This window comes from Podarcis tiliguerta (genome assembly GCF_965153285.1).
Source record: "Podarcis tiliguerta genome assembly, chromosome: 14".
In the NCBI taxonomy this organism is placed as follows: domain Eukaryota; kingdom Metazoa; phylum Chordata; class Lepidosauria; order Squamata; family Lacertidae; genus Podarcis; species Podarcis tiliguerta.
In genome coordinates, this window is record NC_139547.1 from 23,754,514 (window position 1) to 23,826,602 (window position 72,089).

A 72,089-nucleotide genomic window follows, 5' to 3' on the forward strand; every position below is an offset into this window, starting at 1 on the left:
GCCACTGCCAGTCAGCGCAAGCCATACTGAACTGCATGGACCAATGGTTTGGTTACTTGTAAGGCAGCTCCCTAACTACCACCTTCTTTTAGAAAGACTCTCCTGCCCCCACCACCCCAGGATGGAAAATCGGGAAGGCAGAGCAAAGGACGGAAAGCATGACCCATATCCATCTGCAAGAGTAACAACAGAATTCATGAGCATCAAACAGTTGAGCACTGCTGATTGAGGAAGACATGAGACTGATAGAAACTTTACGGGGGGGGGGGGACGACTGGAAGTGGGGGAGAGAGAATGAAATGCATTGTGATCATTTCAGTACCCTCCGACTTTCCCGCTCTGGCTTCTCCCCCCTCCCCCTTTTTGTTTTGTTTTCCTAAAAGAGACATATGTCTCCATTGTCAGTTCGGTTTCCTGTGTTTAACCCTTGATATATCTTGCCTGATTACGGCTAATAAAGCTTGACAATCGGAGGGTTAATCCAGACGTTGGTCTCCTGATTTCTTCTCAGGAAACAGCCTGTCCCTGAGAGCTTTCTGGCCTGCTGCAAGGCTATATCCCCCCAGGGTGCCATCGGAGCCAAGCACCACTCTGCTCCTATTGTCTGCCAAATGGGCACCAATTAAGTCAACTGTTCTCCAATTAGAATTCGGAGGAATTTATCTTGTTTGTCTTGTGTTCCAAAGTCCTCAGCCAAAAGGGGCCATTTATTGGAGTTGGTTACACAGACGTGCGCACACAGAGTGGTGGTGCTGGGGTGGGGGGGAGAGATGAAATAAATAAATAGAAGGCCTCCCTTGCAACACGATACTCCTGGGTTTTTCCGGCCATCCATTCACACGGCTTAATTCAGGGATGTGTGACGGCGAGGCCCACTGGCCTCGAGGGAGCTTTTATCGGCAAGCGGATTTGTACAGGATACCCGACTGACTGCAGCTTTAGGTATGTTCCATTTAGTAAAACTTTGTCAGCGCCATTAGGCAGACACCACCATCAACACCGAGGTGAATTAAAGGAAGAAACACAATTTCCTTGGGACATAGCTGATCTGATAATATCTAACTTTGTCTTCCAGAAATGCAAGTACTTCTGGGGGAGGAAAGGAACAGGGCCTTGCATTATCTTCATGGCGGGGCTGAAAAATTAGCTATAAGACTAATGGCCCAAACAAGCTCAAATGCCCTCCAAGCCCACACATCCAAGTCTACAAAACTTTGAGCCCACCAAACTAAATGCACCGATATGTCATGCCTTGTATATGAAACAAGCTTTGTACTAATCTAGGCAGGAAACCAAAAACAGGTGCTTTATTGAATCCCCTAGTGGGGTGCTGGTGGGCTCCATTTGGTCTGATGGCTGCAAATTTGTGCAAGCCTAATGCTCAGCCCATAAACTGTCAAAGGGAGATTTCCAATCAAGGTTGCGTTAAGTCTTTGCAGGGCTCATTGTAGAGCACATGTTTTATATGCAAAAAAATTGGTGTTCAATCCCTGCCTCCAGTAAGGAACACAGTAAACTGCCTTCTTCTGTGCCAGACCCTTAGTACTCCAAGCTCAGTATTGCCTACACTGACTAACAGTGGCTCCCCAGGTTTTCAAGCAGTATCACTCCTGGCCAGTGGTGTTGCATCCTTTGCCAGTGCCCGGGGCATGCACACATGTGCTGGGTGGGACCGGGGGCAGAGCGTAGAGGGTGAACAAAATCTGTCATGCCAGCCTAGCCCTTGCTGCCAAGTGGGCACAGGATTTGAAGGGTTCATGGGGCTGTGCTGCGCTGCCTGCTCCACACCTGTGCAGGGGGGAGCCTGGCCGGTTGATGCAACCCTTGGCGGGCACATTCCCTCAACATTTGCCGGGTGGCCATTCAGCAAGGGGGCCCAGGGATGCAATAGCATGGCAGGCCATGTTGTGGGGCCCAGAGACCCCTGGAATCAGGCAGGGCAAATGGGGATGCCTGCATGGGGGTGCCTGATTTGTGCCCCCTCAAAATTGTGTGCCCAGGGCTACACTGCCCCCGCCCACTATACCCCTGCTTCCAGCCCTACCTGGAGGTGCTTGGGATTGAACCTAGGACCTTCTGCATGCAAGATAGATGCTCTATGGCTGAACTGTGGTATGTAATAATAATAATAATAATAATAATAATAATAATAATAATAATAATAATAATTTATATCCCGCCCTCCCCAGATGAAGCCGGGCTCAGAGCAGCTAACAACAGTAAAATAACATAGTTTGCATAAAATCATAATCATTTAATTGAAATACATTGTAAATCAATTCATTCTATAATAAATTCAGAGTCAAATTAATGGCAACCATTGGGCTAGAGTTCTATGAGGATTACAAAAGGAGGGGGTCAGACTGTACCTCAGCCAAAGGTCTTGCTGGTCCTGTGGAAAGATCCTGTGGAAAGATGTCAAGTCCCGCAGGACCCTAGTCTCTTGTGACAGAGCATTCCACCAGATTGGGGCCATGGCCGAAACAGCCCTCGCTCTAACCTCCCTGTGGCCTGGGATCTCCAAGATGTTTTTATTTGAAGACCGTAAGGTACCCATTTAAAGGATCTCAAACAGAAATCTCGGGACAGAGTTCCTTCTGAGACCTTATGGCAGTCAAAGTCTGACAATGCTGCTCTAGGTATGTGGGTCATTGGCCTGACCCAGTATTAAGCAGGTTCAAATGTTCAAGCAGTGTGATGCTGAGGCCAGGCAGAAATGTAGGAAGCTGCCTTATACTGAGTCCAACCATTCGTCCATCTACCTCAGTATTACCTAATCTGCAGAGGAATAAAACTTTTGAGAAAGTGGAGGTCAGATTTCAGCTCAGCATTGGGTTTTAGGCAGGGATTGCCAATCCTCCGAGTCCCTGCAACTTTGTGAGAAGTCTGCAAAGCAGACTGCCGAGCTAGCTTCCTTCGATTCAGCAACGCCATTAAGAAACAGAAAATAGTTCCCCAGACAACAGCTTTAAGGAGGTTTACAAGATGAGATTTACTCCACTGCAACCCGCAACAGCACCAAAGCAGCATATTAGAAATAAATAGAGCAAGACCCGGCCTAAACAGCTTACACCTCACAGCAATCCTCTGCTAACTGGATTCATTTGGCATCGGAGGAAAGGGCTTCAGGCATTGTTTCCTGTTCAAAATATTCCTCGTGGGCCACCCAGGCAGATGGTGTGTGCCGCCTTCCTGATGCTGACTTTAGGGCAGCTGGTTGATAAGGCATTGGCCTTAAGGCCGGAAGCAGGCAGGTTGGAGCCCCTTCTGCACTCACCATCTGAAAGAGGGCTTGGGGACATCTCAACCTTTCATTTGATGGGGTTTGGGGGCACCATGTTCTGCATTCAGTTTCAATCCTCTACATCTCCAGATGAAAGGACTTCAGGCAGCAGAGCTGTGACTATCCGTTTTCTCTGGTGCTGCGGATCATGAACAGGCCAATGCTATTGCACTCATGTCTTGATTTTGGGCTTTCCACTTGCGTTTGGTGAGAAGAAAATGCTGGACTAATGCTGAAAGAGGAAAGCGGGGGGTGGACCTAGGATCCTCTTAGACCTGATGCCCGCAGTGTTCTCTACCCGAGAGTATGGAGAGCCGCTACCAGTCACCTGAAAACGTTACTGTTGTGGAATGTTCTGTTGTGCTCCAAAGCTTGGCTCCACTGTGGTTCAATTCCATGCCATATTGGAACCTAGGAATATTCCAATCACAAGGAGGTCTTGAGTTCCACGATTGCTTCCCATGGCAAAGTCTTATCCCCTCCAAATTGGTGACTGAATTCTTTGTGGCTGGGGAACATTGTGAGAGATGTGAAACCAGTTGAAGAATGGAAAGGGCTGTATCCTGTGTCTGCTATCCGCTGGTGTTAAGGACTTCTGCACTAGAAGACAGGTGAGGTTTAATGCGATGCAACAGAGGAATCCAACACAGCAGTTGTGGTAGTGGGAACTCACTGTGCAACAGGTTGTGCAATCTATTATGCAACAGAATTACTGCCAACCTGCTTATGAATTCTCTTGCGCAACAATGTTCTGCTAGCACAAAACATTGCACCAGTGGAACAACTATACTGCTAAGTGACTTTAACTTCATGCTACATTGGCTACAACCCGAGGCTGGTATACCTTGAGAGCTGTGAAACTGGGTTTCCTTCCAATGTATGCTGTGACATTTGGGAAGCACCAAGATCTCGGGGGAACAGGGTGCAAGCTGCCGTGTTTATAAATGCAATATCCTCAAAGCAATTGGGTATTCCAGTTGTTAATTCTGCTCACTGCTGAAGAAAGCTCCACTAAGTGTCTTTCATTTTCTTCAACAAATACATAGATTCATACAGTTGCCAATGGAGGTAAAATGATTTCAGCAGGATTAATTCATTCGGAGGCACACATCCCACCATCCAGCTCCAAATGGGCCCCATGGCTACAGATCTCTCTGTGCACAACAGGAGTGGAGACACCAATAAGCGACACTTTTAATTTGCCACAACAGTTTTAGTGCTCCAATTCCTCAGCAGAATAATTGCCACCTGTTGAGCGTGCAGATGTCAAAACACACGGGAGGCCTCCCCTTCTCTCAAGACACACGGAGAGTTTCATTCTGTTTTGTAAACCTGTCAAGATTTATCACTTAGTCATGTTCTTATGTGCTAGGCTAGTTTACACAATACAGTTTTCCATGCTTGGGTCTGGTCCTTCTCGGATTTCTCCATTCCGGGGCTTGCTAAATTGACTTTATGAAGGCAAACTAGACGGGGAAAGGAAGCATGTGCTTGACTGCAGCTTGCATCCAGCTGATTAAATGGAAAGTGAAAGAAGCAACGTGCCATGCTCTGCCTGAAAGCCAGCAAGCTCTTAAGGAATGCTCTTCCCAGTGAGAGAGCTAGTGTGGTACAGTGTGATTAAGAATAGATGCTGTGGATCAGGATCCACTCCCTCCCGAGAGAAGTTAGACTGGCTCCCTCCTTGTTGTCCTTCTACTGACAGGTGGAACCATTCTTGTTCCAACAGGTTTTGGGGAGCTGACTGCTTTTAATGAAAGGGCAGGTGCCGTGCTGTCTGTCTATCTATCTATCTATCTATCTATCTATCTATCTATCTATCTATCATCTATCTAATCTATCATCATCTATCTATCTATCTATCTAGTTTTAATCCAGTGCTATTTTTCTAGAAAAAAGGGGAGCTGGAATTCACCATGAATGCCTCCCTTGTTCTCTTATAAAGGCAGTGGTGCCCACCTGGAGGTGCTGGAACTGAGTTCTGGTGAGTTCCAGCTGAAACCCCCCCCCCCGATTCCGTCAATATTTACTTGTTTTTTTAATGATCTGGGATTTCTCCTATGTTTTTAGCTGTTCTTATTTTTATCTGTAAGTCACCATAAGTTCTTGTCAGGAAGAACGACGAGCATAAATAAATGTATAATAATCACCATCATCTGAAGAGAACACCCATGGAATCTTTAACTTTCATCATCATCATCCACTGGGAATTGTCTGTGAGAGATCTCTAGTCTCCACTCACTGATCTATAGAGTTTTCATGATTCCCTGGGAAGAGATAATTTCTTGACAACCATTTTGAGTCACAGGCTGGCCCTTCTGACTTTCAACCAACAGTTAACACATTTGTTAATCACTTTTTACACAAAAAAGCCTTAAAGAAACTTGAAATTCTCCCTCACAGTTCTTAACAGCTGATATTTACTTATTCATTTTTCTATACAGTCTTGTCCTAAGCATTGGGCTAAGCAAATAGCTATGGATGTTTTGTTTTTATTTGTTTCACCCATTCTGTTATAGTTTATCACAGGAAGGTCAAAACAACGTACAAGAAATAGTGGAACAAAGGAAATAGCCTTAGATTAAGAATGCCACATTTGCACAATATGTTTGAAGCAGTATTATGCCACTTTAATAGTCATGGCTTTCCCCAAAGAATTTTGTGAATTGTAGTTTGTTAAAGGTGCCGAGATTTGTTCGGAGACCTTTGCGCCTCTCAGAGAGCTACAATTCCCAGCGCTCTCCCAGTTCTCTTTCCAGGGAACTCTGGGAATAGTAGTTCTCTGAAAACTCTCTAAATACTCTCAGCACTTTTAGCGAACTAAAGTTCCCAGTACTCTTTGTGACCTTATAAAGTGACACGATACTGCTTTAAATGTATTGCACTGCCTTATACGTAAGGTGCGATACAGCCTCAGCATAGGAGCCAAAGCCTAGGGGCCAAGGTCTCTTGAGCACCCCCAATAAAATATCTGAGGGGGATGCCCCCCTCCCGACTTGATGGGCATCGATTGTAAAATGCTGTGAATGTGCTGCATCTTGTGATTGATTATGCGGGGCGGGACTTACCTGCACCGCCCAATATTTTATTCCAGTTGGCACCCCTGAGCCCTAGTCAGACCAATTAGTCCACCCAGCTCAGTATCATTGACACTCATTGACAGTTGCTTGCCAAGGTTTCAGGCAGAAAACAATTTCCAGCCTTACCTGGAGACACCTGGGATGGAATCTGGGGCCCTCTGCGTGTGAAGCAGACACTCTACTGCCAAGCTATGGTCCTTCCCTTGTAGAAAGGCGTTTAGAAGCCACTAAGATTAATATTGATATAATGTCCCTATATTTCTCCTTGGCACCTGTTGAATTGTTGTACTTGCCCATTAGTACTCCATTTAACATCAGAAGCCAGTTAATAAATTCTTCTCCGCTGCATGGGAAATTGACTAAAAGACACAAAATTAGCTTTTAAATTTTAAAGAATTAAGATCTTTACAACTGACTGCTCCCTTCTCCTCTCCTCCGTAGATGTAGATAGATAGATTACCTTGAAAATGAACATCGCCCTTGCTTTCGCAACATGGAAATACATGCTTGTAAGATCTCCGGGTTTTTTCATTTTCAGTCTCATGTGTTGGATAGGAGGCTGAGGGAACAATTGCTACTCTTTCTCCATCCTTCCCCCTGGAGCAGTTCTCAAGCAGGGGCGGGTGAGAGGAAGCAGCCTTGATCAGTTGTCTAGGCCAGTTTAGGCCCAAAAGGTCAAAAGGTTCAAGCTTTTGTACTGCAATGTTCCTTGGATTTCTTTGGGCTCTTTGTCTGGTAACAGATAAATAACTGGGGATTTTTATGCTCCTTCTGTTGAAATGCAAAGACGTTTCACTCCCAAATAAGAAACAACCAAAATTAGGTGTTTCCTGGGGTTCTCTTTGGCGACGATGAATGATTTCCAACTCAAACGATGTGATTTGGACTCTCCAGGTTTTCTTCAGTGATAATCTTTAGCATTTAGATACTGGCTTAGGGTGGCACCGATCATTTATTACAACAGTCCTGCAAGGTTTGGGATTATTATTAATATTATTATGATTTAATTGAGTTTCTATTAAAATGTTAATTATGACAAAAATGGAAGATTTACATACAAACAAAAGGAAAGGAGAAAATAAAGCATTGAAATAATATGTAAGGTAATATTCAGTAGAAGACAAAACAGTTGCAATATTTTCCATGCATGCAGGCATTTGCTTAACACATCAAACTCACATACAGAATTGACAAATGAAAAATAAAAATAAAGGAATGAAGGCATGACTACTTAACATCATTATTTCTCTTCCTTCCCAATTACTAGTAGCCCAACAGAGTTGGTACCTCGAGTTACAAACACCTCAGGTTACAAATGCTTCAGGTTACAAACTCTGCTAACCTGGAAGAGTTACCTCGAGTTGAGAACTGTGCCCCAGGATGAGAACGGAAATCATGTGCTGGCGGTGCAGCAGCAGCAAAAGGCCCCATTAGCGAAAGCACACCTGTAGTTAAGAACAGTTTCAGGTTAAGAACGGACCTCTGGAACGAATTAAGTTCGCAACTAGAGGTACCACTGTATAAAGAGCATACATCTACCTAAACATACTTTTAAAAAACCCATACATTAGAATAAGCAGGAAGGACCATGCAGCAATGGACTTCTTCATAGAATCAATGAATTGTAGGGTTGGAATTGATCCCAAAAGTCCTCTAGTCCAATCCCCTGCAATGCAGGAATCATAGCTAAAGAAGCTCTGAAAGATGGCCATCCAACCACTGTTTAAAAACTTCCAATGAAATAGCCCTCACCATATTTCCAGATAGTCCATTCCACTGTCAAACAGCTCTTACCATGAGAAAGTTCTTCATATTTTTTTCTGGGATGACAAGGAACCATTGGTGAGTACTCCTCAGGTTCAGTCAGTCAACCGGCTACAAATCCACCTAACAGTTACCAAGCTTTCGTTTTAAAAGTTTGCTCCATAAGAATATCATTGGGAAGTTTGCCAAAGGCCTTACTGAAATCAAGGTATTCACAGCATTCCCCTGATCCACAAAGCTTGTGACTCGGTTTAAAAAAAGAAATAAGATTAGTTTGGTATGACTTGCTTTTGAGAAACTCCTTTGTTAATGAAAATAAATAATTTGTGCATACAATTTGTGCCATATTGGGGGGGGGGGGAGTCTATTGTGGTATGTCCTTGAGGTACTTTCAGCTTATGGCAGCAAGAGCAACTGTGGCAAAATCCTGGAACGCATTTGATTTGGACAAGTTAGATTACTAGTATTCAGTAGTTTGGCAGACTGTTATGGTTGGGCAATGTTATTGCAGCAAAATGTGCACACTTCAGTTTGTGACCCAGTCAACTGAGCCAACCCACAAGCTTGGTACCCCAACTACCCTTTTTAGGGGTGGTAGGCGCAGGGAGCAGAAACAAAAGGTTTATTGAATACCTCTCAGGGACTGGGCAGAGAAGGAATGGTGGAGAATGCCCCCCATCCTGACCCTTCCAGGGAGGAGGAAGAGGAAAGATTTACAACAGGGGTTTAAGGGAGGTCACAGCTCAGAGGCAGATGAAGGGAAAAGTTGGGAAATCATGGGAGAGCCAGAGAAGCTGGCTGACACGTTGTCATTAGAAAGCATTCCAGACCCTCCATCTCCCAGAACCCAGAGAGCCTTAAAAGTAGGAGAGCAAAGAGCTCAAAGACAGAGAGAACTTAGTGGCACCCATAGAGGAGGTGATGATGATGATGACGAATAAGGAAGTGGGAGAGATGGGGGGTAGAGATTCACTTGGGGGAACACCATTATCCAAGAGGCTGGGTTCTATAGCTTCTCTCTGTAAAGTTTGAAATAAAAAGGGCTGTAAGACACTTTCCCTTGTCTTTATACTTTGCTGGGCAACCAGCCGGGAGCCCCTGACAACATCCTGACAATACCCTTTGGGTCACCAGTCTTGGTCTGGTGGTCACAAGTCGTATAATTCTGAGCAGCCCATTCTGAGCCCTAGAAGGAAAAACTGAGGGTGGGCAGGGGGTTGAACCTGGCAGTGATAGTATCAGCTTACTCATTCTGGTGCTATTTTGATCCAAACAGCAAAAACTGCATTTTGAGGTCTAGTAAAATAACACACATTTCCCAGCCTCGATGATGTAGGCTTTAGCACGATCTGAGGCTTAGGGGGGTTGTGTGTGTGAAAATGCTAAGAGGCTTTATCTCAGATGAAGAACAAACTTCCTGGCTTGCTGTATTTTTTAAAAAATGAAATCAACATGTTTTTAGTATGCAGAAATATGATTCTTAAAAGAAATATAAATAAAATAGTTTAATAACACTGGTAGCAATAATAATAGTGATAGTGATAAAAATCATAATGGGCCAACAAATTCCAGTGATGCTTTTTGCATGTGAAAATTGGTCAGTCAGGCTTTCCTCATCCTGGCTCAATTTTTTAATCCCAGTTTATGATTGAAAACAGACAAATCCTGAACTATCAATGTTGAAACAGTGGGAATTTGTTGGTGTTTGAGTGAGAGAGACAGCATTGGGAAAATATTTGTAGTGGTATTAACTTAGCAAAACTTCACATGAGGAAAAAAAGACGTCAGACTTTATCACTAAATAAAAAATAATAACAATAAAAACCAGCAGCTCCTTCTACACGTCTAAATATTTAAAATACTACAAAGTCATTTCCCCCTCAATGGAGGTTCCCAACTGTTTAAGCAGTTCCCATCATTATATTACAAATGCAACTTTTTAAAAAAAGACAAAGAAAAGTTGTTGACTAAAGCCTGAGGAGAAAAAGAAAAAACCACATGCACATGTGTGTATGTGCATACTTAGGTCCAATACCAAATTCTTCTCACCCCCACCTCCCTTCCTGCTCACTTATCATTTCCACAGAACTCCAGTAGAAATGTTGATGGGACAACAGCTTCATGCCAGATGACAAATGCTCTCAGACGAATCCAAGCAAAACATTTCTAAAAGAGAATCGTTCGGATTTAAATGAAGTTAGCTGCACTTAGGTCCCATTGCAATTGAGAGACCAAGTTAATCATGGCTTAAGGTGAGAGGGAGGCTGGTCAATTTCACATACATTTTAAGGGGTGAAGGCTTACCTTGGTTCCTACAAAATGGCTGAAGTTTGTTGTGTTTTAGACCTTGAAAAAAGCTCTGAGGTGCCTTGTAGGAGCCAAGAGACTCTGTAGCTAGCTCCAGCTATTTACTGGGCCAAAAGGCCCATAGAACCAACACTAAGCATGTACAATTGTTTGTGTGAAAGGCCATGCGCTTTTGATTTGTACAGCTCGACAATTGTGTGTACTGATACACAGAATGTACCAGTTGCCTTGAGAGACATGTTCGGGAGAAGAATAAGCTAAGGAGCAAACCCTACACATATCCAGAGTGGAGACTCTAAGATGGTTAGATGATGCCTTGTATGCTTTCTGCTAGCAACTCCTGCAGCCGCGCTGGTGCCAAACATCTTGCTCTGCTTTCCTTTGGGCCACATCTGTGAGGCCAAGAGGAAGGTCTTGTCATCTGGGCAGCCTAGTATCTCCATACACACTGCCCAGCCTTGCGCCCCAGAGAGTTCACTTTGGTGCTGCTAACACAGTAAAAACAACATGGGAGGTAGCAGTTATGAGTTACCGGTTTGTGCAGCCACATCAGGCGCTGTGATTCTCCAGTTGTTTTACTTCACCCCCGAAGGCATGCTCCATTGTCTCTAGAGATAGATGGGTGCCAATAGCAACAACAAAACTCACTCTGTGAACCTTAAATGTCAGTAGCAATGCAAGTATGTAGCTCAGCTATTTGTATGTTCCTGTTTGCCTGAAATGGGGGGTAGAAAGGGCTGTGTGAGTGTTATAAGCTAGTCTACTGCACAAAGAGGAAGGGGAATCACAAGCCACATCTGCCTTTTGCCCCACTTGCCACTGACATGACCTCTAGAAGGTTGACCAGAATGGAATGCAGCCCCCAGGTTGAAAATGTCCCCTCCCCTGGATAAAGATAAGAAATCTCCCCCCACTCACAAAAGATTGGTTCCAGCCATGAATCTTTGGGAGCATTTTTCTTTTACCTCCCATGGTATTGCTCCTATATAAAATATCATAACAGAAAAAGCCAGTGTGGTGTAGTGGTTAAGAGCGGTGGACTCGTAATCTGGTGAACCGGGTTCGCATCTCCGCTCCTCCACATGCAGTTGCTGGGTGACCTTGGGCCAGTCACACTTCTCTGAAGTCTTTCAGCCTCACTCACCTCACAGAGTGTTTGTTGTGGGGGAAGAAGGGAAAGGAGATTGTTAGCCGCTTTGAGACTGCTTGGGGTAGTGATAAAGTGGGATATCAAATCCAAACTCTTCTTCTTCTTTTTCTTCTACATAGGAAGCTGTCTTATACCAAACCAGACTATTGGTTCATATAGTTCAGTACTGTCAACACTGAGTAGCAGCAATTTTGCAGAGTTTCAGGCAGTAGTATTTTGCAGCCATAGGGGCAGACTTTCAAATTTCCTGCCAGGAGCCCAGGACTGAGACAACCCTAGGGAAAAGATGGGGTGGGGGGCCAGTGGTCATAATAGAATCTCAATGGTCTCCTGCTGCATTCTGTCTTTGAAAAATCATTTGGGGATTGTCATGTTAAGATTTGAAAATGTACTGGTAACTTTAGGGTTGCCATATTTCAAAAAGTAAAAACCAGGACACCCTGGGAGTTGTTCAGCCTTTCTCCCCCTTTCTTTTAAAAAAACACCAAAAAACAACAACAACAACAAAAAAAAACACCCCACATGCTTTTTCAATTGACTTGCCTAAGATCCAGGACAAAGCACCAGACATCAATTCTGCCTTTGAAATCCCAGTAATGTCCAGGAAAATCTGGACATATGGCAGCCCTAGGTAACTTTGTTGAAGAATAGATTGCACAATCTGTTGGACAAGTTTCCACCAGCCCAACTCTGCTGTGTGGGATTTCTCAATTGTGCAACATTCAAACTCACCTGGACAGAGAACATTGTATATCATCCTCATGGGTGGCTTTAAAAGAGGACTGGACAAATTCATGTTTTAAAAATTAATACCACTATACAAAACCCATCACAGCTGTATTTTATTTTATTTTGTCTTCTTTCTTTCTTTCTTTCTTTCTTTCTTTCTTTCTTTCTTTCTTTCTTTCTTTTGAGAGAAAGATTTCTCTGAAGAAAATGCAAGGGAAACACCCCCTCCATTGAACTTTTGCTTCTGCGTTAACCTGGCATTGCTAAAACCAGCAAAGTTCTTTGAGGTTGCAAGGAAGAGTCCAGCCTGAGCAAAATGCTAAAAGGGACATGAATAAAAGTCAAAAGCATTTTAGAAAGCACACGCACAGAGGAAGCAGCTCACATTTCACTCTTGTTTCCTCTGAGGACTGACACAGTAGCTCCCCACCCCACCCCCCCTTTCCATTTTTTTTCCATTAAGTGAGTTCTTTGGAGAACATCTGAACTTTTCCCATCCCGGACTATTCCCATGGACAATTGGCAGGGAAACTAGGGCAAGTTGAGAATCTGGGATTCTTTCCAGGCATGAGTTAACTTGCTAAAACGCCACTATTTTCCTAATACTAACAGTAAACAGAGTTCACATCCACATGAAGTCCTCTGTGACCCATCCGGGGGACAGGGAGAGCATTCTTGTATATTTATAGAACAAGCTAGAGATATATAAAATACTTTAAACCCTCCACCCCCCACTGAATTTTCAGATCTCATAACATCTATTTATGCTGTGTGTCCCTCTCCCCCACAATATACATCTGCATTTCTGGGGGAATAGTGAGGTGTCTTGTTTCTCTCCTGTTGCCAGTGCTAGAAAATGAATCTAAAAGAGCCTAAGGCAGATTCCCCCCCCCCCAACTATCTGTGGCCTCTTGAGCTGAAGATTGAACCATATCCTCCCTGTCCATTTAAGGCAGTATCAGTTCCCAGAGTCGTTTAACAATTAATCCCTCTTCCCAGGGAACTCTTGGAATTAAACCACTGTTCTGTTGCATCCCCAGTAGATGGCAACTTTCCTAACAACTTTCAGCACTTTTAACAAACTACAGTTCCCAGCATTCTTTGGGCGGGAGCCTTGACTGCGGTATAATACTACTTCCCATCTTCTAAATGCAAAGCCTAGGCTCTAACACACAGGTTTGGGTCATCTCTACACGTGAATGAATATGCCAAGCTGCCTTACACACTCTGATCCAGCTCAGAGGTGGGCAACCTCTGTTGACCATTCACAAGTAACCTCCGGTGGGGGGCAAGTCAGCTGTGGGCAAGGCCACAAGTAAAATTGGATGGAGCAACCCCCATGATTCTGACCATTGTGCAATAGGCTACATGTAATCAGAGGTTTCTGAATACAACTCTGCCCAAAGCTTACGTCTCTCCACCCCCAGCCAGCCAAACAAGACACATTTTCTCAACTCGAAAAGACCTTCCAGCTTATGGTGATGGGATATTTGAGAATGGTATGGAGCAGGACTGGTGGCTAGAAAAGTCATCAGGGCTAGATAGAGAAGACTCCGGAGCTGCATTTGGCCCCTGGGTCTGAACCGTCATTCCCTGACCCAACTCAAAGGTGGGCTATTATTATTCTTTCTATAGAGGGAAACATTTTCTCAGGGGGTAAAGGGGGTGGTGCAGGGCCCCAGCTAATAGGGCCAGGCTCCGCTATCTGGCTGGGTTTCCCCAGCCACTCTGGACGGCTTCCAACAAAATATTAAAAATACAATAAAACATCAGACATGAAAAACTTCCCTAAACAGGGCTGCCTTCAGATGTCTTCTAAAAGTTAAATAGTTGTTTATTTTCTTAACATCTGATAGGAGGGCCTTCCACAGGGTGGGCGCCACTACCAAGAAGGCCCTCTGCCTGGTTCTCTGTAACTTTGCTTCTCACAGTGAGGGAACCGCCAGAAGGCCTTCGGAGCTGGACCTCAGTGTCCAGGCTGCCCTTCCTCCCTACCCTGCAGGCGTCCAGAAGAGGAACAAATCATTCTTTCCAAAGGGCTGAACTTATCACTTGTAGAGGGCTTTTGAAATTATCCCACAGGTTGCCCAAAACTTAAACACACTGTTCTGCTTAAACTCCACTTGGAAAAAAGGAGAATGTCTCATGTTCTCATTTCAGCACTCCACTTTAAGAAATGTGCCATGGGAAACTCTTCCTGGGAAGAGGGAAAAATACACACACACACACAAATGGACACTTAGATGAAATGATGCAATAATATATTAAACCTCCCATGATAATAGAGACTGAGTTGAGAGAGAAAGGAAACAAACCACCAAAGATGAGGTTTCAAAAAGCAAAGCAAAACAAAACCTTGTTTGCTGGGGCATAAAGTGAAATACTTTGCAAGTGAAATCAAAGTATACAGCTGACAGGCCAGAGACTGGGTGAAGCACCACATTCTTGGAAGGAAAAGAGTGGAACAGCTTCTTTTAAAACCTGAAGTACTGTATTCAATGCCAATTCAGAAGGGGCAGAGAGTGGGGGAAGATATTCAAGTCTTCAAACTTGTTTTGTAGCCTTGGCTGAGCTAAGATCTTGCTTTTGTCTTCAGTGACCCAGATCCCAGAAAAGTCCAGCTTCTGCTTTGCTGGAGTGTCCAGAGTGAACTCATTTAAAGGCTAGAATTTACACAGCACTCTCTGAACTTGCTATCATTATTTTAATTGTTAATCGCTTAACAGTGTAATTAAAAAGACACCCACAAACTAGCTGGCAGTGGTACCCTACAAAGATCATTGGTAGTGATCTGCATTGATAGCGGTCTGTAAATGACAGTAACGATGTGCTAGAATCATATTGTAGTAGGGAAGCTGAAAGATTTCAGGAGGAAGATCATTGGGCAAAGGCAAATTATGAACATCACCTCTGCTAATAACTCCCTATGCAGCTCTAGTCACTTCACTGTTTTTCACAGCCTAAATTTCCCAGCAGGATGGTAGGAAAGAAAGAAGGGCAATAACCTTCTTAGAGATGGATGGATCTATTTGATGTGAGCTCAGACACTTTGTCCCTCTAGTCCAGTACTACTGTGGTTGGTAGCAACCCTGGACAGTTCCAGAAAGTGGTCTTTTACTTAGGGCTGGTTCACCAACGAGGCCATGTAAATATCTACACCTGATATAGATCTTCACTCACTCCTTCCCTGGTGGTGGTGGGGTGGTACCATTTTGTGGCTCACCTCAGGTGCCACAAATAGGTCCAGCAGGTCAACTAAGCCATACCACTCAACTGTCCCGGGAAAACAGGGACATCCTATTTTTTTCACATGGGAGCACAGAGGCCATTTTGGATGTTGTGATCTCACACTATCTTACACCACAATCTCACCCCAAAATCAGTGATTTTGCAGGACCATGACCTTGTGCAGGTCACGCAAGCTTTGAATAGGCTGCAGCCCTAACCCCACTTACCCAGGAGTCAACCCCAATTAATTCAATGAGCTGACATAGTTCTGAGCTAACATAGTTAGGATCACACTTTTAGTAATGTGGTTATTTAAGTTTCAAAAGTCACAAAGAACTTGGCTGTCCTTTTTCATTGCCTTGCTGATAAAAATTATTAGAGTGCCCTACACTTTAAAAAAAATATCAATGTTTCGGCAAATATTTTTATGATAGTTTTATTTTGTTTATATTTATTGTGCTCCTAAAGAAGAACAGCTGTTTAAAATATGTTAAAAATCATTGTTGTTTTTTTCTTGTGCACCTGGAGATTTCCCCACCCACCCAATTTCCTTTCCCTGCTATTGGTGCTATTCTCATTTTCTTTCCTAGAAGGCATTGCTACCTGGATGGGAGATTTGTCATGTAAACGGATACTGTGCATTTGAGGCTGCAATGTTAATCAACTACATAACCCAATTGGCAGGGGTGGTGCATCCCATTTCACCCCCTGAGGCAAAATGGGAACGGGCCACCAACACTTCTCTGGCAGAGGCAGCAGGGTGAGCAGGGCTCTTGCAGGGGCACTGTCTCATTGACCTTCACCCTAGAGGAAGCTGCTCCACCAAGCCTCATGGGCAGGCCGGCCCTGCCAATTGGAGACTGTGACAAGCAATGGCACTGGAAGGAGAACAGGCAAGGGACTGTAGCTCAGAAGTAAAGGCGCCTTGAGAAAAAAGATGTGGAAAGACATGGAAGAAAGAAAGAAAGAAAGAAAGAAAGAAAGAGGAATAATATACACCATGCACGTGCAGAGCCCCAGCTAACATGTGCTTTGCATAACTGAATCGGGACCATTGAGCTTGGATTGTCAGGCGGTTCTCATTTCTGCTCATTTGTGAGCTTCACATGCCAGCTTACATAGACAGAGAGATAGTTTAGTAGACTGATAGAAGATAGACAGACAGACAAATAAAGAAATGGAAGGGGTAAGAAAATGATAGTGGTGATAAATAGATGACAGATAGATGATTAGATAGCCTGTTGATTAAGGGATATCCCAATCATCATCTGTAACCAAAGGTTCGCTTCAGTACTGCCCCCCCCCTTGTGTGAGTCTGTGTTTTTATCCCCAAGTTATTTACACATTTGGATCATATCCGGCTTCTGAAGAAATGCCATGAGAAAATATTTTATTCTCACAGTACTTCAGAATATGTGAAGAAAGTCACGTGCTTTTAAAAACTCACAGGGGAAACATTCTTTTTTTATAAAAAAAGAAAAAAAGCCACCCAACACTTGGTTCGTCATTCATTAAGTGAGTAGAGAAAGCACTTTTCAGTTTTTTAAAGATGCAGATGTTGTTTACTTTATTTTCCTCATCCTTGTACACTTTTAAAAATGTGTTTTGGGAAACTTGTTGGAATCCTTACAAATGATCTGGACATGCTGGATACCTTTTAGCAATAGAGCACTTATGTTGCAATTAGGAGGTCTCCATTTCAATCCCTGACATCTCTAGGGAGGGCTGGGAATGTCCCTTGTCTGAAGCCCGGGAGAGCTGCTGCCAGTCCGTGTAGGCAATACTGAGCTAGTCGTATGATCACTTCCTATGTTCTTTGATTATGACCCAATACAGTGGTACCTCAGGTTAGATACGCTTCAGGTTACAGACTCTGCTAACCCAGAAATAGTGTTTCAGGTTAAGAACTTTGCTTCAGGATAAGAACAGAAATCAGGCTCCGGCGGCACTGCAGCAGCAGGAGGCCCCATTAGCTAAAGTGGTGCTTCAGATTAAGAACAGCTTCAGGTTAAGTACGGACCTCCGGAACGAATTAAGTACTTAACCCGAGGTACCACTGTAGTTCTTAACTTCAGCTAGATAGTGCCCATTCTTTTTGTAAATAACCTTTCATTGTAGCAGCATACAAAAAAAGACGGCAAGAAGGAAGCAAAACAGAACAGCAAAACAGAAAAAGAAAAAAGGAGGAAGAAGGAAGAAGGAAGAGAGAAAAGCATGTAAAACAAGATTATGCTACTTTTCCTGTCCGTGGCATGGACATTATAAAATTCAAAGTAAAGCCGGAAACTTCTGGATCACCACAATTTCAGTAAACATGAAGGAAAAGAAGTATGCCAACAGCATAAGAGAGTCTGGTGCAATTCTGCATATCCCAATCTTGAGCAGATGATTGTTGAGAGAAAGTTTCCCTTCTCACTACAGTGGTACCTCGGCTTACATACGCTTCAGGTTACAGACTCCGCTAACCCAGAAATATTACCTTGGGTTAAGAACTTTGCTTCAGGATGAGAACAGAAATCATGCTCCGGCGGTGCAGTGGCAGCGGGAGGCCCCATTAGCTAAAGTGGTGCTTCAGGTTAAGAACAGTTTCAGGTTAAGAACGGACCTCCGGAACAAATTAAGTACTTAACCTGAGGTACCACTGTATCTCCTAAATATTTTGGAAAGTGGTTTGTCTGTCTATCTGCTGTTTCTCTACCTATTTGAACATTGCTTGAGATATCACCACCAAACTTTTGCAGTGGGGGAAAGCACCGTTCATCAACATCAGCCACCATTTTGAACCGAGGTGACAGATGAAAACTCAATTTTGGTGTGACTGTGACCATTTTTTTGGCATAGCTTTAGCCACTTCTCTAAGTATCTTCCCCAAACTTGGTGCAAAGGTTCCTGGGGTGAGATGGCAGACTTTGCCACCATTTTGAAACCAGGCACCATTTTTATTCCCAGATAGTGAACGGAAACATCCCTAGGGTGTGCCTTTGCCTGACTGGGGTAGTTGGGGGGGGGGGGAGCTGTGGGCTGTTCACAGCCCTGCAAAGCAGGTCTGGGTCTGGTCAATACTTGGGTGGGTGACTGCATAGATGCCACATGTATGATGCCATATACAATGATACACACACACACACACACACACACAGAGAGAGAGAGAGAGAGAGAGAGAGTATATAATATTTAAACACTCCTTCTCTATGTTGGGATGTGGGTGGCGCTGTGGTCTAAACCACAGAGCCTAGGGCTTGCCAATCAGAAGGTCAGCGGTTCGAATCCCTGCGACGGGTTGAGCTCCTGTTGCTCGGTCCCTGCTCCTCCCACCTTCCAGTTTGAAAGCACGTCAAAGTGCAAGTAGATAAATAGGTACCACTCCGGCGGGAAGGTAAATGGTGTTTCCGTGCGCTGCTCTGGTTCGCCAGAAGCAGCTTAGTCATGCTGGCCACATGACCCAGAAGCTGTATGCCAGCTCCCTTGGCCAATAAAGCAAAATGAGCGCCGCAGCCCCAGAGTCGGTCACGACTGGACCTAAGGGTCAGGGGTCCCTTTACCTTTCTATGTTAGTTCTTGTGTATTTCAGCCTAAAGTGAAGACAAAATTAGAGGTAGCAGGTTTGCAAATTGAGCAGAGGGAGGGAACCACCAGAATCTAAAAATGATAATGAGGGTTCCGAGAGGACAAATACAAAAACATTCTACACCAACCTATGAATTATTTTTAGCCGGGTTGCTGAAGCAGCTGCCTGGCCAAGTTCTGTGTTTAAATAAATAATTTCTCATGTCACGAGACATGGGAAAAAATCAGGTAGAGGACGGCCCAGGGCAAGCAAAAATATATATGCAATTGTGCCATCAACAGATGTATCGTCAGGCTCTCCCGCCCCCTTTAATTTGGTCACTGGCATCTTTGTGCTACTTCTGTCACACCACATCAAATGGAGCATGAATTTTTGAAGCAAAACCTCTGCGATTATTTCAGTTGCGATTTAATCCACCGCTAACCTCAGGGCGCAGGAAGGTCAGATGTCAATGAATCAGTTTAGCATGCCATCCGACCCCCCCAAACAGAGAGCCAGGTTTTGTTTCGCTTCCCCCTTGTACGTGTGGCTTCTTATTCATGTAGACTCGCCATTCAGGGTCTCTGCTGCTCCCTTCTGCAATCTGCATGATGGTAGATGCACTTTTCCTTACAAAGAAGCATAGGAGGGGAGGAAACAAGCGTAGGAGGGGAGGTGTAAGAAGGTATCATTTTCTGGTCTGCCCTGTATTCCTCGCATACAGCATTGTTTCCATTTTACTGCAGTTCATCTTCCAACAACAACAAAAATGTTATTCATTTCGCTCTCTGCTTTGGCAAGATTATGTAACATACATGACTTACGGTATTAATTGCAAAAACTATGTTGTTACGACATTATTCCACCCCCATTCATTTCAATGCAAAGGGAAAACAATCAGAGTGGTAAAGCACAATTATATATTGTTTGCAGACTGAAAGCAGCAACAATAATGAATATTGACTCTATTTTCTGAATTCATTTCCATTCCAGACATGGGATGACTAGGCAAAAATTGACAATTTGCTCCCTTTTTCATTTTTTTGTTTGAATTCTCTGGCATCTGTACTGGTTTACTGAATTCCTCTGGCTATAATTTACAAGGTCCTTAACAACTTGGGTTTGGGATAACTAAAGGACCACCTGAAACCTGGAGAAGAGCCACAGCTCAGCCACAGCTCAGCCACAGTGTGGAATTGACTTTGCATGCAGAAGGTCCCAGGGGTCGCCCAGTAGGACTGGGAATGTCCCCAGTCTGAAACTGGAGAGTTGCTGCCAATCAGAGAAGACAATACTGAGCTAGATGGACTTGGTATAATGCAGCATCCTATGTTCCGGTTTGGCCTCATCACCACACCACTTAAACATATGAACCTGCCTAATACTGACTCAGACTGTTGACCCAGATAAAACTCGCTAAGTTTCATAAGGAGGTCTTTCCCTATCTGAGATCCTGCGGTTGTCACTAAGTCATAAAGTATCTGCTTTGCATGCAGAAGATCCTAGGTCCAATCCTTGGCAACTCTAGGTAGGTCTTTCCTGTCTGAAACCTTGGAGAGTCACTGCCGGCAATACCGAACTAGATGCCCTCTAACTCAGTAGAAGGCAGCTTCCTATGTTTCTAATGGGAGGTACTCCTTTCTGGAATGCTGGAGATCTGCTGCCAGTCAGTGCAGACAGTATTGAGATAGATGGATGGATCAATGGACTGACTTGTTATAAGACAGATTGCTATGCTCCTCCATGCTTAAATATTCTATACTACACCAAGTTGTTGCTGTTGGTGGGGACAGGCTACCCACAGCACCCACCTCCAGTGTTTCAATGCTTGCACTGACTGCCCATCTGTTACTGGACCAGGTTCAAGTTTCTTGTATCAATTTACAAGGCCCTGAAAAACTTGGGTCCAGGAGGGCCTTGAAGACTGATGTCTCATATGCCTTATCATCGAGGTCTCTGTACTTAGTAGCGAAAAGGCATCCAGACTGCCATGTTGCATAGTTGTTTTGCTGGGATTTTTAATATAATTCATCTGAGAAAATGAACGCTTAGCTGAGCCATTTGTGACTATTAATGTTAAAAATCTAGCAATGGGAAATTTCTTTGCTGCCTTCCCCCCTTCCCTTGATGCTTGTTTTGCTTAATGGTTAATTCAGCCCTACTTATTGCCCTATAATAAGAGAGGACCCTGAGGCCTTCCAAGCCTTTTTATGTGCTCACCAGGATTCCTCACCCACCATACCTGTCCCCAGGCACACACCCTCTCTGCAGGACATCACCCAGCTTCCCACATTCCTGGAAAGTTCATGCCTGTCTGGAATGTCCCCTTGAATTCTGATCATGTCTCTTGCTTGCCTGGATGGAAGACAAGGGGTTGTGTTTGTTGAAATAACCACCTGTACAAAGGTAAAAATTACACCCATTGCTCCACTGGCTTTTGTCTGTGGCCCCAACCACCACCACCAGAAGGTTGTGCATGAAGGAATGTGGCCCTTGGGGTGAAAAAGTTCCTCACCCTTGCTCTATACAGTATCTGCAAGGAAGGTGAAGTTGCAGAGGGACTCCTTCGCCAGTGAAAAGTTTCCGCTTCCTGACAAAGAGCCTATTAGCTTCCCACCCCTCTCGGATTTCAGGTCCTGGAGTAGGCGGCTAGGCAGGCAGACAGACAAACTGACTCACCGAGGTGTGGGCCATAATTACAAAAGATTGCGATCTTTGTCCATTATCTAATATAGCATTGCGGTCTGAATCACCAGGAGCAGTTTATGGAAAGTGTATGCGTCAGATTAGTCACAATATTCAATATTGATTGTTATTCACTCGCAATAATAAGCCCAGTGTTCAAGCTGCCTTGGTGTCGTCTATTAAACGCAAACACACCCCCCGAATCCACAACCTTTCCACAAGTTCAGTCAGCTCCAGGAACCAGAGAGAAATACATGGAGAAAAAAATCAGGCCTGCAGCTGAAACCAACATGTCTGGAAGTGAGAGTCCTTGTCACTTCCCCCTGCTCACAGCTTGCTGATTCCTATCAGCCGCAGCTCCCAATGATGACAAAGATTGCATGCCTAACCTTCGAATCTCCTCTGTGCATTGTGTCCTGCAGACGGGTTCATAGGTCTGGCCTGAGGTCAGTGGGTGGACAGTTCACTTGCACTGCTATTTGTCACCAGGGGTCAAGTGGCACATCTAGAGAGAAAGCGAAAGGACAGGCAGATGGCCCCCCAGTTTCATTGTCTTCATGTTGCTCCACCTGTGGCCAGTGATATACATGCTGCACATATGGCACAATTGTACTGATACATTTTATTTTATTTATTACTGTGTTTATCTCCCATAGGAACATAAGAAGAGCCTACTGGATCAGGCCAATGGCCCATCTAGTCCAGCATTCTTTTCTCACCGTGGCAGAGACAGTAAAGACATCATGGCTAGGAGCCACTAATAGCCTTTTCTTCCATAAATTTGCCTAATCCTCTTTTTAAAGCCATCTACGCTGCTGGTCATCACTGCCTCCTGTGGACATAAAACTGCAAATACAAAGGAGAAGCATGCATAAAGATGCACATATTCGTGAAAAGAATATTCAAAATGCATCATATCAGGGGGAATGGCTTGCAAAAAGAGAGAGGATTAGACACATTTATGGAGGAAAGGGCTGTCAATGATGACTGGTGATGCTTCCGAATATCAGTTGCTGGAAGCCACAGGAGGGGAGAGAGCTCTCGTGCTCAAGTCCCGCTTGTGATTTCCCACAGGCTTCTGGGTGGCCACTGCGAGAACAGGATGCCGGACCAGACGGACCACTGGCCTGATGATCCATCAGGCTCTTCTTGTGTTCTCATGTTCATTGATTGGTTGGAGAACAGCTTTTCCAAATGTGAAGGAGTGGAATTTTCAAAGGCTAGCTGCATTTCGGGAAGTATGTTGATTTGGGAAAGTGCCAAATAGATCAGCTCATATTTTAATGAAAACCTAACTGAATTTCTCCCTGCCCCATCTCACTTTTTGCCTCAACACCCCATTCAGTGTAAATATGAAAGGCATTTTAGGTGCATAAAGGCCCCCACATATGGGCTCCATCAATCAGGAATTGGAAAAAGGGACATGGATGCACTGGGCTAATCTCTTCTCTACTTGGAGATATTCTATTTTGCAGCAGAAGAATAGGAAGGTGCCATATGCCATGTCAGACCATTGGTCCATCTAGCTCAGTATTGTTTGCACTGACTGGAAGCAGCTCTCCAGGGTTTCAGGTGGGAGTTTCTCCCAGCCTTACCTAGGGATGCCAGGGGTTTTCTGCATGCAAAGCAGATGCTCTACCACTGAGCTATGGCCACTGCTCTAATAGGAGGCTGTCTTCTACTGATGAGACCACTGGTAGCTCTGCAGGGTTCTAGGCAATACACTTTACCAACTGTTCCTGGAGATGCCAAAGATTTAATCTGGAACCTTCTGTATGAAATGTTCTACCACTGAGCACTCCAGGTCCTGATGCACCTTGCCTCATGAATGATACTTAATTGTTTGCAGTGATGTTGTTTTTATCTGTGTAGGTGAGTACCTATTTAGAGTATAACAAGAAATCATCTCACATTGCTTCCTGACTATTAAATGCCTCCTAGTCACTTTCTGTCTGTAGCTGGAAAGTGTGTCCTTTTATCCCCTCCCTCAAATCCACCCCCCTGTTTTGCTGCCCCCTCCAGTGACTCCGAGGGTCACGTCCCTTGCAAGTTCATTTCTGGGCCAGCTCTGCCAAATTATATGATGGGAATTAATGTCCACTTGAGCTTCCAACAGCAAAACCTGATTTAAGCTCTTAGGTTGAACTTGTCTACAATTGTCAGGGTGAAAGGCCAGTTCCTAACCATTAATTAACCTAATCCATCTCAATCTCCTTTATTTTATACCTTTTTTCAGGTTTGTGACTCTGGGAAATATATTTGGGGGTGGAGGTGAGGGGGAAGCCACACACTACGCTGGGGGGGGGGGGGACACCCAGAAATACTATTATGCTGTGTGACATCTAGTTAATTATGCAGTTAACATTGTATTTTTGTAAGCTACACTATCGTGAAGGCTCACATGGCTGACATTATTAAATACTGGTAAATTGTTGAATGAAGCTGACTTCATCTGTATTGTTCAGTGCTAGAAACTAACAGCATAGCATAGTCATTATGTTCCTATAATATTTACCTTTTTTAATGGGTCTTCTGAAAGCTCAAAGACACTTTGATCCTAACAACAACTGTGTAAACAAGGTGTCTTCTTGGCTCCAAGGAATCGAGCATGTTGGCCAAATTTGGTGGGGCCACCCACCTGTCAATCATGACGTCACTGTGATGTCACATGATTGGCAAGTAGGTATGGCAACCCAACCATCAAAATCCCTTCCACCGCTTTGTAAAGCACCCTTTGAACCAGCCTTTAAAGGAGATGTCACTGATGGTATGAACAGATGTGTGTGGTTTGGGGGGAAAGACCTGGTAGGTAAAACTGAACCCATGGGTGGGTGGAAGTCTCCCATCCCTGCTGTAGGTTGTGCCTGTACTAGCTTCCCCAACTTTTCTTGGACTGTTCCAATTCTGGGTTATAGGTGTGTGCCTATGCAGCGTTGGCAGCAGTAAGCCTCTGGATGCCAGTTCCTGGGAATCGCAAGGGGGAAGAGGCACTGAGGCACACAGGTCCTGATCATGGGCTTCTCATGGACATCTGGTTGGCCACTGTGAGAACAGGATGCTGGACCAGATGGTTCTTGGACCTGGTAAAACTACAGAGCTTTTCTTATGTCCTTATTGGAGATGATTCACCGACAGTTCTCTTAGTTCACAATCTACTATGAAACTGTATTTTGGCTTCAGCAGAACCCTGGACTCCAACAGAGATCTTTAACATACTTTTCAGTCTGTCCACTCATAAGAATAATTTGTTTTAGGGAGAGAAGTTGAGCTGCACCAAGCACTCTTGGAGACAGCTTTCCATTCCATTCTCTTTCATCATCCGCCAACCGCAGGCCAACTGCCTTGCACTTCTCTGATTAAACAGGGAGAAGGAGGGGAGGGGGGAATGGATAGATAAGGGAATAAGGAGCCTGACACTGGGGAGGCTGTCATGCTTCATGCCTCAAATATTTCAGTTTTTTATAATTGGCAAGATTAAAATACTTGCATGAAAGCTTCATGTTCGCCATTTGCAGGGCTGAGATCATGTGACTGACTGATAACTCCAATGCGCCTTCACCTTTCACTGGAATCCTACTTCAGACACAGAGGTGTGTATAGTGAATGCCAAGCATGGAGGAACGCAGTGGTGTACCCTAGTCTGTGCACCTTCACCATACAGTGTGTACTAGTGCTATGCCAGGATCTGTGCCTCCCTAGTTTCGGAAAAGTTTTCTCCTGCCTCATTCTCCTATTCTCTGCTGTCTAGCATGCTCATAACTGAGGTGGCCTGTGAACCAGTGTTCCCAGTCAAAATTCTTCAAAAAGCTGTACAGTGGCCAAACTGATGAGGCCATAGGCAAGGTTGCGAGATCATTTTTCAAGGAGGAAATCAGCTTTAAAAATGGGTGCCTCCTCAAAGTTGGTGGGCTGAGCCTGGATAGCTCAGCTGGGTAGAGCATGGTGCTTATAATGGCAAGGTTGCAGGTTTGATCCCCGTATGGGACAGCTGCATATTCCTACATTGCAAGGGGTTGGACCAGAGGAACCTCAGGGTCCCTTCGAACTCTACAATTCTGTGACCTGTGGCATCTATTCCCCAGTCCATGACACTGACTTTTGGAATGTGATTAAGGAAAATTAAGAAGACTTCTTTGGGGACTTGAATCTGATTGCAACATTAATGCAATTTCCCTGAGGTGGGATCATGCAGGGCCCCGGAGAATGAGAGCAGAGGATGGGAATAACGTCAGTGGTGTTCCAAACTCAAAACACATTTTGCTTTTGCACATTCTTTTCTCAAGCTGTTTTGACTAGTTTGCAGAATTGAAGTTTTATAGCAGACCATTGAATCAGCAGCAAAGGAGGTCCTATTCTGCACCCCCACCCCCCAAATAAAGCTTTTTGTTAATGACTGGCTTCTTTTGTGGCTGTTCTTGCTCTGCTCTTGGAATTTTCATGAAAATGGGCTTTTGCAGTTCAAGGGCCTCCCCAATAGTGTTTTCTCCCCCTTGCCAAAGAAATGCCGTCACTGTTAAAAGGCCCTAATGAATGCATAGACCAAGAAGCTTATTTACATCGAAATTTGTTTACTAAGCCAACTTGAGCCCCGGAACTGGGACAAACAGTTTCCTCGATAATGTAATAACCGCCAAAGACCTGATCCATTCAGGAAAGGCCAAGAGACTTGCCCTTCGCTTATGGATGCAAAGTCACGTTGCCCAAAATTGAATCAAATGCTAATAAAGAGTCAGATCCCACAGGTCAATGAGGAAGGAGCTTTTAGCGCTGAATGCAGCCTCCGACCGAATGAGTAACCGCAGCCCAGCCTGCTTGGGTTCCTAGGCAAAGTGGTTTCACTCCTTCAATTGTCTTTGTTTCAAGTGCAGGGGGTGGGGTGGGGTGGCGGCAGGAGGGAGACATATGCTTCTTCTCGTAACCTTGGTGAATTTGGCACTCTGGCTGATACTGCCGGAAATGTCAGATTGGGCATTATTCATTTCTAAATTGGCCAGCACACTTTCAAAAATTATTATTCCAGTGTTTGGTGGCAGCTGTGATAGGCATTAGAAAGTGTGCGCATTGAAACAGAGGTGTTCATTTCAGTTGCAAAGTTATCTCAGCCACCCTTACCTCAAGATAGGGATTTGTGGCCATGGCAGCATGCAGACTCTGCCATTCCCAGTGGACCCAAAGTTCTGTCTGACTTGATCTTTGGGCTACTGACCACTGTGAAGAGCCATAAGCTTAAAGAGTCCCCAGAGATAGCATGTTCTCCCATGCTCCAGTCTTATAAGCCCATTGGTCTTCCTCATCTGGTGTCATGATCCTGGCGTCAGATTCCCTTTCTCCAAGGACTCTGAATCAACAGGAGAATTACACGTAGGGCTAGTTCCAGAAGCATTTCCACAAGAGGAGCCCATGGTGTGAATGCCCCTCTGGCCTGAAAATGTCACACTGCCATCCTCTGACTCAGAGGACTCCATTGCAGAAGCCTCAATACAGCCAGAGTCTTCCTTGCTCAATCAGAGTAAATGGAGTAAGTGGTGTCCATTTAACTGGAGAGGAATCTTCCAGGGAAGATGGAACTTACCATTGGAGCAGACCTGCTGCCCCCTATATAAGGCTAAGGTTAAATCTGGCTGTTGCTGAAGCAACATCAGAGCCTCAACTTACAGCAGGGCTGTAAAATGCTTTAGTTAAGATTTGAGCCTGGCTAGGATAACAGCTGAGTCTTGCATTTTTGGCATTTCAGTTCCCTATTTGTTTCATTTCACTTATGCTCCAGTCCTCATGGTCTACCAGCTTCCTGTTCCTTCATCCTACCAGTTATCTATGTTTTCAGTAGCCCAGCCTCAGAGCAACTACACATGTCTGAGAAACAGAGCACTTATGCATGGATGGTTTAAAAACAAAACAAAAAACAAAAACAAAAAACGGGGGTCACAAGCATGTAGTAGTCTATGCTTAAATCCAGACTCTTTCTTTACCTTCCCTTCCTTCTTTATATTCTGGTTCCATACCCATGAACAAGAGTGGAAAGAGGGTAGTGAGATGGTTAAAAGGGATTGCCAGTAAGCCAATATGTCACCTTCAGACTCACATTACTCACATCACAGCACTATTTATTACTTATTTCATTTCAATCTACTATGCATTTTAGAAAGTGGTTTGTCTGTCTGTTCTCTATGTATTTGCATACCTCTTAAGATATTGTAATCAATCTTTGCATGATGAATCCTGAATACAAAGTGCAGGTTTCTGCTGCGTTGGATAGAATTGGACTCCATTTTGAATCAAGGTTCTGAACCTTTACAAAAGACTGATTTTGAGCATTCAAATGAAATTTTGGAAGATGGTTCCTGAGATTAAGGAGCAGGGTTTTTTGTCACAGTTTGGATATGTTTCGATGCTGTTTGGAATGAAAATAGTGGGTTGAGCTTAACTGATTTTATCCAAATTCAGCAGGATTGCATTTGACAGTATATCGGATAGCATTAGATTGAGAATACTTTTTTTTTAAAAGGATTACTATTTTTTAAAAAATGTATAAATCTCAGTATTCTTGGTTTCCTAGAATTCCCAAGGACTGCTGGGCACTTTCTGGTAGTGATTTATATTGTTATCATCTGGAGAACAACAACAACAAAAGTACCGGAATGGGGCTGGTGAGGGGTGTGGCCTCCAGAGAGACAGTGTGGCCTTGAGAGAGCCCTGAGGCCTGGATAGAGAGGTCTGGGGTGTGATCAGTATTTAGGTCAGAGGGTCCCTACCTACTGCCCCAAAGCAATGATGTAGAAAACTTGGATTCAGGTCAAAACTCTTGAGCACAATCCATGCCGGCGCCCTGCCACAAGTTCTGCATTGCACTTTCAGGAAGTCCTCTCTTTCCCGTCTGCACCTCTCTTTCCCCTCCCCTCTGCCTAGTACGGGGAAATGCACGTTTAAATTCACTTTTGAAGCAGCACCACAACTGGAATATGGCATTACATGACTCTGTAACCTTTTTTTCCTTCCAGAAAACCACCCTTTATGAATAAAACATAGGTGACCTTTAAAAACTTAGCGGTTGTACTGGGGGATTGCATATTAACAAGCTTTTTGAAGAGCCCGGACAGGCACGGTACGTTTCAGTTAAGGACAGATAATAGAATGATTCAAATAATTTATTATTTTGCAGCACAATGTGGAGAAAAGTAGGGAAACCTCCTCCGCTGGAGACTTGCTTAGAATGTTGCATGCCTTCAGGTACATGCTTCCCCTCGTTTGCCTGAATTACGGAGCTGATTTGAAACAAAGAGTTTCCCTTCAAACACCAACCATGCCGTGCCACAGCCTGGAATGTAGCTTGTCGTAAACTCGGTTAACTTAGTGCATATCACACTGATTAATCTGTCAGAAGATCACCACCAAATTGTGGTAGAACACCTTTTGACAACGCCTGTAAGCAAGGGAAGACAGGGCATGTAAGCAATTGACGCATGCAGTCAATGGAGATGGGGACTAGGCTGGTCCCCTAAATGTTCCCAGTAAATTAGAGTATCAAAGTATTAAAGCCTGCCCCCTCCTTCCCAAAGCCTGGGAAGCTTCTGCCTAGCTTAGGGAGGGAAGCACGATGCTCACCCATGTGATGTTGATACGGTGCCTCTGTCCCTAACTGTTCCCCTATGAAAAATTTCACTGCACAACACTGTAAATGGAGGTACAGAATCTTAGGAGTGGAGGATAAATGCCCCCCAGCTGACCCCCCTAGTTCTCCCCTAGGTCTGCCTCCTCCCCTGGCCACACCTATCTCTCTGGGTCACAGCCATCACTGGTTCTGCTCTAAGTCCTAGGACCTATTTGAATGCTTTTGCCATTTTGCCATTTGAATGCTTTTGCACATTGACACACGTGCAAAGCCCAATGCAAGCTACAGCAGACAAATCAGCATTATTTATTGACATAAAAACTCTCTAAACAACTCAGGGCTAGGATAACTTGCAGACCATTTACTACAGGCAATGGTGACCTTTATGGTCATCGGAGGTAGGAATGGAAGGATCTGTCCATTTTGTGTTTTTCTTTGTTTCTCTTTCTTCCAGTCTTATTTTCCGTTCTCCATGTTTCTGCTGCAACTTGCGATTAAAAAAACAACACCCTTAATTAAATTTAATTAATTAAAGCTAGATTCCCCAACTGATTATTAGAAACATCTTGGTTGCTTATCTTGGTTACTGGGTTGTCACAATGGTTTACCCCCACCTAAGCAAAGCTGCGTAAACGGACTGAATGACTTTTGAGAAATTGAGTAGGTGCTCACAATCCTTTGATGCTTAACTAAACGAAAACTCATCTGAGTCTCAAATTAATGATAGATCCTTGTCCTCCTGACAGCTAAATTGCTGTCTCCTCTCCCTGACAAACCCTCTACATTGTTCGGCCCTTAATTTTGCTTTAAACAGGAGACCAGACCAGCAAAGGTCAGACTCCGAAAGGTCTCCCTTCGCGCCTTCAGGGAGCTTTCTCCTGCATTTATAATATTCTGTTTGGATCTCAGCAGGACATCTTCCCCTCTTCACTAAGTGGTCGTGTTTCACTTGCTGTATGACGCCTTTATACAACGGAAGGAGTCACAAATATGTGGGGGAAATATCTGAAAGTTTCATCACAGGACATTTATGTCAGGCCACTTTCCCCACAGCTTCTAAACATTCCCGAGATGTCTTTTGCAGGGGGAAATCTGTAGGAATAACTGCAGAGATATCAAACTTTCCTCGATCCATAAAGGGAAAAAAGTGGATGCTGGTTTTCTCCATTGTGCCTTAACACAGAGAGGGAAGCAGAAAAGTGCTCCATAGGGCCAACCTGATGGGTTTTCTCCAATGTGTCATTAAGGTGCTTCAGAGCATCTGTGTTGCTGCCATATGAACTGGATGGGAACACAAGGTAATCAATTTCAGTTGAGAGCACTAATTTATCACTTTGCCATCTTTTATTGCAGGCTGGAACATCTCTCTCTCTCTCTCTCTCTCTCTCTCTCTCTCTCTCTCTTTCTCTCTCTCTCCCTCATTCTCCCTAAATGCAAACTAAGAAAAATAAAGACAGTCCTAGTGTTGCCATTTAGTTCAAAGGGAATTGAAATTGATAGATGACAGTTATAGACAGACAGATAGAAAGAACGAGATGCAAGGGAAGATAGAGAAGCGACATGCATATATTTGTATTTAACACACACTCTCCATACCTGAAGGACTTGGGGAGATCCCACCCACTGCACAGCAAGAAACCTGGATTTGCTACCTAATGTAGTGAAGGACTTTTTTTCAGTTGGCCTGAAGGGAGGAGAAAGAGAGAAGCATGACATTTGGCTCTGTCCCAACTTTCCCCTTTTTATTTGAAGGTCCCTGGGAAAGGAGCCAGGGAAGGAGAACACTGCTCAGACCCATGCTTTCTACGTATGGGACAAGCAGAAGTGTGCATGAACCCTTAGAGATTCAGTCTGCCTCATGGTAGGAATTGGCCCCACCATTGCTATGGCCACTGGCTAATGCGAATAAAGTTTTATCTTATTGGCCGTACCAACCTTTCATGAGACTTTCGTCCAATCTAGAAAGCTTTCTTCATTTCTTGGCCTAAAATCTCTGATTTTGTGTGACTGAGGCCACATCCACACCACACATTTTAAGCACTATGATACCACTTTAAACAGTCCTCCCCCTGCCCGCCGCTCAAGAATTCTGATAGCTGTTGCTTGTTAAGGCTGCTTCAAGTTGTTAGGAGACCTCCTATTTTCCTCACAAAGCTGCAATTCCCAGAGTTCCCCGAGAAGAAGGATTGACTGTTAAACCACTCTAGGAGTGGCGAGCGTCCTTATAAGTTTCAGCGCCCTTGACAAACTGCAGTTCCCAGGTTTTTTTGGGGGGGGAGCCATGACTGTTTACAGTAGCACAATGGTACTCTATATGCATGGCATGGATTTGGCCTATCTGTGTGCGAGAGAGAGAGAGAGTGAGAGACAGAGAAAGTGGGAGGGGATGAGGGAGAGGGAGAGGTGGGGGGGGGGAGAGAAAAAGAGAGAGAGAATGATCTTCACAACTCCCTGTATCTCTCCCCAGACCCCAATTTCCTAACCAAAGCACATTACGGATCTGATGCTTTTCCACAGCCTGGTAACACATCAATAAACTAAAGATTATTGTGCTTTGTCAGGTTTTATTTTGTAACATTATGGGAAATTCTCGGCTGCTCTGGATGACTGCATAAACTCTTACTGCTTGACAATTAACAGAGCTAGTAATAGAAAATGCAATGTAATTTACCTTCGTACAAGGGATTTCGGTTAACAAAAATTAAACTATTGAACTCTTTGCTTGCAGGAGAAGGACACTGTCTCATTATGTCTATCGGTTGCTGTTGGGATTGTTGTTTTCTCCCCGCCCCTCTTAAATAAAAAAAAATAAAAATGCAAAGACGAGAGCATTGTGGGCCTTGGGTGGATTTATGGTGAAGATGTTTTGCACGTTCAAGATGCCTGCTTTGGAACTGGACAAAAAGCTCCCTGCTAAATAGCCATATTTTATTCTCCTACTGTGATAAAGGGAGAGAGTTCATGTAGATAAATTATCTTGAAGGGGGAGTTCCTTTCTCCACCGAGCAATTCCAGTGCTGAAGAAAGGAAACAGAATTCTGTTCATTTAAGAAGAGAGAGAGGAAAAAAAATACTTATGGGTTTACTCTCTTCCCCGGCAACCTTCCCAGATGATTTTAATCAAAAAACATGCCTTTAGGATGTCATCATTCTCTGAAGGTTACAGAGCGGAGCCTGTACCTTGGGTGCTTCTGTACCAACATTGAGGGTCAAACGAGATGGGACTGTAGTGGCCATGTTTGCTGCTCATGTGTTGCCACTGCTCATGTGATGCATCTCATATAAAATGGCACAGGGACGAAGGAAGTCTTCATGGACAAGAAGGCTATTGATGGGTGCTAGGCATGATGGCTAGTCTCTGCTTCCACAGTCAGAGACAGTCATGTTTCTGAATACCACTTGCTAGAAATTGCAGGAGGAAAGAGTGCTCTTGTGTTCAGTCCTGCTTGTGGTTTCCCTTCAGGCATCTGGTTGGCCACTTGGAGAACAGGGTTCTGGATTAGATGGGCCATTGGAATGACCTAAAAGGTTCTTCTTAGGTTCTTAATCACCCCTTGAATTAAACTTTCCATGAACCACCATCCAAATGCCATTTTTCTACAGCTTGGCTACAACAGAATTTTAGGAAGATGTCTTGCCTCACATCAAACCATTGATCCCTCAACCTCAGTACTGTCTATACCAGTAGTGGCCAAATTGCTGCCCTCCAGATATCCTGGGACGACAACTCCGATCATACCTGGCCATTCTCTATGCTGACTGGGGCAAATGGGAGTTGGAGCTGAACAGTGTCGAGTGGAAGGGCACTATGTCATCTTTCTCCATGTGGCAGCCCTTCAGATATTTGAAAATTTCAGTTCTCGCATTGTTTTGGAAACAATTTGATAGATTCACCTTTAAATGCAAAGTGAGTTGAATTTCTCCCCCATAAGAAACATGCTTTGCTCCAGCTACAAAAGTTCAGAAGATCTACCATTTCTGAAGGCTCCAACACCACTGTGGAATTTATTCCCACAGAAGGCAGTAACAGCCACCAACTTAGTTGGCTTTATAAGATGATTGGACAAATCCATAGAGAAGAGGACTATCAATGGCTAGTACAGGCATAGGCAATCTTGGCCCTCCAGATGTTTTGGGACTACAATTCCCATCATCCCTGACCACTGGTCCTGTTAGCTAGGGATGGTGGGAGTTGTAGTCCCCAAACAGCTGGAGGGCAAAGTTTGCCTATGCCTGGTCTAGTAGATTTAATGGCTGTGCTCTGCCTCCAGTAATGCCTCTGAATACCATTTTTGGGGAAACTCCAGGTGAGTATAATGCCCTGGTGCTCAGGTCTTGCATATAGGTTTCCAAGAAGCATCTAGTTGGCCACTGTGAGAACAGGATGATGGACTAGATGGACCATTGGCCTGATCCAGCAGGCTCTTATGTTCTTGACCAGCAAGCTCCATCGCCAGCCCCAAATCATCTCTCCTTGCCACCAGCATCCTGCTTTCGGCCTTTGCATAAAGTTCCCCCCTTCACACTGAATTTAAATGTGCCCTCCCCAATGTGTTCAATTTCCCAGATGCCACATGCTGATTTCCTGCAACCCACTCAGGTTCCTGTTGGCGGCAAAATGTTTAAACAGCAGCCTTTGATGACAACTCCTTCACAGCTTCCCCAAGACAGGAAAATGATGGATAGCACAGATTTGTGAACGGTGGTTTAAAAGACTTCCAGCCTGCCTCTTTGCACATACAAATAAAACAAAGTAGTGTTTAAGACTCGAGCATTAGGAAAGAGTGGTGAAAAGCTTTCCCCTTCTTGGAGAGCCAAGAGCTTGCATCAGATGTGTTGAAATCTCCTACTTGACCTCTTTCCTAACCTTCGATCCAGAAGGTACTATGTAGGACACAGCTAATCCTAGCTGGGAGGTTTAAAGCAAACAGAATGAAAATTGCCTACTCCTGTCCTCCTTACTAGCCTACTTTAAGATTGCAAACATGCATGGACACTCTCTCGCACACGTTTTTGCACACACATATACACACACTCTAAGGGCAGGGAAGTCCATTAAAAAAGGAAAGTGGGGGAGAGAATGAAAGGGGGGCTTAAAACAAAGTTTTCACAGAGGATTTTGGTGACCAATAGCCCCACAGACTTTGGGCTAAAAGTTTTTAATGCCCTGCAGGCTTTTTGTGGTCAGATTGCATTTACAGTGGTACCTCAGGTTACATATGCTTCAGGTTACATACGCTTCAGGTTACAGACTCCGCTAACCCAGAAATATTGCTTCAGGTTAAGAGCTTTGCTTCAGGCTGAGAACAGAAATTGTGCTCCAGTGGCGCGCCAGCAGCAGGAGGCTCCATTAGCTAAAGTGGCGCTTCAGGTTAAGAACAGTTTCAGGTTAAGTACGGACCTCTGGAACGAATTAAGTACTTAACCTGAGGTATCACTGTAATATTTGGCTTAAAACTGATTTATGCACTCTGCTGATTAAATAGTTTGAATCTATAACATTCACATTTGCTGGGTAAGACACTGTACCATATACAGAAGAATGAGAAATGGAAACGTACCAATAGAAATCTTTCCCTGGGTCTGTTTTTCTCTTTTTCTCTACCTTTGATTCTGCCTCTTCTCCTGCCTCCCCCTTCTTTGTCTTGTACAGGGACAAATGAAATGTTCCTTTCACCCCAACTCTCAGAAGAATAGCACCAGCTTCATGTCTACATATGAGCATATGAAGCTACCTTATACCAAGTCAGAGCACTGGCTCATCTAGCTCAGCAATATCTAAACTCCCCAGAGCTTCAGACAGGGATTTCTCCCAACCCTACCTGGAGATGCCAGTGATTGAACCTGGGAACTTCTGCATGCCAATCAGATGCTTTCATGCTGAGCTACAAAAAGTTAGGCATGATGCTGGTAGGCACATTCTATTTAATACAAACATAAGGAGAGTCTCGTAACCTGTTCTCACAGTGGCCAACCAGATGCCTGCAGGAGGACCAGAGCAGGACTTGACTGTCACAGGACTCGCTCCACCTCTGATTCCTAGCAACTGGAAAGTCATCTGAGGTATAAAATGGGAGCTGGGAAGTCTTTAACAATAAAAGGAATGCTTTGTAGTGGAATGTCCCTACCGCTCCTGAATCCATTCCTGCAAGATGCTGTCAGGGGTTCAGGAGCAGAGTCACAGGAGAGGGAGGAAACGGAGAGCGAGGGGGAGGAGTCCGAAGGAAATGTCAGCTACGACAGTAGTCCGAGGTCTCTGAGTCTCTCCAGTGACTCGGAGGATTCACAGAAAGGGGCCCCCATAGTCAGGGCAAGGGGAGTGCCCAGGGGGACACCTCGGGAAGAAGGGGCCAGAGGGGACTCAGAGAGTAGCAGCTGGAAATCCGGACCAGCGTCCCCCCCAGAGGGCAGTAGGGGGGAGGAGTCCAAGGCATCGGGATCAGGGAGCGCGCAGGCAGAGGGAGAACGTGAGGCAGGAGTGGCCACACCCTCGTCAGGGAGCGAGGAAACGGTCATCAGGAAAGTTAAACGCGCGCGCGCGCCAAGTTCAAATGTACAGGAGGGCGGCAAGGTGGGCAGCCCGGGTAGGGAGCCAGGTCCTAAAGCCCGCCGAAGAGAGGGGGAGGAGTCAGAGGGGTCAACGTCTGCGTCAGAAGAGTCCAGGAGGGAAGAGACCCCGGGGGGTAGTAAGACCCAGAGGAAGAGAGAGAGAAGGAAGAGGTGGAGTAAGATTAGAGTCTTAAACTGGTGCACAGGGGGCGGAGACTCAGACAGAGCTTCGCCGGTCTAAAGTCCAGACGTAGAGCTGGGACGCTGAGACTTGGAAATGGAGACTATTCTTCAATAAAGACTTTGATACTGTACTACCGGCTAGCGTGGGTCCTTGGTGAGCTGGGACCCGGAGCCAGCTCTGACAGATGCTTTCTCCTTTACCACCTTCAACATTGGAGCCAGGAATGCATGGCTGCCTCTGATTATGGAGGCGAAGCACAGTCATCATGGCTGGGGGCCATTGATAGCTCAGAGTTCCAGGTTCTTCAGTGCAGTATATTTATTGTGAGCTATACAGTGGTACCTCGGGTTAAGTACTTAATTCGTTCCGGAGGTCCGTTCTTAACCTGAAACTGTTCTTAACCTGAAGCACCACTTTAGCTAATGGGGCCTCCTGCTGCTGCTGTGCTGCTGGAGCACAATTTCTGTTCTCATCCTGAAGCAAAGTTCTTAACCTGAAGTACTATTTCTGGGTTAGCGGAGTCTGTAACCTGAAGCGTATGTAACCCGAGGTACCATTGTATATACAGATATCTACAGGCTATAATACAGAAGCAGTTCATACAGTGAAACAGAGTACCTGGCTGCACCTTAAGGCAAATAGGAAGACCTCTAACTCTCTCTCTCTGACCATACTCCTCTACACCATCACTTTACTGCTCGACAGGTTTCCCTTTTAAACCTATGACAGCCAATCAACTGACAGCACATTACTGCTGAGTCATTCTGACCCAGCACATCCATAGAAAGTATTGCAGGCTGATTGCATCAGCCAGTTGTATCAGCTAGCAAACTCAAGCCTGCAGACTTACTATCTCACACAGCATTCTGTGAATCCCGACATTCCAATCCTCTTCTAAAGCCATTTAGGTTGGTGGCCAGTCCTGCCTCCCATGGAAGTGATTGCTTTAGTCTAACTATGTGCTGCATGAAGGAGCCATTTCCTTAATCTGTCCTGACTCTCCCAACATTCAGCTTCTTTGGTTCTAGTCTTATGAGAGAGGAAGAAAAACTTTTCTCTATCCACTTTCTCCATTCCATGCATAACTTTTATAAACTCCCTTTCGTTTGTTTGTTTGTAGAAACAAACCACATCACATATACACGTCTGTGTATATGTTTGCCTGTCAAAGCTAGTTTGTTGCTACCTGAATCTCCAGATCCGCTTAAGAAATGGACTTGGCAAACCTATTACCAGATCATAAGGAAATTTAATACTTCTTTAAAAATAGAAATAAGGCCCACACATCTTTATTTGCTACTAATGATTATATTCTTCATATGAGTCATTTGTTCCAACATCCCAAGGTCTGTGTCCTTCACATTTCTGTTATGTTACACAATAATGAAAAAGAGAAGTTTTGCTTCGAGACAAGTTGGAAAAAATCTTATCTTTAGAAGAGAAGTTAGCATTAAAGATTCATTATCCAAACAATGTTACTGAAAGCGGGGGGTGGGGTGGGGTGAAAATAAGATTTCCCCTGCAAATCACATCACATTTCTCTGTTTATATTTCGGAGAGTGGCATTTCCCCCTCCACTTTGTATAAATGAGAGTTGTACAAATGCTTGGTGCTAAATTACTTTTTGGTATTTTTAAGATATAGGCAACTAACTTGTGAAAATGGAATGATAGACGCCAACCCTGAGTTTGAGATTCAAATGGCAAAACTCTTTAGAAGTGTACAGCAATCACACAAATTTCACATTTAACCACGAGACTTACACCCAAGTCTGGTGACTGAGAATCCATTTTGAAACCTATTAGATTTTGCAGTAGATTAAAAAAAAAATGGCTTGCTCAAAGATGGCAGTTTGCAATCTACCTGAGGATGCAAGTTTGCCTTAGTTTTATTTATCAGACATTAAAACCCTTTCATGCATTGCTCATACAAAAGATACCAGTGGTGGAGAACTTTCTCCAGCCTTAGGGTCACATTTCCTTCTATGTCACCTTCCAGAGGCAAGAAGGTGGTGGTGGGAAAGCCCAGAAGTGGTTAAAGAAGCAAATGTTACTTTCCCTTTCTAACCTCCATCCAGGTTAGCAAGGCATGCCATCAAAGTTCAATCGGAGAGCCAGTGTGGTGTAGTGGTTAAGAGCGGTAGACTCGTAATCTGGTGAACCAGGTTTGCATCTCCGCTCCTCCACATGCAGCTGCTGGGTGACCTTGGGCCAGTCACACTTCTCTGAAGTCTCTCAGCCCCACTCAACTCACAGAGTGTTTGTTGTGGGGGAGGAAGGGAAAGGAGATTGTTAGTTGCTTTGAGACTCCTTCGGGTAGTGATAAAGTGGGATATCAAATCCAAACTCTTCTTCTTCTTCTTCAATGACACATTCTAGCCAGGCATAAATACGCAAAGTAGGGGCAGCAAGACTGGTGGTGGCTGGGGAAGGGGTGTGACTTGAGCAGAACCCCGAGAGCCTGAGAGAAAGATATGGAGGGCCACATGGAGCCCTGGGCCTGAGATTTCCAGTTCCCGACATACATAAATGGGCATGGGGGCTGCACATTTAGTCCCACACCAAGGTCCCGTGGCTCCTAACAGCCCCTGAAATGTTGAGGGATAAGTTCATCTAAACTGTGGAGCATTTTTCTATCCCTTGGATAGGAAGCAGGGGTGGCCTCACTTTTCATCTGTGTTGCCCCTTCACACAAACAGAGCTGGGGCTTAAGCTGGGGTGATGGGCTGGCAAGCAACAAGCACAGACCTGCTTGCTCTCTGTTCAGCCAAGAACTGCCCAGACTTAAGTTCCAGACCAGGGTCTGAGGCAGTACGGGACCAGGAAGAAACCTATTGGCTCCCATGGGTCATGTGATAATTGGGGAAGCTGTAATACCACTCCGTGGCTGGTGGTGGCAGCTAACTGCAGCGGTAAGTGGGCCAACAGTTCCCTCTTCTGACAAGCCACTGCCATGCCACAGAGAGCAAAGGCACCTCGGTTTGCTTGCCAGACTCTTCAACCCAAGGTCTTTGATAGCTAATACAGGAAACTGACTTATACTAAGTTAGACCACTGGCCCATCAAGCTCTGTATTACCTACGCGGACTTGCAGCAGCTATCTAGGACTTCAGACAGAGATGCTAGGGAATGAACCTGGGGCTTTTTGTATCACTGAGCTATGAGCCTTCCAAAGACCTAATCAGTGGCAGTCAGTGGCGTAGCGTGGGTTGTCAGCACCCGGGGCAAGGCAAGTAATTTGTACCCCCAACCCGTGGATTTGCGCCCCCTAACCCTAACCCCCAGATGTTGTGCCCGGTGCGGCCGCCCCCCCCCCCTGAACCCCCCACGCTACGCCACTGGTGGCAGTTCACTAAAGCATCACTGACTTTGGTGTGATTTTGGGGGATGGAGGGTGGGCTTATTAGGTTAACACTGTGGTGACAAAGAGTGGCAACCATCTGGCCTCTCCCTGTATGGCATCACATCCCCTTACTATATATTTATTCCAAATAAGAAGCTTAGATGACCTGGGAATCCAAGGGAGACAAATCCCCCGTACTCATTTCTGCCATTACATAAATGCTATTTTTATGAGGGTGTCTCGGCATTGCAGCCCCCACCCTCCAACCCCGCCATTCCCCGTCCGCTCCCTCCCACTTTCCACAACCAGTATACGCACAATAAAGCACCAGGAATCCCTAAAGAGCGGTAAAATCCTGACATGATTTAAGGAGGAAGACTCTGATAAGAAGATAAAAATCTAATAAACAGAGTCTAGAGAGCCTTGGTGAGTCTCAGGGACCCGCCAGGGTAAGCAAGGCCCCTCCCAAGGAAAACAAAAGAAGCTCTAATCGCAGGGACATTCCACCCGCCAACTATCTGAAGAAGAAAGTGAAGGCCATGACCTCGGCAGACTGGAGTTATGAGCATAGTGACAAGAAAATATTTGGCTTGGTTCAAGACACAAAAAAATATTTCTTTAATATCTTCCCTCCCATTCTCTCCCTCCTTCCCTCCTATTCTCTCACACTTACTCTCTCTCTCTCTCTCTCTCTCTCACACACACACACACACACACAAATATCACAACACTCTAAGCTCTCCAACCCAGTCCAAACCTTATCCATTGCTATGGTTAATCAGTTTTCAGGCCCAGATTGTCAATGCCCAAGTGCAGCCCTGCAATGGTAGGAATGCAGTGGACCTGCAACTTACGGCCACTTTTCGTATGTGATCTCAACTTTACGCAGGTGGGTGGGAAAAATAAATAAATGGAGAGCAGGGGAAAACTGCCATTCTCCACTCACCATTTATTTATTTCTCACCACCCACCCACCCACCCAGTTGAATTTCCTTGCTTACTGGGCTCTGGGAAGGTAGTGAAAGGGCTCTGGGAGCATCCCAGGACTCTCCAGCAACTTTCCCAGAGCCCGGTAAGCAACCCTCTACCTTGCAGCAGTTAGTTTCCGGAGGCTTCTTATTTTGCAAGATTTTGCCTTTGCACATGGATCCCCAGAACTGAACTCTCATGTAAGGGGGGGGGGTTCTACTACACTTGAAAGTTCACTCAACCAAGTGCAGAGTGCATTTTGTGCACCATCTAGGGAGTCTCGTGATATAGGGGGTTGGAGGTAAAGGCTCCCACATCAGAGGTTGCTGTTTCCAGACACACTGGAACTCAAATGTTCTTCAAACTCATTTTTTTCATCACCTTTGCATGCCTGTTCATAACCTCAAATCACCACTGTCTCATCATAACTTGTTTTTCAATGTGCTCAGTGTGTCTTTCTTCTTAACAAAGTGATCCAAGCCAATCAGGGATCACATAAGGAACATGGTAACATAAAAGGACCACAGTGAAGTCCATGAAAGCAAGGTCGTGCCAGATGTGCACCCAGTGAACATTGAGAAGACCATCCAAATGTGAATCCAGATCAGCGCTCCCCCCCCTCTTTTTTGGGGGGGGCATTCTGTGCTGCGATAGTATAACTATTTCAGCATAGCTTAGAAAACAGAGGGAATCAACTCATTGTCATAGCAATGGGATTTCATTCCCTCTTTCTGACACCTTGAAAGATATTTGTGCACCTTAGGAAGAAAAAACAGCAGAAGTGGAAGGTGGTTTTTGAGAGGTGCAAAAATGTTTGCAAAACTCTCCCTGTTCAGGTCAGCAGTAATCCTAATCATGGCCACTTAAAATTCTCCCACTGAATTCAGATTGAAAATATACAATAATAACAACAACTAAAAGTGAGCACAGCAAACATCCCTGAAAATACAGATTACACATTTCCTTGAATTTTGGTTGAAAAGCAAGAAATGAAGGAGGCTGGCTACAGAATACTTGAGATCAGTGTGGTGCCTGTTTTTGTTGTTAACAGAAACTCTTCCTTTGACCATTAAAAAAAAATCCAATTTTTTAATTTTTAAAAAAATGAAACTAAAAAAGATTTACTTAACAATGTTCTCATTCTGGTATATAAATTACCTAAATAAAAACAGTAAGCAGCCTCTTCACCTTCCTGTCCTTACAAACAAATCCAGCTGAGGACATTGGCCACATTCACTAGACATTTAAAGCATTATGATACCATTTTAAACCATCATAACCCCAAAGAATTCTGGCAGCTGTCATTTGTTGAGGGTGCTGAGTATTGTTAGGGGCCTCTAAACAACTCTCAGCACCCTTAACAAACCACAGTCCCCAGAAGTCTTTGTGGGAAGCTAGGACAGATTAAAGTTATATCATACTGCTTTAAATATATGGTGTGATTATGCCTTAGTGGTGTCTTCAGCAATGGAGGCCAATCCCATAGGAGAATTGGGGCAGATCCCCACCTCAGTCTGCCTTCAACCAGCCCTCACTGGCTTGCCCTCTTACTTTCAACTAGCCTAAGTGGTAGGCACTGCCTGTCAACTGCCTCCTCCTCCGTTTTATCCATTGTAGGAAAAGGATAGGGCCATACCTGAATTTGTTGGCTCTGTTTGTCATTAGCTGTGGCTGCACCAACTATTGGCTTTCCTGCCTTCTGCCCTACAAGCCCCAATGGGCACCAGCTACCACTGGTTTTCAGGAAACATGGGTAACCAGGAAAGCTGCAACAGCACAGACCACTGGAGAGATTATAGAGTAGGACACTTCAAAAGGAAGCAGGAACCAGAAAAGCACTGGACCCTACTGAGGATAATTTTACCAAAATTTTCTCTCCCCCTTTACAATCTTCAATTGCATTTTGTTTTCTCATAAATTGATGGGGAATGATAAAAAAAAGGAGTTGGATAAGTTTTGGCACAACCCTAGGCCAGATATTTTCTCTTTTTTAATGGGCTGGAGCAAATTTAACATGGAAGAGCTATGTCCTCAGCATCTGCATGAACTTGAAAACACGGTTTTAGCAGTGCCAAAATAAATAAACTAATTATCAAGGAATGCTTCTTTCTGGGGGGAGGAAAATGGACAAGACTCAATGTCGCTAAGATTAAATGCGGTATTGTGTTTTAGCCATCGCTATTCTCTGTTCACATCCTTCTAAGGCAATATTTTCCGTATGGCATTTCAAGGGCAGGCCAGCTTGAAAAGGGCCAACAGACGGAGACCTTCATAACAGTGGTTCAAGATGCGCCAATGTGGCTGAGAAGGTCAAGTTGCATTGACTCCTATGTGTGAAGGGATGGGAAAAGAAAGATAATTGTGTGAATTGTCTGTAAATTGCTCTTCACAGCTTACCAACTGTGGCTGCTGATAAATGGGAGCAGTTTTGAAGAAAAGCAAGTGGATTACGAAGTGTAGATCTGGCCTGCACCATGATTCAAATGCAGTCCTCCAGACGTATCTAGAAGTTCATGTGGAGCAGGTATGGGAAGTTTTTTCACCCTGAACGCTGCATTTCCACCACGAACCAGTGGTGCACAAGGCGGGACAAAATAAAAAGTGTGCAGAGCAACTTACATGAATTTTGCCTTGTGTTGTTGGCTAGCTTCTACACAAACACAAACACAAACACACACCCACCCACACCCACACATACACACACACACACACAGAGAGAGAGAGAGAGAGAGAGAGAGAGAGAGACTCTTCTCCATCCTCTTTCCACTGAAACAAAAGGCATTAACAGTGTTCAATTAAATATTCCACCAATGCAAACACATTTGGGCGTGAAGCCTGAGGATGACAGGTGTGACTTGTGGGAAAAGGAGCTAAATTTCCCAGAGTTGTAATTCCCAAAGCGTTTTACCTCTGTGAGGGGACTAGGGGGTCTCCTAACAACTCTTGGCACCCTTAAGAAACTATAGTTCCCAGGATTCTTTGGAGGAATGCTGTACCACTATGTTTGGAGGCAGCAATGCTTCTGAATATTGGGTTGCTGGAAACTGTAGGAGGGGAGAATGCTCTTATGCTTAGGTCATGCTTGAGAGTTTTCCATAGGCATCTGGTGGCCACTGTGAGAACAGGATGCTGGAAGAAGAGGAAGAGGAAGAGGAAGAGGAAGAGGAAGAGGAATAAGAATAAGAATAAGAATAAGAATAAGAATAAGAATAAGAATAAGAATAGTAGTTTGGATTTGATACCCCGCTTTATCACTACCCTAAGAAGTCTCAAAGCGGCTAACAATCTCCTTTCCCTTCCTCCCCCACAACAAACACACTGTGAGGTGAGTGGGGCTGAGAGGCTTCAGAGAACTGTGACTAGCCCAAAGTCACCCAGCAGCTGCATGTGGACAAGCAGGGACGTGAACCCAGTTCTCCAGATTACAAGTCTACTGCTCTTAACCACTACACCACACTGGCTCTCACCATGGGTCTGATCCAGCAGGCTCCTGTTATGTTCTTATAAAGCCATGACTGTTTAAAATGGTATGATACTGCTTTAAGTGCCTCATGCAAATGGGGCACCTAATCCCATTCTAGAAACAAGGACTAACCTCCCCCACCCCACATGCATATCTCAGATACATGGAAATACTTGTCTCAAATGTGAGCTTGTTAAGGAAAGGATTAAAGTCAAATCCTGCGGTGAATATGGAAGTTCTGCTTTTTTCAGGATGTGTGTGTATTAGAATCAGACTGATTTGCTAGGGAGATAAGTCAAAGAGGCAGAAATTTGGTTCCGTCTGCCACTAAACCCTACATCTGTCAGAAGCCTGAACTAATCCAAACTGAACCTGCCCCACCAATAACCTGGCTTGTTGTCTTGTCACCCAATGACATTTGCGGCCCTGTCATGTAATGACTTAAGGGGCTGTAATGGGTTGCATGCTGTTAAATGTCATCAAATGCCATGAATCATAAACAATTCTGGCTTTTAAAACCAGAGATTAGGGATATTTATGAAGTTGAGCCTCCAGTTTGGGTTTTTCCCAGATCCTTGAAGTTCAGAGAGGATTGCTGTTATTTTCCTTTCCTCCTCCTCACCCCTCCTTTTATTGCAGAGGCCGTTTCCTGCTCCCAGGATTGACCCAGATGCTTATAGCCAAACGGCAGAGCTGGATGCTAATCCATCGCAGCCCAACATCTCGCCTGATTGTTTGTTGACAGCCACCGTAAAACTCTACAAAGGCACAACCGATTGCAAGATGGGGAGATTAGATCACAAGGCAAGAGAAGAAGGGTCTGCTGTGTCCCAACTCCCACTACATGTCTGCAAGGAAAGACAAACAAATTTCATGCACTCTCCATCTGGAGTGTAAATCCTGTTCTGTGTGCCATTTTGGTCACTCTCAAACTTTTACACACTTTCTGAATCCTCTCCCCCCCCTTGAAATGATCTTATCCGGGTGAGGAAGTTGACAATTTGTGTCATATAGCCACCATGATGGCAAAGCATATTAACACTGATTTGATCAGTTGGTGCAAAGACATGAAATTTCAGTTGCTCAAGGAGTAAAACAGCTTTCAGTTCGGTTTCTGTGAGGGAAGGGAAAGCTGGAAGTCTGGCAAGAAACTAACTTTGTCTAAGCTCTAAAGTCAGGAGAGGCTGTATTCTGGGGCAGGGGATGACAGCAGTGCTAGGGAGATGCTCTGACTCAGTGCTTAGAATGGACTAATTCAGCTTAATTAATTCACTGAATTAATTCAAAAACCTTTCAGCTGCACCTGAAAGGAGTGATATCTAATTCAATTCCTTACACACACACACACAAACACTTCATGTTTGATTGTGGGCATTGCATTAACCATTCTTAACTATCTGAAAAGTGTTGCTGCCTAAGTTTAAATATCATAATTGTTGGGGGAAATAAGTAAAACAATTCTTCACATTACACTTTGGCAAAGCAGCTTGTAAAATTCTGAAGGCTGAAAAAATACAGCTTAGAACTATGTGAATAATTTGTGAATTGAACTGGAATGGAACTGGTTTCTTTTTGGATGGGGTGAACTGGTGCTAATTCTACTTTAATATGAACTTTCCAAGCCCTGGTCTGACCACAGTTATCTTTCCTCCATTAATGTCATGGGGAAGTTGCGGTCTTCCTGTTGGACTCCAGCTCCCATCATTCATGCCCATTGGTCACCCTGGATGGGTCTGGTGAGAGCTGGAGTACAACAACATCTTGAGCAGAGCTTTCCAAACTTTTCATGTTGGTGACACACTTTTTAGACATGCATCATTTTGCAACACAGTCATTCAGTTTTACTAGCAAACCGGAGATTAAACTAACCCCTTTCCAGCCCCAGGAGGAGCACGGGGAGCATTCACGCGACACACCTACACACTGCAGCCGACACACTAATGTGTCACAACGCACAGTTTGGAAAGCTCTGATCTAGAGATCCACAGCTTGCCCATCCTTACTCTGGCAGATTCCTGCAGTGTAGTGAATATGTCTTTGAAGAGTGTTTGGAAAAGACAAAGGGAGTAAATGCAGTTGCCAGAATGTTAACTGAGACTCACTACTGAGAATTCATAACACCAACCGTGAGTGTTTAGAGCTAGTGTTGCTGTTTTTACAGTGGATGTGAGGCTTTATTCTGCTTTGTTTGGGGTTTTATATTACTGTTTGTGTTGTACTCTGTATTGTACACCACCCTGTGCTCTGATCTAGAGGAAAGGTGAGGTATAAAAGCTCTGGAATAAACACACTCAGTCCATTCCTAATTCATATCCATTTGTCACCCATTCAGTAAGAACAGAAGAAGAGTCCTACTGGATCAATCCAAATGCCCATCTAGTTGAGCACCCTGTTTTCACACTGGCCTACCAGATGTCTCCAGGAAATGGAAGCCATGAGCACAACACCCCTCTCCATCATTTGTGACCCCCAGCAACTGCTATTCAGAGACCTTCCTGAGCTAGGCGAACCAATGATGCAATTTAGTATTAGCCAGTTTCATATGTCCTAAAGAAGCCTTCTCTATGGAAGTTGCTGTGGTACATAAGAAGATCTCTGCTGGACCAGAACAAAGACCCATCTAGTCCAATATCCTGTTTTGGCAGAGACCAACCAGATGCCTATGGCAGATACCTGCAAGTGGCCGAGGAGTATACTGCCTCTGACAGTGGAGGTAGTCCATAGCCATTGTGGCTAGCAGTCAGTGGTGAGGCAGGGACTTGCATTTTCTGGTGAGAATGGTCCTCTCAGGAGCTACCTCCTGTTCAACTCTGCATACACAGCTGTGGGATGTGGGTGGCACTGTGGTCTAGTGGTTAAGAGCGGTGGACTCGTAATCTGGTGAACCGGGTTCGTGTCTCCTCTCCTCCACATGCAGCTGCTGGGTAACCTTGGGCCAGTCACACTTCTCTGAAGTCTCTCAGCCCCACTCACCACACAGAGTGTTTGTTGTGGGGGAGGAAGGGAAAGGAGAATATTAGCCGCTTTGAGACTCCTTAGGGTAGTGATAAAGCGATATATGAAATCCAGACTCCTCCTCCTCCTCCTCCTTCTTCATCTTCTTGGGCTTGCCAATCAGAAGGCTGGCGGTTTGAATCCGCACAATGGGGTGAGCTCCCATTGCTCTGTCCCAGCTCCTGCCAACCTTGTGGTTCGATGCACACCAGCGCAAGTAGATAAATAGGTACCGCTGTGGCGGGAAAGTAAACGGTGTTTTCATGCACTCTGGTTTCCATCATGGTGTTTAATTGTGCCAGAAGCCATTTAGTCATGATGGCCGCATGACCTGGAAAGCTGCCTGTGGACAATCGCTGGCTCCCTAGGCCTGAAAGCGAGACGAGTGCCTCAACCCCATAGTTGCCTTTGACTGGACTTAACCATCCAGGGGTCCTTTATCTTTTTACCTTACACAGCTATGCCTCAGGGACTCCCTACACACATTTCATAGAAGACCCCCTAGCATTAAATAATGGTCAATTAGAGTTGCAGGTGTCATGGGTGCATCTGCTTTCCATGATGGCTTTCCATCAAAGAGTTTTGGGATTTCATTAGTGCAGAATTCTGCACACCACTCTGAAAGCAGACATTGTGGGCTTGAGTCCCATCTCATGGCTGTATAATCATTTCTAATTCAGTGATAGATGACCTGTTTTCCATGCAGAAGGCCCCAGGTTTGATCTCCAGCATCTCCAGGTAGTCCTGGGAGGGGCCTTTGTCTAAAACCCAGGAGACCTGTCACCTGTCAGGCAACACTGGAACATAGGAAGCTGCCATCTACTGAATCAGACCATAACCCATCTAGTCCAGAATTATTCTCACTGACTAGCAGTGGTTCTTCGGGGTTTTAGGAGACATTCCCAGCCCTACCTGGAGATGATGAGGGTTGAACCATCATCTTAATGCAAAAAAGATGGTCTGCTACTGAGCTATGGTCCTTCCCAAGATTCCAGTTCTGAATGAAGACCTGGTAACATAGGAAGCTCCAATACTGTGCTAGTTGAAGCAATAATCCGACTGAGTATATCGTATGAAAACCTGGTGGATCAGACCAACAGCTTATCTAGTCTAGCATCCTGTTCTCACAGCGGCCACCCAGGTGCTTGTGGGGAAACTATTAAAGAGGACCAAAGACTCTGTGCCTTCTGTGGCAGTGAGTTCCACAGTTTAACTATGTGCTGCATGAAGGAGTGAATTCTTTTATTTGAAGGAAGCTGCCTTCTACTGAGTCAGCCCATGTGTTCATTTAGCCCAGTATTGTCCACTGTTACTGGCAGCAGCTCTCTGGGGTTTCAGAGAGGAGAGATTCCCAGCCCTACCCTGGAGATGGTGTGGATTGAACCTGAGGCCTTCTGCATGCAAAGGAGCTGGTCTTCAACACTACAAGATGGACCAATAACCCGACTCGGTCCCAAGCAGCTTGTTTCTAAAAAGCTTCCGACACTTGCACCTGCATCTTCCCTTGATGTCAATTTCAGCACTCAGAAATCCATATCATCTCCCCCCCCCCCATCCCACTTCCTAAATTCGTATTAGAAAGCCACGCAGGACGTCAGAGACGCTTGCAGTCTACAAATCATCTGCCGACTGAAGTTTTTGGTGGCAGCCAAGAGAGAAGGGGAAGGGGAAAAAAATTAGAAAAATTTCAATTTCAGGACCATTATTATTTTCATTAATCATAGGAGACGCTGTCACCCCTGTCCTTTTTCTTTAGAGAGAGATCTATTATACGGTCCATTTAGCCCAAGCCATATTACCTCATATGTTTTCTTGGCTGACCAAATAAGACTTAAGAGATAAAACAATTTACTGTTCATTATGATCCATGTCAGTGGAACCAATCTATTAACCTACATTAACTGGATATGTGACAATAGCTCACATACATGCATCTCACATTTTTTTAAAAAAGAAAGAGAGAGAGAGAGAGACAGAGAGGGGAAGGGGGGAAGAGGATAAAAGGAGGGAGGGGGAAAGGAAGGGGCTTAAAGCCCATAAAGTGCGGCTGACGTATAATTTGCCAAGCGAATACAGCTTCATTTTCTGGTGGCCATCGCTAAGGCCAGCACAGCTTCATGCAGCCCCTGACCTGTGAAGAATTCTAACAAATTGGCTGTATTGTGAAGGCAAAAGGTGCCATCAATGAAGGGACGGTTGGCTGGCCCTAAAGTATGATGGGAAATCACAGGCTGGAATAAAGAGCCATGGTTTTATGAAGTTAACCCCTTTGAGGTTAAATCCAAGCAGGGAGCCTGGGAGAAGGGGAGCGCCCTTCCGATGGCTTAATCGGCAGAGGATAATTTATTCAGATGCCTCGCCTGAACCCGGGAGAAGGCATCCCTCGGCAAGGTGGAGGGAAAAGGCATTATCTGGCTCCCGCCGACGGTGAGGCTTCTCCCTGCTGGGCCAAAGGGCAAGCTATTACTCTCATGCGATTTTGCTTCCTATGCTTGATAGATCATAAGCATCTCGAGGCAGGGAAGGCAATCCATAGGTGGTCTTCTTGATGGTCTCTCGCGCCGCAAAAGTAACTTTTGAATAAACAGTCGATAACCAGAGAAAGACTGCCACCTCGGTGTAGTTCAAGTGTTTTTCTGGAAAGACCCGATTAAGACTTATTGTGGGGGGGGGGGGGAGGTTGTTTTAATGTGTGTGTATTTGGGAAAGTTGAGAATGGGGGTGGGGAAGGGAAGGGAAGGGGGAATAAATTGAATTCCGCTGACACGTAAAGGTGAACTTATGAAGTTTGCACTTTCCCAAACAAAATGAGAACCGAAATGCAGCCATCCTTCAAAAGTCTCTGAATTTTGCGATGCAATTCTCCAACCAACCAATGTTTGCAATGACGCATCTATTATGGGGAAGTCTGTGTACAGATAAATAAATGAGCATAAATAACATAAAGAAATGTATTAAATATGGGGACATTGCTTACAAAAATGTGCATGCTGATCAAAACTGCCCAGAAATCATGCACAGAATTCTGCACTGAGATGCTGATGAATTTCCATGAGAACTTTTTTAAAAAAACCCACAAACCTATCATACTATAATAAAGCCATGACCAGAACCACAAAACCATAGTAAAACACAGGAGCATGTTCCATAAAGGGAATGTTTGCACGTGCAGGTCCACCTCTTGATGACTCAAGCATCAAATGACAAACTGACATGGGAAGGAGCCATCATAAATCAATTGTTGCACAAGAACTATACAGGTGCTTCACATCAAAAGCAATATTTTTTCCCATTGGGATCAATTGACAGAAATTTATCTGCAAGTTATCAAGGTTTCATTCACTTCACTTGGCTTACTGTACCCTTAATGACTCACTAGTATAAGAGAGGGAGACAAACTTTTCTCTGTCCTTTATTCACTTATATCATACCCTTTATAAACACGTATCATGCTACATGGCCATACATTGTGTGAAATCTTTGCAATGCAAACCCCCTTCACATCCTGTGTTTCTGTGTAGGATGGAAAGTCACACCCCCCCCCTGGATTTTTACATTCTCAGTGAATGCTCTACCTGTATGCATAAAGGCCCATAAATCTTCATCTGTCTGCTCTCTTCCTCTCCGAAACAAATTTTAATCCTCATGGTCAAACAGTATGTCCAAAGAGTAATTGGTTGGGTGCTTGAGTGGGCTGGGCTGTTCATGTTTTAAAGATGCAGAATGTCCCTCATTATTTTCCCTCAAAGACACTGAGGAGAGAACAAAATGATATCTCCATTCTGCAAAGGCATTCCAAGCTACTATCTTCCTCCAGCCCCTCCTAGCAAAGGCAGAAACCCTTAATAAGCTTTGCCTTGTCAAAGCTAATCATAATGCTTGGACACTATGGCTGGAAACTGATTGGAAACTGAGAAGAAAGGCAAGTAGAAGGAGACATGCAATGCCAGATTTATGTATAGGCTAGTAGGCTGAAGTTTAGGGCCTCTAAATGTAGGGGGCCTTGCCAGCCCTCCTGCTCCCCAGGGGCAGTCTCCCCTCTCCCAAATTGCAAACCCAAGACTTTATGCAAGGGCAGGGCAACTCGGGCCTCTAAGTCTAGGGGGCCTCAGCAACCTGCCCGTTCCCCAGTGCCACAGTCTTCCCTCTCCCAAAGTTTTAAACCCAAAGACTTCATGCAAATGCTGGGCAACTCAGGCCCAGCAACTATGCGACTCAGGGCTAGCCAGTGGAGCCCAAATTGAAGCAGTGGGGTGCAACTTGATTTTTTTTTTTTTTTTTGTAGGGCCCCAGTTCACAGCCAAAGTCTGCAAAATCTTACAGATATAAATAAAATCCATCTAGATTGCTCTGGTGCAGGGGCCCGCTTAGGAGTGGCACGTTGGGCCCAATTTGGCCCAGTTGCTCCAATTGCCTTAAGGTCAGCCCTGATGAGACTGTGCAGGGGTTGGACTGACAAGCCGTGCACCTTCTAGGTCCCTGGTGTCACTATTCAGAGTGCAGACTCAAGGACTTGTTATGGAAATAAAGTGGGGGCACTTATTGGAAATCAGTTTTGTCACCTCTTCCCCCCCAAAACCCCGAAACAATGAGACCAGCCACCTTTTATTCATAGTCACATAAGCACTACACTACAGCATGGCCATAAACTTGTACGTTCAACTGCTGAAATATACACCCAATATGTAGCAATTGAGGTTTATGTTACTGCTTTATGAATGAACACAGTGTTTTATGAATGGACTCTGTATTTTGTGAATTACCCAAGAACTACCAATAGGGAGCTCTAGAATCTGACAGCTAACCAATTGGGTTCTACCAAACAGTCTGGGGCCTGCCCATCACCATGTTAATTTTATGCATTTTAAAAAATCACCATGGTATTTAACAATAATATCTTATGTCCTTTAGAGGAGAAATTGTGAATTATAGAATTTGTGAATTGTAGAATTATAAATACCCATCATCATCCTTGGCTTCACTCAATTTTGTTTATAACACTCTTCCATTTTCTTCTAGTTGTGAGGGTGGGAGATGGGGAGGGGCCTCACAAGTGGAGTAGCCTAGGGTCTCTCTTCATCTAAATCCAGCCCTGGAGACATGTAAGCATTCATGCACATGTGAGCAAACGTATTTCTCCATCTCTCAACACTAGAACTCAGGGACACCCAATGAAGCTGAATGTCGGAAGATTCAGGACAAATAAATGAAAGTACTTCTTCATGCAGTGCAAAGTTACACCATTGAATTCACTCCCACCAACTTGGGTGGCTTTAAAAGAGGACTGAAGAAATTTAGGGCAGATAAAGCTACTAAGAGCTACTAGCCATGATGCCTATGTTCTACTTCTACTGTCAGAGGCAGTTGTGAATGTCAGTTACTGGGAATTACAAGTGCATATGAAGCTGTTGCACTCACTGCTTTTGTACTTCCCAGAGGCATCTGGTTGGCCAATGTGGAAATACGATGCTGGACTACATGGGCCATTGACCCTGTTCAGCGTTCCCTTCTTATGTTCTTAAATTAATAGTGAGGACAAACTATGGGTTGTAGCTAATATTAATTCTACTCAGAGTAAACCTATTAGGCCCCTGGGCCTGAGGTTCCCTACACACTCCATTAAGTCACCTAAGAAAAGTAGCCAAAGCATAACCCAAGAGCATAATCCTGAAACCTTTTGCCCCTTCTCAGGGCCATCCAACACTGGATGGACAAAACAAAGAATTTCGTTCATGCAGCACACAATTAATGCCAAGTAAAGTACTTTACGCGGGTGGCGCTGTGGGTTAAACCGCAGAGCCTAGGACTTGCTGATGTAAGTTCGAATCCCTGCCCTGCTCCTGCCAACCTAGCAGTTTGAAAGCACATCAAAGTGCAAGTAGATAAATAGGTACCGCTCCGGCGGGAAGGTAAACGGCGTTTCCGTGCACTGCTCTGGTTCACCAGAAACGGCTTAGTCATGCTGGCCAGATGACCCGGAAGCTGTACACCGGCTCCCTCGGACAATAAAGCGAGATGAGCGCCACAACCCCAGAGTCGGTCACGACTGGACCTAATGGTCAGGGGTCGCTTTACCTTTAAAGTAATTTTACATGCTTATTCTTCTTTCCTTTAGAAATTGGATTTTTTTGGTACATTATACATTGTGCATTTGTGCAGCTGATTATTTGTTTTTTTCTGCCGTTTTGGTTGTTTGGCATATATTATTGTTATTTTTAATTTGTATTTGCTCCCCAGCCTTACCTGTCGAGGCCAAATATTAACCTTCTGCATGCAGAGCAGATGATCTACCGCTGAACTACAGACCTCCCCCTCACAGAACCTGACCTATTGGCAACTAGGAGGCAACACAACAGCTTCAGGTGGCAGATGTTGGGTCTTCCTCCTGAGTACCTTCTTGGCTTTACCTTTTTGATGGAGAACAGAGCTGTGTATGCCACATGGCGTCTCCTGCACCCCCGGAACTGACCTATTGCCATTTTTTGTACATGGAATGTTGTGGGCACAACCTTCACAATGGGCACCAAAATGTCTTGGTCTACTTCTCTCCCACGTCTCCAGCATGAGACAACTCTGTTATTTCATATCCAAGGATGAGAGGATTATCAGTCGCTTTGCAAAGTTCATATGGGAAAGAAAAGCATTCCTGACATGTTCTCTCCCTTCTTATCTCCCAAACAAATCAGGTCAGGCACCAGAGGGAGTGACCGGGTGGTCAAATAACTTTGTTGTCTCTTTCTGCTCTTATCTGGGCATTGGGGAGCCCTGAGATAGAACACAGTAAATATGCCTGTTAATATGATCCATGGGCTGACATCTATGGGTGGTCGCAGATATAAGTCGCTGTACTATCTAGCTGCTAGAAATGCATCACATCAGTTTGGGTTTTTCTTAATGCTGTTTTTGTTACCCAACAGAAGCAATAAGCTCCGCACTATAGATCCCACAGAGGTGCTATACTGAGCACATTAACCCAACATTGAGGAAACAGATTCCTACTTACTGCAGAATATCTGTCAGACCCAAATCAACATATCCCACCAGTAAGCAATTATATATCCCACTTAGTTTCCTATAGACCAGGGGAGGCTAAGTGATGGCCCACCAGATACTTTTGGACTGCAGCTCCCATCATCTTTGACCATATACCATGCTGCTTGGGGTGCATGGGAGTTGGAGTCCAACAGCATTCAGAAGATCACATGTGACCTACCCTTCCTACAGAGGCAGGCTTACTAAAGCTGATATGGTTCCTATCACTCAATCTGTTTGTCAGAAACTCTGGCACTCAAACAAGAGGAGCGGTGAAAATTTCTCTAGGGAAAACTTCCCCACGTCTCTAGGGCATTAGCAGATTTTGCTTCTGGAAATAGGGGAAGTGATCTAGCAGGTTCCTCTTCGAGCAAAGGGTGTGCTAGCCACACACCCTTTGCAGGCCACACCCAACACTGACCCTTCTCTGCACCATCACTGAGTGCTTTCGACTGGTTTGAATGTGTCACTGAACTGTGAAAATGCCTAATGTTTAACAGGATGGAGGTTAGAGGTTAGAGGCGTTCTGTACGAAGGTAAGAGTCAGCTCAATTCTTTCTCCCACTTTTGCCTTTGACCACACCCACATTCCCTGTAGCCACACCCAGCACCGTCATCATCCCCAGGTTGTCCACAAGGAAATGTGGACCTTGGTCTGAAAAAAGTTTAACCACCCTTGCATTAGAGACATTTTGAAAGGAGCCCGAGCATTTTGGAAAGCCTAGCAAACATTTCTCAGGTGGCTTCCACACCTCAAAGAGTCCTAACTGAGGTTAGGACACCTAGAGAACATCTTGACCCTCTAAGTGTCTTCCTTCCTCCCTCTTCCACCTGCACCCCAGCCCCCAATTCACTTTTTTTCCATCTCAAAAGGCTGAGAGAGATAATTATATCTTACAACAATTACCCCGGCTATGAAGTAAAATTAGCACAGTCCTTTCTAATTTAAATGTGTTGAAATTGCCTGAGCATGACAGCAGAAAATTACAAGGTTTATGACACAGGCTTTGGTTAAAGGGATGGCAGTTGCCTGCTGTCTCTTGAGAAGGATGGTGGCAAAAGTTACCTATAAAGTATCTGAAGGCTTTCATCTCCACTTCTTAAAGAGAGGGCAGGTTCCATGAGTGAGCCGTAACTCTGGGTCTTAAATTTTGGCATTAAAAAATAATACAGTTGTACCTTGGGTTACATATGCTACAGGTTACATACACTTCAGGTTACAGACTCCGCCAACCCAGAAATAGTACTTTGGGTTAAGAACTTTGCTTCAGGATGAGAACAGAAATCGTGCTCCTGGGGTGCGGCAGCAGCAGGAGGCCCCATTAGCTAAAGTGGTGCTTCAGGTTAAGAACAGTTTCAGGTTAAGAACGGACCTCCGGAACGAATTAAGTACTTAACCCGAGGTACCACTGTATAACCGAATCACTGATTTATTAGTTTTGTTTTAGAACCAACTACAGTTACTGGGAGCAGCAAGTGGGATGCAGAATTTTGCACATAGGTCCTGCTTGTAGGCTTCCCATGGAGGCATATGCTTGGCCACTATGAGAACAGTATACTGGACTAGATGGGCCTTTTGGTCTGATGCAGTAGGGTTCTTATTACGTTCTTACCTTGACAGGGATGGACCATCCATTTTGCCTCCTAAAGCAAAATGGGAAGGTGCTGTGCTGCACATGCACCCCACTTGCTTCTCCCACTGAATCCTTGTTTACTGGGGTCACATGGATGCAGCTTCCAGTTTCTGGCAAGATCTCGTGAGAGCCCTTCCAGAGACCTCCACGTAATTTTGTGTCTGGCCAATGCAGAATAGAGAGATATTGCTGCTTCCCTTGATCTGGCCACTAGGCTTCTCTTGATGCAGCCTAACTTTTTATTTATTTTTTTGGTTCCTGCATCACACTCATTTTTTAGCTTATGATCTACTCAGACCACTAGACCTTTTTCATGTGTGCTACTGTCAAGCCAGGTGTCCCCCATGCTATATTTGTGCGTTGGACCTGACAATTACCCCTATTGAAATTCATTTTGTTAGTGTTGGCCTAGTTCTCCAAGCTGTTAAGGTCATCCTGAATACTAACTCTATTTTCTGTGGTACTCTTCCCACTTTGGTGTCATCTACAAATTTGATAATCATCCCCTCCATTTTTTCATCTGAAACACCTTTAAATGTATACTGTGGAAGAGGCCTTAAGTTCAATTTGCCATGTTTCCATAGCAGTCAAAATTTTGTAAAGGAAATCCTTTTTAAAAAAGTGTCACAATTTTAGTGTGCATTTTTCTGAATATTCACATTTTTGCAAGCAACATATAAGGCATAACACAGGGGGCTTTTAAATGTTATTTTCTCTCTTTTAAAGTCTGCATTTTTATGCACGCTTTCCCCCAATACACATTTTTATCCACATTGTTTGTCTGGAGAACTGCATTGCAAAATTTGGAGGAGTGCAAATTTTTAAGTATAGCTGTTTTGACTCATTTGTGGTGTGGGTTCCCACCCTCACCCCCCGGAAGTACAAATTAGATAGGTTCCCAGCAGTGATTCCCATGAGGACAGTTATGGCAGATTAAAATATAGCAGCCCTGCAAGAGATTCAAATGTTCCCATATTTCAGCAATTGCATTTTTGCACATGCCACCCCTAAAAAAGTAGTTTACGATGCCTTTTTCTAAATACATTTCTGAGAAGATTCAGTTTCGTGATTCATGTGAATTCAAACAGAACCCATAATTTTTTATTAGTAGTATTTTCATGAGGAAGGTCAGTTGCTCAAAGGCTTCATTCATTAAATTAGTTTGGCCATAAATTAATGTTAAATTTGGTCAAAGAACTTTACAACTTGGGAGGTTTGGAAAACAAAACATAGTTCAGCTGTCCCCTTTGCAACCTTATTTTCATAACCCTGTAGCATCCCCTCCCCTCAGCATTCAATAGATATTTTCTCTAATCCACACGTCCTCCACAAAGCTATATTTTCTATCAATGTGAGTGAATATTAAAGAAAACAGAAAAGGGTATCAGAGTTCCAGGTTTGTTTTTCACATGAAATTGTGTGTGTGTTTATATATGATTTGGAACTGCAACATAAGAAGAGCCACACTGGATATCTTGTCCTGGAAAACCCCACAAGCAGGACCTGGGTGTAACAACATTCTCCCCTCCTGCAATTCCCAGCAGCTGGAATTCAGAAATTCCAGCAGTGGAAGAAAAACATAGCCATCAGGGTTCACAGCCATTGATAACCTTATCCTCCATCATGAATTTATCTAATCTTTTTCTAATGTCATTCATGTTGGTGGCCACCTCTACATCTTGTGGGAGCTAAGATCATAGTCTACCTATGCATTGTGCGGGGGAAAGTACTTTCTCGTGTCTGCTCCAAATCATTCAGATTCATTGGGTAACCCTGAGTTCTACTATTATGAGAAGAGGAGAAAAAATTCTTTCTCCATTTTCTCCATACCATGCAACTGGAGGTGCAGTTAGAAGAATTGTAGTTGATATCAGGTTGACCACCTCAAGAACCAAACTAAGCCTTGAAAACACAGGAGAAAAGTAGTTTACACCATAGGAGCCTACTCCTAGGGGCCGAGGGGTCTTTGGACCCTCCCCATAAAATATTTGAGGGGGGTGGGTGCCCCTGGTTCACATGGGCTTCAGTCGGAAGTAAGTAAGTTAGGTAGTACACCAGGGAAGGTTCTAGTCCTTGACCATTTTGTATTACAACCTGGGTATTTCTGATACAAAGTCAACTTTCTCCTGTCCATTTGTATGTAAGGAAACTTCATTGGGGGTCCAGGTCAATCGGAAGGCAGAACAGGGAATAGGGATTCAGCCTGTGCTGGATGGGGTTACATTCCATGGGGCTGGAAGTTGGGGCATGCTCCTGGATTCAGCAATGAGTATGGATGCTGATGTCTCTGTGGTGGTCAGGAGTGCGTTTGCACAGTTAAATTTGGTACATCAGATACTATATCATCTATATCTATCTATAGCTATATCTATTGAGAGAGATTTAGTTCTATTGATGTTTACTTGTTTTTTAATGAATGAGGGTTTTTCCCTATGTTTTTGGCTGTTCTTATTTTATCTGTACCTGTCAGGGGCAAAGGTGGGGTAGAAATAAATATATAGTAATAACAATATATAATCATCATGGTCGTGCTTCCTGAATGCAGTCCCACAGAAGAAATCTAGCCTCATAGTTCCACTGTCATGCTATTGTCCTTGTGCAAGTATTTTTTTTATTCTTGCACAAGATATGGCAGAAGATTTAATCACCTGCTTTTGAAATTGGTAAAACCCCAGATTTAAGTTGACTACCTTAGCATGAACCACACCTATCTCATTCTTTACTCCAGTAAGTGGTGACACTCAGTGAGTGAAGAGTGACATGGTTACAAGGCGCTTCCTTTCCTGTGGAAAGGAGGAAGAGGACAGTGGTTGTCATTTCCTTCCCTTCCTTCCCCTTCCCTTTTTTCATACATTTCTCTACTGCTCTGCAGCCTCCATGGCTCTCCATATGTGTTGTTATTTTTTTTAAAAAAGGCCTATGAGAGGAATTGCCTCATGACAAATCCCCCTGTGCTTTAATTGAAATGTTGGAAGATGGAAAAGATGGCTACCAAATGCCCAAGATTGGTGTACTCCCTGCTTTTGTTTCTAAGGGAAATTCTTCCTTTTACTTATTAAAGGTAGTAAGGCTTATTTGCCTTCTTGTCCCTACAGGAAAGTGCATTTGAAGACATTGCGGTTTTTCCAGGGGCACCCAAGAAGGCTGCAGAATGCAGACCACTGGAGTGGTGATTCACAGAGTGAAAGGGGGGGGGGGAATCTCAGTTGCCTCAACAATAAACCCTGTATTCCACCTATGAGAATTTCACTGATTTTCCATCTTTCCTGTGACAACTTTTTGAATGCATTCCCCCACCCCACAAAACAATAATTGATGGAGAATGGTGAAAAGAAAAATGGAAGGAAATATCAGCACAGAACTATTGCATACACCCCACATGAAATTGTACAGGTTTCTCTTTTTCTTCTAGTGCCTAAAATAAAACCCTTTAAGAAGGGAATGGAGTATTCTTCTCGTCCTCACGGTAATAATTCAGAACTCAGGGAAACGTTTAGGGGTTTTGAAGAGTGATCTTGGCGGATGGTGTTTCTAGTGTGATTTTTCTTTCACTCCTGTTCATTTTATCGCTGGGTTTTATGTGTGTACTTATTTAAGCTGTCTGGGAAAAAGAGCTGTATATAAAAACCGATTAGTTTTTATAGCACTCCAGGGCTGACTTAAAGGGTTTCTTCTTCTTTTTTAAACTTTTTCTTATTGTTCTAAGTTGGGTTATGTGTTTTTATACGCACACGCACACAGAGAGAGAACATAAACAGTAATTTTTGAATGGATGCATATATATATACACACACACACATGAACAAAAATCAAATTACAGAATTTACTCTTCTTTGAAAAGTTTCACAAAACAATAAAGGGGGAGGATCATTTCACAAAGCAACAAATGCCTGATGCTTAAAATCCAGGGCCGGCTTCCTATACAGTATAAAATTAGTATTATATCCATTTGTGTAAAAGGAAGGGGGAAATGATACTTGTATTCAGGTCTTCTTCTTCGTGTGTGTCTTTGAAGAAAGATTAAAGTCCTCTTGGAAATGAATGAAGTTGATGCTAAAAATAAATAAAATAAAAAATAAAATGTGTGCTCAACCCCACCCCACCCCCGGCAAAAAAAAAAAAAGTTGAATATTTAATTTTGATGATAAGAGTGTTCTGCCTTCCTGTATATGGCTGCTACAAATGAAAAGGGGGTGGGGGAGAGAAAGAATAAAAAGTGCATCTTAAAAGGAAAGAAATGAGCAGAAACTGACCTTTCTATGAGCAACTAGATGAGAGAAGGTATTTGGCTAATCCCAGCTGCCTCTGATTGGCTAGACAGAACCGTGTGGAAAATGTCTCCATCTGGACTAATCTGTTCTCAGTTGGATGAGCCGAGGCCTTCCGAGTTAACCTGACATTTAACAATAATTACCCTTTCGTATGACCCCAGCCCAATCTCCTGCTCTCTCGGAAATCTCTCTTTTCGTGTTTGTGTGTGCACCAAAACCCCTTGACTCTTGTGTTAGAGATAGCTGAGGAAGCGATGAGACGATAATGTTGTGTGTGTGTGTGTGTGTATGTAGCATATATATCTATATATCACTGAGGTAGATGTGAATTTTAAAACTTAGCTTCTTAAAATGTGCGACTATGACTGATCTTCCCCAATAAGATATTGTTTTTGTTAACCAAGAGAGTTTTCAACAACAACAACAAACTACTATTGCTATTGTTGTTGGTTATTATTATTGTATTGTTGTTCTTCAAACAAGCCTACTCAGATATGTAGAGTGTTGATATATGTTTTAATCTGTTTTTAGTTTATGATTTATTTAAATTATTTTTTCTCACATTTTAAATAGGTGCTTATAACTGGTTTTGCTGTTTATCTGGATTTTTTTTCAAAAAAGAAAAAAAAAAGGAACAAAAAATTGAAAATGACTCCTAGGACATAAATAAATGAATATTGTTATTATATTAAGTGAGAGTGAGTTTTATTTTCAACAGAACAAAAATGGGCTTTCATTTAAGTTCCAGTCTGGATCCAAAAGGTCTCTTATTTGTGGGGAGGAGAAATGGTCCGTGGAAACCAGTTCAGAGAGAAAAGCAGAGTTCAAGGGTCACCAAGGCTAACCGTAGATGAAATGTGTCTATTTCTTTTTCACCTGAGGCTGGTTTCATCTTTTCTCTGAAAGGTCATTGTGATAAAACAAACACACACACACATCTTGGAAGGGAAAATATTCAGCTCTGGCTGGGTTTCCCCTTTCCTGTACAGCTATGTTTATTTACGTGTGGGTCGGCCAACTCCCCCCCCCCACCTCCGCCCAACTGTACTGTCCTTGAAGGAGGCTGCTAGACCAAATGACCCTGAGTTTAATTCTGGGAAGAATCAGCTGCGTTGAAGCAGAAAGCACTCCTTTACTGTACTCTGGCCATTTCTCCCGACGACCAAAAGAAGTATCCCAACAAAGTTCCTGTCAGGACTGAACTGGAGACTTGGAGCTGTCTGCATTTAACATGTGCTACTGCTTCCAGCTCTCTCCAAAGAAGAGAAATACAAGGTGGCCAGACAGACAGAAGCAAGGGACACTGTCAGAGTTCAAGGGCACATTGCAGCCAGACAAAAAATCACGGAAGGAAAATCTGAAGCAAGCTCAGTGACGGGTGCAGCCTGAGAAGATAGGGTATCCCAAGGACCAGATAAATAGACATGCCTTGAGGACCAAATGGGGCCCCCAGGCCTAAGCATCTCAACCTTAGCTTTACACCAAAACACCAAAATGGGCTAGGTGATACTCTGTCCTTTTATAAATGCTTATGGGTCAGGCTTCTTCACCAGACAGAGTAAACCAGTCTGTGCAGATGGCTACAAACTTAGGCCACATTCACACCATATATTTAAATAATAAATAATAATAATTTTTTATTTATACCCCGCCCTTCCTGGTTCAGAAAACTGGGCCCAGGGCGGCTAACAACAAATTTAAAACACTTAATTGATGCAACAAAAAACAGCATAAAATACAGTATAAAACGTGAATAACAATAAATTCAGAATTCAAAAATCAATTTAGGGGGGAAATCCATCCAATAAAGCCCTATGATAGCACTTTAAGCAGTCATATCTTCCAGCAAAGAATCCTGGGAGGTGTAGTTTGTTAAGGCTGCTAAGAGTTGTTAGCAGACGACTATTCCCTTCCCAGAACTACAGTTCTCAATGTTTCCTGGGAAGATGGGTTGGTTATTAAGCCACTCTGGAAACTGAATCTCTGTAAGGGGAATGGAGGTCTCCTAACAACTCTCAGCAGCCTTCAAAACAACAGCTCCCATAATACACTGGGGGCGCCATGACGGTTTAAATTGTCATTGTGCTTTAAATGTGTGGTGTGAATATGGCCTTGTAGCCTTTTTGGCCTTCCAGGCTTTCCGCTTCCCCCTAAACCTTGGCAGGAATCAAGGCCCAGCAGTTCCCCAAGGTTACATCTCCCAGACTCCTGAAGGCAATAATAATGCTAACAGTTGCACACAGCAATCGCTTGCCTCTGACGTGCCTGTTTACTAGTTTGTCTGGGCAGGTGCTCTATTCTTCGAGAATGCAATTGAGCGGCTGTTTTGCTTCAGCTGATTTCCATCCACAAGCCATTCTGGAGTTCAGAGTGGAGATCATCTTAAACCACTGAGTTCCCCACTTTCACAGTCAATTAGTGATGGCTGCCTAGATGGAGGAGGGCAGGGGATATGGGCTGCCCTTGAGAAAATGTCATACCTTTTTCTGATGTCATAAAATAATAATATCACATCCCAGGCGTCATTACTTTTGCTACCTGGCGCATAAAGACAGACGAGAGCTAGAACTCCGTGGCTGCAGTTTATACACCTGCAGGGTCAATAAAAAAAGAAAAGAAAAAGAAATGCAGTTGTTAGGAAGGGAAGTTGCACTGCCTGGTGCATTTCGGTTGTCAACACAATCTAATAGTATTTTGCCAGGTCTACCTCATGGATGGCTGCTGAAATATTAAAATACAGATATTCACCATTGAATATCTCACAAATAAAGATCGTGGGGAATGGGCTATAATATCACTGGGATTAGGTCTATCTCTAGCATTTCTTTCCAACCATTCTCCATCAATTAAGGAGAAAAGGAATTGCATTCAAAAATTATCAATGAGGAGAAAAACTCTGAGTGAAGGTCTTCTGAGTAGGACTCCATGCCTACCTTACTTTTGAGATGAACAAGGGATGTTTGTGTCTACAAATCATTATACGCATCACTTCTTTGCAGCCCCCCCCCCCAGGTGTCCAGAAATAAATAAAATGCTGTCTCAAGGGGAGCCACCATGACGTAAGTCTCCCACAGGGCTTTTTCCAGATCAGGAAGCATGGACCCCCCAGGCAGGCTGCTGAATGCTAGTGAAATATTTACTGGAAAGCAAAGCTGTCCATGAACATGGAAAGGAGTTAAAAGCAAATGTCCCTTTAATATCAACACCCCCTGCTTTGTTTAATTGAGATGCTAGCATGAAAGAAGAAAGCCAGCAACCTCCAGATTGGAACCTCAGAACATGAGCTCAACAGCATACCCGCCAAGTGTCCCAATTTTGCAGAGACAGTCCCAGATTTACAAAAGTCATCCCAACTTCTGATTTGATCCTGGAATGTTCCTAATTTTTTCTGCAAATGCTGCTGCCACTGAGCTCAGACAGGAGGATTACTGGATGCTTGTACTGAGCCACAGTGGCATCTGCAAAAGAGCATCCCGTTGTCTCTCCATGGCTTCTTCATGGCTGCTGTTGCCGGCCTCCTTCCTTGGACAACTCATGGTGGCTGCTGGTGAGTGGGCAAGGAGGAGGAGAGGCTGCCATTGTCGAGACCCAGCCCTGTGTGATGTGCCCGGATACAGAGCCATCCAGGGCGGAAAGAAAGGGGGAGTGGGGCAGAGTTCAAGGTGCCTCAATTGATTGATATTTTTTAATGCTTTGTGCATTCACATCTACTCTTGGCCCTTTCCAAAATTTATTTATTGGTGTGTTTTTTTACTTTGGTAAATCTACCAAAGAATAACATTTTTTTTTTAATCTGAGGAATGTTGGAGGCTATACAACAGTAAGCTTTTAGGCCACCATCTTTGTGGCAGGCCCCTGCTCAGCGGGCATGCAATAAGTCCCTGAAACAAACTATAACAGCTTCCACCATCCTAGACCACTGACCATGCTGGTTGGGGCTGATGGGAGATGGAATCCAGCCACAACAGGAAGGTCACAGTTTCTCCCCATCCCTTCTCTATAAGGACAGTAGATTGAGGATCGCTTGTGTTGCAATGCATACACAGGCATAACTAAAATCAGAGAGAATTAAGTTTCATAAGGGGAAGGGGGGGGGGGAACAACCCTTTGCAGCCCTCATCCTTTCCCTCCAATACTGCAATATCTCCCGCTGATCTGCTTGACCCAAGGGAAAAATTCTACACCGGTAGCTGGTTCCTCCCCATTATGCTAATTTCCCAGCAAGCGTCATAAAAGTAATTAATTAGATTACACTCAAATGCCTATCTGCAAAATGCAGCGGTGGAAACTTTGTTGTTGTTGTTAGTGACAGAAAGCAGGGGAGTGTGCAAGAAAGAACCAGATGAAATAGTGTTCAAGCTTCAGGCAGGCCTTAAAAGCAGACCACCTGATGTGTGTGTGTAATATATATATATATATATATATATATATATATATATATATATATGTCACCCAGACCTTGTCTCCCTGCTAATGTCATAATCAGCAAGCTGAAGGCCAGGGAGCCGATAATTGTGCTTTATGTTGCTCTTTGTTTAGTATCTGATTCAATACATCTATGTGGACATCGTTCCATCACCTTCTTAGTACTGGAGGTGAAGAAAATCAATGGCAATCAGATTACCTTGTTAACAGAGAGGCTAAAGGGCCAGTGTGTTAAGTTCACAGTGCATCACCTTTCATTTAAAACTTCTCACTTATGGGGGTCCCTTTCCCTCCCTGCTCTCCGTATCCCTTGTACCTCTCTTTTTTATTATTTACCCTTTATGATTATTTATAGTTTGACATCCAGGGAGTTTTCTCCTCCTGCTAGGAAGTGGCTGAATGATTTTGCCCAGAGTTTCATGCGTATTAATACTGGAGATGCAATGTTTAAGGCAATGATGTGGTTAGATTCATCAGTTTGAAATCTTTTGATAAATTTATAAAGTGCCCCAAATTAATTGGGCAGCAGATTCCTCCCCCGCCCCACAAGTTAACTATTTTTTAACATGAAGAGTGCATATAGCAGGTGCCAACAGAGAAGAAATATTCTTCTGTCTCATCCATGAAGGTAAACCTCTTCTAAGAAGGCATTGATTGTGACACCTTCATCTAAAAATAAATTTGCAAATAGATCTAGGTTCCATCAATTGCAAAAAAGGTTTTTTTCATTGTACAACAGCCCTTATGATTATCCCCTAGATCAGAATTGTTGGCCCACCCTACACCCAACTCATGGCGCTTCCTTCTATCTTCACTTTGTTATTTTTTAAATTTTAATTTGTTTCCCCACAAATTGATGGAGAATCACTAAAAAAATGCAAGTTGTTAATTTTAATTCTTTTGCGCAGAACTAGCTCCTATACAAATGATATGTGGAATATATTTTAGAGACTGGGGGCCACATTTCCTTCTGGGCAACTTTCTGGGGGCCACATGCTGACAGTGGGCAGGGCCAGAGACAAACTGGATGTAATTTTTAGCTGTCTACAGTAGACTGGATTCTACACAAACTCACATAGTCCCCTCTATCCTCCGTCCAGCAAGGAAGAAGCATTAGCAGAGTTCAAGGGCACATTCCAGCCAGGCAAAAACACTCAAGGGAGAGTGCAGAGTAGGGCTGGCGAATGGTGTGTCCTGAGGAGAGGCATTACCTTGAGGGACAAGTGCATCCTGGAGAGAGTTCAAAGAGTCAAACAGAGAGGCCATTTCACCCCTTGCCCTGAGTTCCCCACATAGCCCCATATAGAGGCTAAGAACCAGCTAACAAAATTACAAAGTTATTAGGGATGGTTCCGAAAGGAATCAGATTCAGGCTGCAACAATTCTTTAGGAGGCAGGGTTTCTATAGGTCAGGAGCAACCACCAAGTACAGTTCTGTAGGTGCTTTTGCTCTTTGAACCATGCCACTGCAAAATGACAGACCCTTGAAGTGTCCCTATTTTCCACAGACAGTCCTGGATTTACAGAAATAGTCCAGGTTTCTGATCCCGGAATGTCCTGCTTTTCCTTAGGCGTCCCTATTTTCATTTGAGAAATGTTGGAGGGTATGGAGTTATGTGGCACGCCCCCCCCCAAGGAAAAAAAAAAAACAATGAGATAAGTAACTATACAACTCTTAGAAGACATCTGAAGGCAGCCCTGTATAGGGAAGTCCCGTCCCCCCAGTGTTTAATGTTTTATTATTTTTTTATATATGTTGGAAGCCGCCCAGAGTGGCTGGGGAAACCCAGTCAAGATGGATAGGGTAAAATTAATAAAAACAACAACATCAGCAATAATATGGAATAGGGAATCCCTATTTTCATCAGAGAAACGTTGGAGGGTATGAAATGAGTGGATCTGGTCCACTGGTCTAAAAGCCGTTTATGTCAGAAAACCCGCATAATAACTACAACTTGGCTAATTGCACAAAAGCCATCTAAAAACGTGGGCTACTTTCTAGTTCAATGCACCTAATCCTAGTTTGGCAATTTACTAAGATTAATAATGTCTCCCTCCAGGTATAAATGAATCAGAGGGATGACAAGAAGAAGAGGAAGAAAATGAAAGCTAAAGAAACCACGTTTAATTTGAAGGCTTAGCCGGAGCACCCGTCAAATCCTGGAGCTATAAGCCGCGCCAAGATGGTGGCTAGGAACCCAGCCACGAAAATTGCTTGACGGTGTAAGGACTTGCTGCAAAAAGCCCACGACATATTTTTACCATTAGAGAAATCAGAGATTGGCACGCCGGCTTTCTTGTTTGGATATTACATGCATTTAAGAGATTAGATTAATAGCAGCCTCAAAACAGCTGTGTTGTGGTGGGGGATAATCTTTAACTTTGTTATGTTAAGAATTGGCCTGGCCCTTGATGTGGGCTCCCATTTTGTCTTACACACTGAAACTATTCGCGGAGGCGCTTGGGGAAGCCGCAAAAGGAAACCGTGCTTGCCTTGCGTACAGTTTCAAAGACCTCGCCTGCTTTATGGATTTCCTTCCAATTGTAGTAGCAACATTGGCACAGGGAAGAGGGATTTCCCATCGGGCTGGAAAACTGGCAGAGCTGCCGGGCAAATGAGGCACAGGAATATCATTGTTTGATGTTGTTCCCCTGGGAGCGTGTGGGTGTCTTGCCCGGACAGGCTCCCACCCTGCAAGAAGACAATCACACCCGAACAAGAGCTATCAGTCCTGAGTCCTGAGAAAATGTCCCATGGAATTGTAATATTACTTGTTTATTGCTTGTATAGCCCAGCTTTTTCTCCAAGGAGCTCAAGGGGTTTCTTCCCCTTGGTTCTCCCCCGCCCTTTTTAACCCTGTGAGGTAGGTTAGACTGAGAGGTAGTGACTGGCCCAAGGTTGCCCAGTGAGCTTCATTGCCCAGTAGGGATTTGAACCCTGGTCCCCCAGGTCCTAGTTCAGCACTCTAACCTCTATGCTACATCGGCTGCCTTGTGTGTACTTACCATTCTTGACTGCTCCTACCCATCTAAGGAAAAGCTGAATACCATAGCCACAGAAAGAAATTCATGAAAGGGCTTGCCCCATGGGAGAGGTGTCAGCCCCAATGACTGTCTCTTAGCCATTTAACGCACTACCCCAGGCATCTTTACAACAATCCTGTAAGGTAGACCAATATTGTGATTATCATTCCTATGTCGTAGAGTGGCTGAGAGACAGTAGCTTGAACTTATGGAAGAAAGGACATTTGAACTATGCTATCCCAGGTTGCATTTTCACCACTACATTGCATTAAATGCAATAAACAAATGACATATACCTTTGTTGTGGTGGGAGTATAACAGTAGAAAACACATGACCTGTGTAAAGAAAGGTTGCAATCACAGAATAAGAATGGTAGAGTTGGAAGGGACCCTGAGGATCATCTAGTCCAACCCCCTGCCATGCAGGGATATGCAACTGTCTCATACAGGGATGGAACCTGCAACCTTGGCATTTATCAGCACCACACTCGAGCCAACTGAGCTATCCAATAATTTATGTGAGAGTGAGTTCCACTGAGCTCAGTAGGACTTATGATTGAATAGACACAGTTAGGATTGCACTGTAATGAATCCATCCAGTCCACATTTATTTATTTAAATTTATAAACTGTTTATTATTATTGATGATTATTTATTCAATTTATATACTGCCCTTTATCAAAAGATACCAGGGTGGGGGACAACATTAATAATAGACAATATAATAATATAACAATAGTTCAATAGTTTTTTTAAAAAATTTTTAAAAAATCTGAGTATTCCCGTTAGCAGATAATCATTCTGCAGTTACAAAAGCAAGCATCTCTTTTGTTTTTAGACAATGCATGGACTTGTGTCAGTGTCCCAGAAGAAGTATTCATTCCTTTGTGTCACAGAATATTGAATGCCTCTTATAACATGGCTCCTATCTACCTCTCTTGTGAATTTTGTAAACATTTGTGTGTGTATCTAGTGGTACGTACTTTCAGTCTGCTTCCTGATTAAATCCTCTCTCTTTATGAAACGAAATGTTTCCTCTTGATCCATCGATCTTAACCAAGCGAACCAACACTGTAACCTCAATTATTCTTGCCACACTCTTTCTTCGGTCTCCCAGAATACCCTCAGCCCACTTTGGCCAGGCGTACTGGCTGTGGTACCATGTTGTGCAACGGAATGCCAGCTTAGCACTCATTGCCAGCCTAATCTGATGAGTGGATTGGCATGGAGCAAGCTCCATGGAACGAGTGGCCCTCTGGGACACTTGGTGACCTATTCTGCAGGAACTGACGTCCCCCGAACTTTATTGTCACCATCCCTTTAATAAGAACCAAATCTCCATCAAGCAACCCGGTGCTTAAGTGCCACCGAGGAAAGGAGCAAGGAAAGAGGAGGGGGGCAGGAAAAAGAAATTCAATTTTAGTGGGGGATGACAGCCTTACCTTTTTGCGCTTAATTGGCCGTATTGTCTCCAAAAGTTAATTGGTTACTTAGTCCAGGTAGTTAGTAAAATGTTTAGCTGCGTCAAAAGCTCAGGCTCCCATTGTTAATGGGGCATGAAATGGAATGTTTGATACTGCAAATAAAATCAGTGATATTCAAGGCTGTTATGGTAGGTAATGCGTTGAAACTGCCATTTAATGGGTCCTGGAAGATTAGGGTAGTGTCAGCTGGAACCGCCCGGTCTCTTTCCTGACATTGTTAGTTGCCTCTTCATTTACTTAACGTCTGTCTGCACTGATTACATAGACATAAAACTCCTTGGAAAAAAACAACAGAGACACGCTCTATTAGCAGTCCAATTAGAACTATTTGCATATTACAGTTCATTTCTGCTTAAGTGAATCCCTAATACAACTTTAGGAGAGGGAGGAGGAGGAAGGGGGGGGGAAGAAATCTATTGTAATTTAAAGAAGAAAAAGAAGGGAGGAAGAAAGGAAGGAAGGGAAAGAAGGAAGGGAACAACCTCAGAGGTGATGGCTCTCCTCTCCTTCCCTGCTTTCCTCTCACTGGATGGGATAAAATTGTGTAGAGCACCATTCCCCCCAAAAAACCAAAACAGGTGATGGAGATGGAGAGAGGTAAGCAAATTGTCTTCGTGTCTTTGATGACACTCTAATATTGGCATTAAAAGAACTAATACTCACTTTATATGCCTGCCCACCCCCAATCCACCCACCCTAACACACAGGCAAGCTTAAGCGATACTTCGTAATGGTCTATTCTTTAAAAGGATGCGCTAGATCAACCTCAGCCGCTGCTTCCTGGAGCAAAACAGGTAATGTCTTTAGGAATGGCCCTCGTGAGGAGCTGCGCTCAATGCCGCCTGGCTTACCTAAACCATTAGCGAACAGCAGCAAATGTCCCTGATTCCCTGACTGTCCCTCAAGGAGGCAGCATGAGGGTCTTTTGGCATGCTGCATTGTTTGAAACTAACCTGGAAAGTCTTTATAGATGTGCATTTGGTAGCAATGGGCTGTTTCCAGGAGTGTTGTGGGAGATGGCATATGTGGGCCTTGGTCCCAGCATCCTTCACATTTCGGGTGATTTTTTAATTTTTAGTTCTAAAGAGGAAACACCATTTCCACGGCCTCGGGGGGGGGGAGGAAACTCTCCCCTCTCCGATTCTGTTCCTGGCCGAATGTTTCATTCCATAGGACAGCTGTGCCATATGGAGTGGGCTGGAGGGATTGGGGAGGAGAGTATAACTCAATCTGAAGCAGAATATAACCAGGGGTTTAATTAAGAAGCGCATTCAGATTTTATAGATAAAAGAATAGGAATATCCGCGAGTTGGTTAGATTGGCCCAGAGATCGGTTAGATCTCTAGGCTTGCCAATCAGAAGGTCGGCGGTTCAAATCCCTGAGACGGGGTGAGCTCCCGTTGTTCGGTCCCTGCTCCTGCCAACCTAGCAGTTCGAAAGCACGTCAAAGTGCAAGTAGATAAAAAGGTAACGCTCTGGCAGGAAGGTAAACGGCGTTTCCGTGTGCTGCTCTGGTTCGCCAGAAGCGGCTTAGTCATGCTGGCCACATGACCCGGAAGCTGTTTGCAGACAAACGCCAGCTTTTCAGCCTTATAGAGCGAGATGAGCGCTGCAACTCCAGAGTCGCTCGAGACTGAACCTAATGGTCAGGGGTACCTTTACCTTTACTTTAAGGCATGGGTGGTCTCATGTGATGCACTCTGGCTGCCCCTCTTTCACAACATTGTATCACATGCCAGAGAGGATTTCATACACAGAGACATCCTCAATTTTACCTTCACCACTAGGGACCTAGTCCTGGTTCAGTTGGTGGAATAACAGCCAGTTTGCACCAAGATTTTTGGGCTGGATGCTTAAAACCCACGTTGGATGCTATGGGCACCAACTGTTTAAGTACATAGGCAACTGCCTTATATTGAGCCAGACTACTGGTCCATCAATCAGTCCATCAGTATTGTTTACCCTCATCATCATCATTTTTTATTTGTATGCCGCCTTTCCACAGTCAAAAAAAAATGCTCAAGGCGGCTTATAGCATAACAAGATTTACATAATTACAAAAGTCATAAACAATAAATAAACCACATCCAAAAAATATACCTGGCTAGCAGCACCTCTCCAGGCTTTCAGACAGGGTTAGTATTGGGGACCTTCTCCTTCCCTTTTTAAATAAAAATAAATAAAATTTATTGACATAAGCACATTTAAAATACAATGAAAATGATGAGCATAACAAATAAGAATAAATATAAAAGTAGCAAAATAAAACATAGATGCAGAGGAAAAGAAAGAAAAACAGAAAACAGAATTGTGAAAATACAATTATGCATTCTACTGTCGCATATGAGAAGAAAAAGGTGAGTCAGTTCAGTTCTCAATACACTCTATCCACATACTTGTCTGTAGAGCAAGTGGTTTAGGGGCTATTCAGTTGAAAAACTGATACCATGTCAAATAAAAATGCTCTATTTTTGATAAGCCATTCAGGACCCTCCATTTCTATGTTCTGACAGTGCAATGTCCCATACTTTTGCTAGCCACTCCTCTCAGGATGGAGGCGATTTGGACTTCCAATAGGAGGCCACTGACAATCTACGGCAAGACGCATGAACACAAGAGACCCTTTTCATGCAAATCCTCTGGTCTTCCATTGAGCTATGACTCCTCCTCTGAACAGAGGAAGCATTATTTACAACACCAAGTCAGATCATTGGTCCATCTAGCTCAGTAACGTTTACACCAACTGCATACCCTGCAAGTGTCTGGGGAAAAAATGGGACATCCTGTTTTGGACGCAGTGTTCTAACACAATTTTGTGTCATAGTCCTCCCCCCGAAAAAGCACTTTTTGGGGGGTCTGTGACCTTGCAAGGTGCCCCAAAACACAATTATTTGGGCGCCATGCCTGAAAAAGTGCTTATTAGGGAGGAAATGATGGCACAAAATCACATGAGATCACAGCATCCAAAATGACTGCTCTTCTCCCACAAGAAAAAAAAATTGGGAAGATGGGGTTCTGGAAGATTGAGTCCTGGATTTTGCCATTGAGGTGTTGGAAGTGACAACACCTCTCCAGGGTTTTAGGCAGGGGTCTTACCCCGTCTGGCCTGGAGATGTTGCCGATTGAACTTGGAAACTTTTTTAAAAATTGTACACTTTGCCATGGAGTTGCACTCTTTCTCCATTACAATGGAGGTTCGCTCATTAGGGAAAATGAGGCACTGTCCCAACAGCTTCAGTCTGTGCTAAGCCAGAGCACACCTGCCTGTCTCCTTCCTTGTGGGTGGAGGAACAGAAAAATGTGTGGAAAAGCATACATTATTTTTTTTTAGCCGTT